At 46.7% G+C, this 70,540-nt stretch overlaps 3 protein-coding genes across 5 annotated transcripts; 1 reads left to right on the plus strand and 2 right to left on the minus strand.

The window, feature by feature from the left end:
- Positions 1-1,427: 1,427 nt before the first annotated feature.
- LTF (lactotransferrin) lies at positions 1,428-30,170 on the plus strand. 3 transcript variants are annotated; one of them, XM_068559079.1, is made up of 18 exons: positions 1,448-1,494; positions 2,919-2,923; positions 5,158-5,321; positions 6,672-6,780; positions 7,080-7,262; positions 7,602-7,749; positions 8,675-8,730; positions 12,026-12,204; positions 12,660-12,834; positions 13,794-13,948; positions 15,066-15,156; positions 17,599-17,646; positions 18,599-18,754; positions 20,475-20,616; positions 24,910-24,977; positions 26,986-27,170; positions 28,286-28,475; positions 29,997-30,170. In XM_068559079.1, the coding sequence occupies exons 1-18, from the start codon at positions 1,448-1,450 to the stop codon at positions 30,092-30,094; spliced, it is 2,199 nt and encodes a 732-aa protein (XP_068415180.1). In that variant the 3' UTR covers positions 30,095-30,170. The 3 variants fall into 3 exon arrangements, with proteins under 3 accessions (XP_068415178.1, XP_068415179.1, XP_068415180.1); XM_068559077.1 differs by lacking the exon at positions 2,919-2,923 and having other exon boundaries at positions 1,428-1,490; XM_068559078.1 differs by lacking the exon at positions 2,919-2,923 and having other exon boundaries at positions 1,428-1,490; positions 13,794-13,942.
- A 10,576-nt stretch (positions 30,171-40,746) lies between these two features.
- On the minus strand, positions 40,747-42,478 carry CCRL2 (C-C motif chemokine receptor like 2). Its single transcript, XM_068558622.1, has 2 exons — positions 42,368-42,478; positions 40,747-41,805 (listed from the first exon to the last, which is right to left on the minus strand). The coding sequence occupies exon 2, from the start codon at positions 41,791-41,793 to the stop codon at positions 40,747-40,749; it is 1,047 nt and encodes a 348-aa protein (XP_068414723.1). The 5' UTR covers positions 41,794-41,805; positions 42,368-42,478.
- A 24,067-nt stretch (positions 42,479-66,545) lies between these two features.
- LOC137773454 (C-C chemokine receptor type 5) lies at positions 66,546-69,205 on the minus strand. The gene is made up of 2 exons (XM_068558134.1): positions 69,157-69,205; positions 66,546-67,615 (listed from the first exon to the last, which is right to left on the minus strand). The coding sequence occupies exon 2, from the start codon at positions 67,602-67,604 to the stop codon at positions 66,546-66,548; it is 1,059 nt and encodes a 352-aa protein (XP_068414235.1). The 5' UTR covers positions 67,605-67,615; positions 69,157-69,205.
- Between the last annotated feature and the right edge of the window lie 1,335 nt (positions 69,206-70,540).

A 70,540-nucleotide genomic window follows, 5' to 3' on the forward strand; every position in this document is an offset into this window, starting at 1 on the left:
TCCAGACTAAACACTAGAGGGAATGTTTAGATGACCTGCGATTTCCCTCATTGTTAGTACCTGACTTCTTCACTTAGCAGCTCCTGGAGCTAAGTTCACACCAATACATGCAGGGTGGCCTGCTCTTTCTGGGGCCTCCAGTGTGTCCCACTGTAGGCACAGCTCCATGCTCTATGTCAGCGCTCCCCAACCTTTTTGGCACCAGGGACCAGTTTCGTGGAAGACAATTTTTTCATGGAACGGGGCAGGGGGGTGCTGGTGCAGGGATATTGTTCAGGCGGTAATGCGAGCAATGGGGAGCGATGGGGAGCAGCAGATGAAGCTTTGCTCGCTTGCCAGCTGCTCACCTCCTGCCATGCGGCCCAGTTCCTAACAGGCTACGGACCAGTACTTGTCCGCGGCCCGGGGGTCGGGGACCCCTGCTCTGTGTGACACCCCCCCCCCCACACACACACCGTGATGGACATTTAGTTTGCTTGCAATCAGTGAATGATAAGCAGGGCTGCACTGGAGACCCCTGTATGTGAGCCGCTGTGCATCAGGGGAGTGTATTTAAAAGATGTAGAAGCAGAATTCTAGTTTTAGAATTTAAAACCAGCTTCCTGAAATAGGGTCAGCTTGTGTACTGAGGACAAAATAGGACATTTATCCAAATGAGATTCCCATCTTCCATCTCATACTGCCACAAAACAAAACAAAACCAAAACAAGTGGTAGGATATCCTTTACATCGGTAAATGAGGGAACCGGGAGACAGCTGTTGGTCACTGAGGCCTCTGGCTCTGTTTTCTGGGAGTTGTATTGTGGTCTCAATAGGGCCAGGAGGGCCCCATGGGCAGCCTGGGTCAGACAATGGGCAGCCTCTGTTACCTCTGCTAGCTGTGCCAGCCTGCTGCGGACCTCGGGCCAGGCAGCGAGTCCTCTTTTGAACGCTGGGCTGGCTGCCGCGTGCAGATGGAGGGACATCCTTCTGCCCTAACTGGCTCCCAAGCACTTTAGATACCATCTGTACAGTCAAGATGATCCACAAAGATTCACCTTAGGACCGCTTCTCTTTGTCCCACTCTCTAGGAAGCACTGAGACCAGAGGGAGGGCAAAACGTAGGGGCTGCCACTCCCTAGGGGCTGCAGACTAGTGGGAGAGGAAAAACATCCCAAATCCAGGCAGCACCAGGGCAGACTTGAGAGGTGGGTGTGGGCTGGGTATCCTCTGGGGTGTGCCAAACCCAGCCCAGGCACTATTCCGGCTTCCTCTGTCCTCTCCCCGCTGGTGCTTCCCTTCAAGGAACTAGTAGACCTGGGGAGGGGGGAGGGGGGAGGCGGGGGGCGCTTATTGGGCCACAGGGCGTGGCTAACCTCGTGAGGTCACCAAGCGCTGGATAAACAGGTTCAGAGCGAGCGCAGGTGGCAGAGCCTTCGTTCCCCGGAGTCGCCTCAAGAGCCCAGACATGAAGCTCTTCTTCCCCGCCCTGCTGTCCCTTGGGGCCCTTGGTGAGTGCGGGTACCTGGGGGCACGCCACTCCGGGTGGGCGTACGGGTCCCCTGGCCCCTCAGTGTGCGCGTCCCGGTCCCGCGCACCGCCAGGTTGGCACCAGCGCCTGCAGCGGGGGAGGAGCCCGGGAGTGGGCCGGCTCCCGCCCCCTCGCCTGGGGAGGGGCCCGAGCAGGGCTCCGCGAAGCAGGTGGGGTCTTTTCCCTAGAGCTGGCAGAGCTCCCCGAAGGGTCTTCCAGGTCCGTGTCCCATTTTGTCCTACCCATAGTACTGTTACATGCGTATACATGGGGGGGAAGTGAGACTCAGAGAGGGTGAGTGACTTGCCCAAGACACACAGGAGACTGGAGATGGGATCCCAGCTCCTGCAAGGACTATGTAACTTGGGCAAGAGAGAATCTTTCTGAACCTTAGTTTCATTTAAAAATGGGCCAGTCCTCTTCCCACACAGCTGTGAGGAGGGGGCAGGGGCCACCTGCTCTGTGGTAGGCAAAGGTGTACACAAGCCTCCCACTGCAGAAGGTCAGGGGTGGTGGCACAGACCCTGCTGATGGGACCCTTCTGCCAGAGGGTGTGAGAGAAGTGATCGGTTTCTGGTTTTTAATGTGCCAGGACTAGAAGGGGACTAAATAGAAGGGACTAAACAATTGTTAGTTCTGTACTCAAGTATCTGAAATAATTTCTGGGGTGCTCCGAGGACACTCACCTATGACGGACATTAGTGATGTAAATGTGAGGGCAGGGCTTCCTGCAGTGGAGGGGGAGGGTCCAGGGCAGCAGCGGTAAGGGCTCGAGGGCGTCAGCACCTAGGCAGTGTGTGTGCATGGGGCTCAGAGTGAAAGCCCAGGCGTCACCCCCTCCACCCCGGCGACAGCCCAGTGCAGCCTCCTCCTGTCCTAGGGCATCTACGCTGGGCTGGGAGCTTCCTGGATGAAAAGGGGTGGCTAAAGGATAGCAATGAGCTTATGCCCCCAAACCTGTCCCTGTCTTTTCTGGTCCCCTTCTCCAAATTCCTTCCCATGGGTATTGGTTATTTCTCTCTTCTCTAAGGCAGGATTGGCCTAGCCAGGACCAACCGCTCAGGACCAACTTCCCCTCTGCTCCCTGACACGTGGTCTGCTGGGCCCACAGCACAGGGTCACGGCCACCTGGGAGAGGCCCGAGGGGTAGGAAGCCTTGCTTTCCTAGAGGTGGTCACGGGCGGTGGTCTGGATTCTGGCTCAGAGTTGCACCACTGGGTTCCATTTTCACTTGAATCTTTGATTGTCTTGGCCCCCACAGAGGTCTGCAGTTTAAATCCTGCAGTCCACGGGATGGTGGCCAGTGTCCCAAAGTGTCACGGAATCCCTTGTCCTACCCAGCGGAAGGAGTGGCAGCTGCCCTAGGGGATTCCTGCCCTGCTCCTCATGGGTGTCCTGGCTGGCAAAGGCTGGGTGGGGTGGGGAGAGTAACTCCGTCCCAGCCCCTGCCTTTGAGACCGGGGCACTGTATGTCTGCACAGAAGGAATCTGAGGATTTGTACTTTCAGGAAGATTCCATCGAGGCTCAGGTGGGCAGCATCTGAGTGGCTGAGACAGATCAGGAGCAGGGCTGGGGATACAGGAGGGGCCAGACCCAGACCTGCTTCAGGGAGCATTTTGTCTTGAGAGGGACACATAGCTTCAGAGCTGGCTGGTGGGAGCCGTGGAGGGGATGAACAGAATGCTGTGTTCTGCACCCAGCCCTGGTGTTTGGGGGGCTGCGGACTGTGGATCTCAGAAAACCTCTCAGTGATGCTTTAGTATCTTGGTTCATCCCCTCCCAGGGGAGCAAACGAGCTCTCCCCCAGGTTCCCATTCCTGCCCCTGCTCACGCCCTCCCCCCAGCTTGAGACATGGTCTTCATTTGGCTCTCTCCCTTCACCCACAGGTCCCATCTATTACTAAGCTAACTTTTGACACCAACGCCTTATTTCTGCCCTGTTCTGCATTCTCGATGCCTTTCTGCCTGGTTCCCAGGCTTCAGTCCACCTGTCCCTGCCCTCCCAGAGTCACTGCTCCACTGCTTCCCAATAAGAACTTCTTGGGCCAGCACTGGAGGCTCTCCATGATCTGACCCCAAACACTTTACCAGCCCCATCTTCATGGCAGCCCGTCTCTAACCCAGTTAGCCTAAATAGGCAGGGGGTTTGGTGTCTGACTGCCTAGGTTCAAATCCTAGATCCTAACTTATTAGTTGTGAAACCGTGGGCAAGCCACATAACTAGTTCAAGCCACAGTTTCATCACCTGGAAAATGCGGATATTGGCAAAACTCACAATAAAGAGGGGCTGGGAGGGTTGAAGGAGACAGAACACATGAAGGGCTGAGTAAAGACCTGCGTAGAATGTGCTTGCAACCATCGTTGTGCCCGTGGCCCATTGTTCCCACCTCTTGGAATGCCCCCGCACCCCCCCATTATTGGCTGAGGTCATGGGGACATCACTCCTGGCTTGGTATTTGTTCTCTTCTAGAACATTCATCATACTTAGCGTCCTCTTTTTGGGCTTTTGCCTCTCCAGATGGGAGATGAGAGCTGGTGCTGTCTGCTTGCACGTTCCTCTGCATATCACTCAGTGCTGTGTATACAGGGGGCATCCAGGAAATGCTATTGGGTCACAAATGGCTGAATCTGATAAGGCTAATTCTCACTTCAGGACAGTTCCAGGAAGGTTTCCAAGGATAGATCACACCCGCAGAGATTTCCCTGGGATGATGGCTGGGGGAGGAAGGGTGTGGCAGCCACACCCTTGGCGGGTGTCTCAATACCCTGGTGGGTCTGACTGTGCAGGGGACGGCTCATGAATAGGAGGTGGCAGAGGGCTGAATGGTCCACCCCAAAGCACATCCTAAAGGGGAGGTGGCTTTTGCAACCAAGAGTTTTTTGTTTTGTTTTTGTTTTTGGTAACAGCTTTACTGAGGTATACTTTACGTATCATAAAATTCACCTATTTAACGTGTACAATTTAACGATTTTTAGTAATTTTACCAAGTGGTGCAACCATCACGGTAAATCAGTTTTAGAACATTTCCATCCCCCCATAAGAGTCCTCTCTCTGATACAGTGGTGAATGGTGATAACTCAGGCAAACTGACCCAAACTGACAACACCTACTGCAGCTACTGACAAGGGGTGCGGTGTATTTTCCTTTGTTCCTTTGGCATCCTCTGGGAGATGCTCGTAGCCACAACAGTCTAGAGAGACCCAGATTCCAGGTGGGACGTTGCCACTGCTGAGCAGCCATCACTCAGTGTCCTCAAGAGTCAGATTCCACACCAGAAACACAGGAGTAATAATCCCTTCCCTGCCTGCCTCCCAGGTTCCAGGGGGAGAAAGCAGGTGGAAAAACTCCATAAACTGATAGAAGGCAGCATCATGGTTTTTTTCAGGGAATAGGAAGTATGTCAGTCATAGGAGGGCAAAGAATCCAGAGAGACAATCCAGATTGTCTCCTCTAAGTTGTTGAGAATTACAGCCCTCTGGCCAGCATGGTGCTGTCATTAGGCTAGCAAGACACCTCCATTTGAGGAGAGTGGCCTGACTTAGCCACAGAATGGAGAGGGAAGGGGAGGACAACTCCATGAGAGGGTGAGGCAGTCTCTTCCATGGGCAGTGGTGGAGCCCTCACTCCTCGGCCTCTTTCTCCCAGGACTGTGTCTGGCTGTCCCTAAGAAAAATGTTCGATGGTGTGCCATATCACAACCAGAGTGGTTAAAATGCTACCGATGGCAATGGAGGATGAAAAAACTGGGTACTCCCTCTGTCACCTGTGTGAGGAGGACCTCTCGCTTTGAATGTATCCAGGCCATTGCAGTAAGTCCATGCCATAGGTTGGGTGGGACCAGACTGAAAGGGACAGGATCCGAGTGCAATAGAATATGTGCTCTCCCTGCTCCCTCTGTTCTTCTTCCTGGACACTTGTAACCTGGGAGCCATCCTCTCTCATAGGACACAATGCTATTTTGAAAGCAGAAATGAACATTCTGAAGTGGAGAACCATGTGTAGGGAAACTGGGATGGCCACAGAAATTGTGAATAAGCAAAAAATTTGAAAGCACCAGAGGGAATATGCAACAGCTCTGACAAGTGACTGCTATTTACACTCTATAAAGAACTAAGTCAATTGGTAAGAAACGTAGGATCATATAAGAAAAACAATATGAGGAGATGGAGTTCATAATGAAAATGTTCCCCTTAATAATCAAGAGAAATACAAATCTAAGCAATTTGTTAGCACTTGCATTTCCTAAATAATAACCCTTAATAAAATGAAACCCTGTCCCACTGGTGATTCTATAGTGAAATTGATCTTCATAGTGAGTGGCATTCCAAATCAGAAAGGAATCAGCTGGAAAGCAGAATGGCAATGACAGCCAAGGCCTTGATGATAAAATGCCTATTGTCTGGGTGATCCCACCCTCAGATGCCTATCCGAAGGCAACAGGTCATCAGAAGGAAAAACAAGCTATGAGGACAAAGCTGTCCGTAAAAGTACAGTTTTAACAGCAAAGAGTTAGAAGGAACCCAAGTGGTGAACATTGGAGGGAATTTTTTAAAGTTAGCGTAATAAATTATGGAACAGCCACATTTATAATAAAATATCATGAAGTCAATAAAATCAATAAAGGCACTACAGAGGTAAGAAAATGTAGTCAGTTTTAGACGAATAAAACAGTCCGCAAAATATTATCTATACCAGGTTGCAAATATGAGAAATAGGTAAGCATATGAGGAGTAATATGCCAAAGAGAATGAACATGGTTTATTATTATGATAAGTTTAAGATATATTAAGAGTTAAAATTTCTATTCAATAAACAAGAACATAAAAGAAATAAATATAGAGCAAAAAACAGGGGAGAAAGCATCTAGAACAACTTTTAATATAAGTGACCGCGAAGGTTGCGATCCGCGGAGAGATCTAAGCCACGTGAAAAAGCGGCCACCCGCCAGCCTCAGGAGTTAAAGCAGTTCCGCTGGGGCTCATTACCCAAAGGAGAGGGGCCTTGGGCTTGTGCCAGCTCTCATGGCACCTGCGAGGACGTGACTGAAAGCTGACCCTTTGGAAGAGCCTTCCAGCCATGGAGCCTTCTGACCTTCTGAAGTTCACTTGCGTGGCTTAGGGGGGGTTTTCTCCTGAAGCCGGTCTGGCCTCTGCTTTCAGGCAAAAAAGGCAGATGCTGTGACCCTGGATGGTGGTTTGGTGTTTGAGGCAGGCCTGGACCCCTACAAACTGCGGCCGGTAGCGGCGGAGGTCTACGGGACGGAAAAGGGTGAGTTGTCCCTGGGGACCCAGAAGTTGGGGTGGCCTGGGCCCTGGGCTCCGTGGAGTCAGAGCGGATGAGGCACAGAGGTGGTGTCTCGGGCAGCATCACACTTACAGGGAACGGAGTCCCTGGGCTCTTTGGGCCGGTCGCTGACCCACCGGGGAAACAGAGCAGGCTCTGGGCTGCGGTGACCAGATGAAACGGCAGCACACATTCCCCTTCCCACTGGGGGCTTGGTCAGGGTGGGCTGTTTCTCTCCCTCCGGTCCAGGCTAAGAGCTCTCGATTCTTTCTGCCCTTTAGCAGAGCCCCAAACCCAGTATTATGCCGTGGCTGTAGTGAAGAAGGGCAGCAACTTTCAGCTGAACCAGCTACAAGGCCGGAAGTCCTGCCACACGGGCCTTGGCAGGTCCGCCGGGTGGAACATCCCTATGGGGATACTTCGCCCGTTCTTGAACTGGACAGGGCCACCTGAGCCCCTCCAGAAAGGTAAGATGGCTGGGGGAGGGGGGTTGGGGGTGATCTCAGGCTGGGGTCTCTACTCCAGTGGCACATACACAAGCCCCTTCGGGATGGCCCAGGTGAACATGTGGGATGACTCCAAGGCAGGGGTGAAGTTAACTGATGTGAAACCTGCAGGGGCAGGTCTACCCGCATCAGCAGCCCTGGGAGGTGGCAGGTGAATCTGTTCTCAGCCAAAGTACATCTCTCTGAGCTCCTAGCTTTGCAAAGGCTGCCAGGCAGGTGTGGAGGGAGCGCGCACTGGGGGGTGCCACTGGCTGTGGCCCGGTGGGCTCACACTCTGGTTCATTTCTCTCTGTTCCACAGCTGTGGCCAAATTCTTCTCTGCCAGCTGTGTTCCCTGCGTGGATGGAAAAGAGTACCCCAACCTCTGTCAACTGTGCAGAGGGACAGGGGGAAATAAATGTGCCTGCTCCTCCCAGGAACCATATTTTGGCTATTCTGGTGCCTTCAAGTGAGTGAGACTGTCCTCTTCTCCCCAGTGGCCCACATGTCCTCCGGCTAGGAAGCGCTTTCTCTGATCCCAAACAGAGCTCAGTCAGCTAGTGGGGACCATCGAGGAGGTCCAGTCCTACTGCTGTGCAGACAGAGAAACTGAGTCCGAAGAGGGTGCCCAGTGCACCTTCCCAGTGCACTTTCCCCTCTAGCCCCCCAGGCCCGACATGTGCCCTCTTACCTCTGCACCAACCCCATGAACAGCCACCTGGCCAGCGGCCCCTTCTGTCTCCCCGGAGAGCCCTGAATCGGGCTTTGTCCCTCTGTTGTCCTGGGCTCCTCCTGCTGACTCTGTCCCCTCCATAACCACAGAGGGACTGAAGGAGTCTTGTCATGAGAAGACCAGTCCCAGGCTCCTGGCCTGTCCCGGAGCCAGGAGGCTGTGGGCTCCGCCTGACTGCCCGGCCCCATCCCCTCTCTGCAAACCCCCCACCCAACTGACGCTGCTCCTGTTCCCCCATCTGCCTCTCGGACTCAGGCGTTTTGCGCAGGGAGGCCTCCTTGCTTCTCCGCTGGCCAGGGCACATCTGCCACTTAGTCCTGGGAGAAAAAAGCTACATGGCCAAGGACACACTACTTTTACCCCCTGGTGTAGAGGCTCGAAACTCTTTTACGTAGAAGGACACAGTTTTGCCCTCTCAGCCCTTAAAGCGGAGAGCAGGGGTCTCCGGCCAGCACCTGAGCCCTTCTTCCTCAGAATTCACCTGGAGGTGACCCCTGAAGCCTTCCCAGTGGGGATGCCCCAAAGCCTGCAGGCCCTGCCCTCCACAGATCAGGAGCCCACAGAAGACAAGCCCCAGGACCCTGTTCCACAGGGAGGCATAAGGAAGAAGTCGGGGAGGGCCGCTCTGTGCTGACCCTTCTGGGGCTTTCTCATCCCCCAGGTGTCTGCAAGACGGGGCTGGAGATGTGGCTTTCGTCAAAGACAGTACAGTGTTTGGTAAGAGGAGGAAGAGCCGCGGGTACTGCCTCCTTTCCTTTTCTTTCCTTATTTTATTTCATTTCATTTTATTGTAATTCCAAGTAGTGAGCTAATTTGACTCCTCACTTCCTGGCACACGATCATCAAGGTTCCCTACAGAGCATAGCTCTTATTTTATGTTATTTTATATTTTAAACGATCAGTTTTCTTCAAATCTCCCATGCCCGCTGTCTTTCTCTTCCGCCTCAAAGACGCCCATGCCAACGTATTTGACACGTGTCCTTCGAGATATATGTGGTCTTGCAAAATGTGTAGTGCTGGTTTGTGTTTCTGGATTCTAAGCTCACAGAAGCTTTACTGATCATTATCGATCATGATGTGATCAAGGTTTTCCACTCAGCATTTTGTTTTGGAGATTTATCCGTGTCGTTGTACTTGTCTGGTTCAGTGGTTCTAATCGATGAGAAATGCTCCATGGAAAGCACCCATCACTTTTTCTTTTTTTTTTGGCTGCACTGGGTCTTCGTTGATGCGTGCGGGCGTTCTCTAGTTGCAGCAAGCGGGAGCTACTCTTCGTTGCGGTGCCCGGGCTTCTCATCGTGTTGGCTTCTCTTGTTGTGGAGCACGGGCTCTACGCGTGTGGGCTTCAGTAGTTGCAGTGTGCGGGCTGAGTAGTTGTGGCTCGCGGGCTCTAGAGCGCAGGCTCAGTAGTTGTTGCAACTAAGCGCACGGGCTTAGTTGCTCCGCGGCATATGGGATCTTCCCGGACCAAGGATCAAACCCGTGTCCCCTGCACTGGCAAGCGGGTTCTTACCCACTGCGCCACCAGGGAAGCCCACACACATCACATTTTATTATCTACGGTTGTAAAGCAATAGATATGTCATTGTTGGTTTATTTTGCATTTCTCTGACGTCTAGTGAGTTTGATCATCTCAATATATTTGCTTACGTAGTTTGGGCTTCCCTTTCTTCTTTTATGATCTTTGACTATTTTCCTCTTGATTTTCATGTCTGTTTCTTCATAATTTTGATTCAAGGCTAGGCATTCCTTCTCTCTAGATATCCAGCCATTGTTGGTTCTAGACTTTAGGAAAATCTTTTCTCAGTCAAAAAATCTGTCAGTAGCACCTTTGTTGAACAGAAGCCCTTGATACTGATAAGGTCAAATTGGTCACTTTTGCCCTGCTGGTTTGTGTTTTGGGGACTTTTAAAGATGCCCTCTTCCCTCCAAATCATAAAGATTTTCTACAATAAGATTTATAGACTCCCCTCCCTAACACACACTTGTTTGTTCATACGTACTCTACCTAGGAAATCAGGTATGGATTTAGCTTCAGCATTTTTCCCCTTTAGAGTGAGACCATTTTCCTTACAGTAACGGCTGTAAAAATTTCCACCCTTTTCCTGCTGATATGTGGAGCCTCCTATACATCAAGCTTGTTTATAATCATGGATCAGTTTCTGAGCTATTTTGTTTCATTTGTCTATTTGTATTTTTCTGCTTTTATTACTCTGGCTTGTAGTGGTTCTTAATAGCTTGTGGGGGTCTGGGGAGAGAGTGTGCACGCAAGCGCCTTCCCCCAACACTTTGCTATTTATTTTCTAACTAAAATTTTAGAATTATTTTGTTGAATTTCTAAAAACATCATACTTTAAGTAGAATTGTATTGAATTTAAATTGATTCATGAAAAATTGACATATTTATGTCAAACTGTCCAATCCCTGATCATGATAAATCTCTCCCTTTTGATCACACCTCTTTTTATGTCCCTTAATAGAACTTATAGAACTTAACACTTTTCTCTTGGTCTCCTGCATTGTTTGTTTTTGTTTCTGTTTTATTTTGGCTGCGCAGCATGGCTTGCCGGATCTCAGTTCTCCAACCAGGGATTGAACCCAGGCCACGGCAGTGAAAGCACCGAATCCTAACCCCTAGGCCCACAGGGAACTCCTTCCTGCATTGTTTAATAAGGCTAATTACCAGCTATTTAATGGTTTTAGTTGCTATTATAGTATCATATTCTGTATTAGTTTCTGTCTTATTATTGCTAACGAGAGTAACACTTGATTTTTGTAGTGTTGCCTTGCTGGACTCTCTTGTTAATTTTATTAGTTTTTTCTTGGTTTCACTGGCTTTTCTATGTAGGTGAGTACCTCATCTTTAAAAAATTCGAGTTTGTCTTTTTCCCAGTGTTTATCTCTCTTATTTCTTTAGTAAATTGTGAAATCCAGGTCGTCTGATATTGTGTTGGCAACGTGACAGCTGACATCTTTGCCTTGTTCCTGATTTTGAAGTGACTGTTTAAATTTTCTTCTTTTCGTATGATTTTGCTGTAGATATTTTGATAAGTGGCATTTATCAAGTTTAATACCTTTGCCAAGTTCTCTATGTTACTCGTTTTCCAAAACTAAAAAAAAAAAAAAAAAAAAGCACATATAGATGTTGAACATATAAATGCTTTTTCTGCACCTATTAGGATTAAGATGGTCTCACGATTTTCCTTTAACCCATTCTTGTCATGAATTACTTTCGCTTCTTTGACATTCAGCCATTCTTTTGTGAATGGAATAAACTGATAAACCTTAATCCTGATCTATTAGTTTTAAAATACTCTGTTATATTGAGTTCGCTAATTATTTTAGATTTTTGTGTTTATGTTCATAAGTAAAATAGGTCTGTAATTATTCCCTCCTGCACTTCTTTCTGATTTTGAGATCAAGATTATACTAAGCTCATAAAACAACTTGGGTCAGTTTCCGTCACTTTATGTATTCTGAAGCAATTTACATGTGATACAGATTAACAGTTCCAAATTGGGATGAACTCACTCATAAAAATAATATTTTCTCTTCTTTTGATACACCCAAGTGTTGAGAAGTGGCTCAACTGTATTTCTTGCTTTAAAATTTTTCTTGTTTTTATTCTTGCTAGAGATGTGGGTAAGGCAGCAGCCCCTTGGCTGGCCCCCTGGGCTTGTCTCCATCATGTGACCCTTTTCTAGGTGGAGTTGCCGTGGAAACAGATGGGTCTGGTTCAGCCTCCTTGGCTTGCCAGGCAGGAGTTGCAGCAACCCCAGGGCCTGTATGATCCAATCAGAGGAACATGGGCTTACCCCTAATGCTTTTTGGGCACTGTCTTTACCTTTCTGGATATTCTGGAGCAATCCACTGCCTTTCTGATCCCCAGTTTTGTCAACTGTGTAAGATGTCTCCTCCAGCTGAAATTCTATGGGGGAAGGGGGACTACAGCTCATGGCTACTGCCTGGGGTTGCCTCATCTGGGCTCCCCTCCACCTCCCTCTTTCCCTAGAGAACCTGCCAGAGAAGGCTGACAGGGACCAGTATGAGCTGCTCTGCCCAAACAATACTCGGAAGCCAGTGGATGCATTCAAGGAGTGCCACCTAGCCCAGATCCCTTCTCATGCTGTTGTGGCCCGAAGTGTGGATGGCAAGGAGGACTTGATCTGGAAGCTTCTCTACAAGGCACAGGTATCCCCACCCAGAGTACCCCCAACCTGCTTGGATTTGGTGGTGGGGAGGTTTCCTTCCTTCCTTCCCTAACTTCCCGCCACTCTAGAAGCCCTCTGTAGCCTCACTGCACAGATGCAGTGGCTTGCCTGTCTCTAGGCCATACTCCACGCAGCAGGAACCATGAAGCCCCTTCTAGCATTACGGACTGGCGGTGTCTCATGGGCTGGAGTAGAAGCAGGGGGAGGACAATGCAATATTCTCAGGACTCTAAGGTGCTTGGAACCCAGCAGCTTTTTAAAGATGAAGCCATAACTGAGCTATGTCACAGGGATGGCTTGAGTCCCTCTATGGGAGGAAGTCAACCAAGGTTCCTCCTCTCAGAATCATCCCTAAGTTCCAGATATTCTTTTTCAACATCATGTTTTTGTTTCCTATTTACCACTGACATCATAATTCTCTTTTCCCTTAATTAGGAGAAGTTTGGAAAAAGCAGTGTACAGGGGTTCCAGCTCTTTGGCTCTCCTCGTGGGCAGAAGGACCTGCTGTTCAAAGACTCTGCCCTTGGGTTTTTGAGGATCCCCTCAAAGATAGATTCTGGACTGTACCTGGGCTTCCGCTACCTCACCGCATTGCAGGGCCTGAGGGAAAGTGAGTGAGGACCAGGCAGGCCCCAAGGGCAGGCTGGTGTGGGTGGTGAGCCATGGGTGAGGCCTTCGGGGAGCACCTCACCCCCACCCCATGGGCAGCTTGGCCCTGCTCTGTAGTGGTCACTTGGCCATCTCCCAGCCACTGGAGGTCTTCACCATGGTAGGTTTGATGTGAGTGTGACCACCTTCTGTGGACCAAGTCAGGTGAAAAGTGTCTCCAAAGGAACGTGCCGCCTCCTGATAATACTGCCACAGGCCTCTGTGTGCGTCAGGCTCCTCAGCCCTGACGGAACAGTCAGTTTGCCTCCCAGGAAGTGAGAAGTATGAACATGAACCAAGAGAGCCAGGGCCCCTCCTGGGATAAATCCAGAGGCCTGGTGGGACACGGCCCAGTGCCTGGGCCCTGAACTTGGCTGGGATACCACATTGGGCCAGCTCAGCCATGGCTCCTTCTCCACTGGAGGCTTCAGATGGAGTCTGGGTGAACTGGGAAGCTGCGCTGTTGTCAGTGGTGGCGACTGCCTGCCTTAGGGGAAGTCAGGACAGGGCTCAAGGTCCCCTAGGCCACCTCTTGGGGCTGCCACTGTTTCTGTGTCCTGGAGCTTTTATCCCGTAGGACAGAGATATTAGGCAATATCTCGGTATCTCTCTCATTACACTAAAGCTTGAAGGGTGGATTAGAAGCTGGGGAAGCCTCCAAAGGAACAGAAATGAGACACAAGGAGGGCTATGCCTGAAGAAGGGTTTGGGGAGCTGAGAGTGGAGGGGGCAGAGGAGCACGTGGATGGGAAGAGGCGCAGGTGTCTGATTCCACTCTTCTCTGGAGGAAGTAGCTCCCGCCCAGGGAGCATCGGGGCAGGAAGGGCGCTCTGAGTGGAGCACGCGCTCCAGGGAGGTCAGCGGGCCTGGGTGTCCCTCGCTGGGCTCAGGGCCCCTGCCGACCGCCATGTCCCCGGGCAGCTGCAGCGGCGGTGGAGGCGCGGCGCGCGCGGGTCGTGTGGTGCGCGGTAGGACCTGAGGAGCAGCGCAAGTGCCAGCAGTGGAGCCTCCAGAGCAGCCAGAGCGTGGCCTGCGCCACGGCCTCCACCACTGACGACTGCATCGCCCTGGTGCTGGTAGGTGGCCGGCGGCGGGCCTGCGGGCGGTGCTGGCGGGGCAGCGATCCGAGGAGTCTAGGTCACAGGCATCCGGTCTGAAGCGAGGCGGACCTTAAAGGCGCTACGGCCCCGGGGGCCGGGTCTGCTCGCGCCTGCGCAGTGTGGGAACAGGCACAGCTTTCTGTCTGCAAGCTGTTTACTGTGGGCTTTCCGCTCTCCTGATTTTAAGAACAAGTTGCGATGAACGCAGGTAATTTGGAAAATATAGAAAGATGTGATGTAAAAACAAACATAACACTGGGACGTCACACAGAGATACCACAGTTAGAGTTTTGCTAACTTCCCACTCCAGGATTTCTCGGTTCATGTCAGTCTAGGCTCGGAACAGTACTGGGTCGTTCCAGTTATGTAGTTTGAGTCCTTTTCACTTAACGGTGTATCATGGCCATTTTCCCACGTGACACATTCTTTGAAAACACTTTAAAAAGTGATTTCAGGATATCTTTTATATGGTGTGACACAGTTTAGTCATGACCCTATTCTTCTTTGTCTCTGTATTTTGTTGTTATCAATAACCCTGTGCTGTGCAGCCTTGAATAGAAATCGTTATCCACATCTCCTATTAGCTTTAATAATGTTGTAAAAAAATTATTACTTAGTCAAAGAGGGAGTTTTACAATCTTGACGAATCCATGTTCCAGTTCTGGAGCGTGGGCTTGTTCATTCTGATGGTGAGCGAATTTAATTGTTTCTGCTCACTTGCTGAATAGCTTCTGTGTAGCACTTTGAGTGTAGTGCTAATGAGCAGAGACTAGACAAGACCAGCTGTTCCCCTCTGTCTCCTCAGTGAGGGAGGCTGGTCCAGGAGGGCATCCAACAGTGCTCCAAGTGCAGAAAGGGATTTCGTTCAGAGGACCGGGCTACCTGTGCCGGGTCTTTCCAATGGAAGCGACAGCATGAAAGGCATGTAGGGCTGGTGGAGAATTAATAGTGCACAGGGCGTTTCCATGGGGTGCTCAGTTCAACCCTTGCTGCTTTACTGGGGCACCTGACAGCTATTCTCTCAGAGCTGTAAAGACAGGCGGGACAGGAAACAGCCTCACTGTGGTGCTGGAGATATGCTTTGTCTTGGCAGAAAGGAGAAGCTGATGCCCTGAGCTTAGATGGAGGATATGTCTACACTGCGGGCAAGTGTGGTTTGGTGCCTGTCCTGGCAGAGAACCAAAGTAAGTGGAGAAGAGTCCTCTCTTTTTTATTCCCTCAGGGCTTCGGGAGTGGGGTAGAGAGGAGTAACCCCACTCGGTGGGTCCAAGTGGAGACATTAAAATGGACAGATACGTTCAAACAGGAGAATCAGGGGAAAGAATAGATGAAAGGGGCTGTGTTACCCACACAGCCTATTGTAGTGAGAACTGACAAAGCCCAGGTTGGTTTCCTCTTTTTAATTTTTAAAAAGATTTTAGTAAAGTATAATATGTATGCAGAAAAGTGCACACACGTGTACAACTCAAGGACATTTCACGAAGTGGTACATCCCCAAGCGCTAGTGCCCAGAGCAAGACACAGCAGGTTCCACAAGTCCCCTTGTGTCCTCCTGTCACCAGCCCCCTTACTCCAGCAAGGGTAATGACTCCTGACTTCAAATGGCACAGATCAGTTCTGCCCTTTTTTTTTTTTTAATTTATTTATTTATTATTTATTTTTGGCTGTGTTGGGTCTTCGTTTCTTTGCGAGGCCTTTCTCTAGTTGCGGCAAGCGGGGGCCACTCTTCATCGCGATGCGCGGGCCTCTCACTATTGCGGCCTCTTTTGTTGCGGAGCACAGGCTCCAGACGTGCAGGCTCAGTAGCTGTGGCTCACGGGCCTAGTTGCTCCGCGGCATGTGGGATCTTCCCAGACCAGGGCTCGAACCTGTGTCCCCTGCATTGGCAGGCAGATTCTCAACCACTGTGCCACCAGGAAGCCAGTTCTGCCCGTTTTGGAACTCTATGTAAAAGGAGTTGCACAGCATGTGCTTTTAAAAATGTCTTTTGCTCAGCATTATACCTCGTTTTGTAGTATTCTATTGTGTGACTCCACTGCAGTTATTTATTCTACTGTGGATGAGCATTTGGGTAATTTCCAGTTGGCTGCTGTGGATAGCGTTGCTATGAACATCTGTGTCCGTGTTGTTTGGTGAGCACATATATGCATTTCTGCTGCATGGAACTGCTGGGACATTCTCTTTGGACTTGATTCTGCAAAGACAAATGCCTTCTGATTTCACTCCTATGTGGAATATTAAAAAAAATAAGTGAACAAACCAAACCAAATCAAACAAAAACAAACACACAGATTCAGGGAATAGAGTAGTGGATACCAGAGGGAAAAGGGGAGTGGGGGGAGAGGGAAAGGGGTAAAGGGCGTCAGCTGTAGGTGATGTATGGAAACGAAACTTTTGGTAGGTATATAGAAGCCAAAATATAATGCTGTACGCATGAAACTTACATAATATTATAAACCAATTAAAAATACTTTTCCAATAAAACATCACCTACAGATTCACATTATCCATCACATGAAACGGGAGTGATGTGACTTTTTCCCAAGGAGAAGCCAGTTACTGAGTCTGAAAGCATGGATCTCCCCATGCTGAAGGGACATAAGAAATGCTACTTTATCCTTAGCCTCTCCAGAGGGAACTAGAGGAGGTCAGGCAGGTGAGACAAGGTGCCCCTCACCTCCAATGGGCGAGGATTAGGTAGGAGTACTTCGGTTACAAATGACACAATCCCATTGCCATGTGGCTTAAACAAAAAAGATAGTTGATTGGTTTATGTGGTGATTGAACTGTCCAGATGTTAGTTTCAGCAGTTCCACCCCTGGGTACATCCCCAGACGTGTATGAAGATGTCAGTGACAACATTGGAAGCAGTGAACTTAGGAGCCCTAACTCAGCTCAGTGAGTTACAGACAGTAAGGCAGTTTGAACTTAAAAACACAGTATTGGGACAAATACCATATGATATCACTTATATGTGGAATCTAAAATATGGCACAAATAAACCTATCTACAAAACAGACTCACAGACATAGAGATCAAACGTGTGGTTGCCAAGGGGGAGAGGGAGACGGAGAGGGATGGACTGGGAGTTAGGGGTTGGTAGATGCAAACTATTACATTTAGAATGGATAAACAACAAGGCCCTGCTGTATAGCACAGGGAACTATATCCAGTCTCCTGGGATAAACCATAATGGAAAAGAATATAAAAAAAAAGAATGCAGGTATGTGTATAACTGAGTCACTTCGCTGTACAGCAGAGACTGGCACAACATTGTAAATCATCTATACTTCAATTAGGGAATTCCCTGGCGGTCCAGTGGGGTTAGGACTCGGTGCTTTCACTGTTGGGGCCCAGGTTCGATCCCTGGTCGGGGAACTAAGATCCTGCAAGCCATATGGCACAGCCAAAAAAAAAAAGAGCTTAAAAACACAGTATTGGGTTGAAAATAAAAAAAGGAGGAAACTTAGTGAAGTCTATAATACAATGCCATTTATTTATATTAAAAACACATATACACAAAACCATGCCAGTATATGTTCTTTGATATGTGTGTATCTTTGAAAAATATATGAACACAATAAAACATGTGTTTAATGACATTTTGCTTGTCTTTATTCTTTCAGAATCCTCCAGAAGCAACGGCCCAGATTGTGTGCACAGACCAACGGAAGGTGAGTTGGAATCGATCACTTTCAGAGTCAAGGGTAAGTTTTTGTATCTGGAGGAGGAGGTGGTGGGAGCTTAAAAAAACCTCACAGAGATGCAGCCATAGAAGCTGTAAGTTCTTTTGCAGATGCAAATCATTCAGAGATGAGTAACTATAATTATGTTTCTATGGACCTTCATACATGGCAGAGAAATATCAGAGTTCCTCATTTTGTCCTGACCACGGAGAAGGTGGGGTGTTACACCCCCATCTCATATGGATACGGAAACACTGTCCCGGATCTCACTCACAGCCATTGAGAATACTGTGGCAGATCCTGGCCTGGAACCAGGTCCCTTGTGCTAAATCCCTTGCCCTGTGCACCAGCCCACCTGCCTGCCAGAGCTGGTGCTTCCTCAGCTTCGGTAGAGCTCTGCACTTGCCGGGCAGCGGAGTCTGCCAGGTGCGTGCTCTCAGGAGGAGGACTGCACCCCATTGACCCTCTCTCAGCACAGGGAGGTCCTTGGGGACACACCCCCTGCATCCACACAGCACTTATTCCGGCGGCCATCATTGCTCTGGCCTGATGCAGTTGGTATATTGCATGTTGCAGTTGGCAATTTATGCACTCTTGGGGTCATGCTCCTTGGTCAGTGTTTGTGGCTTTAGTAGCCCACATCTAAAATAGAATGAATTGCCAGTTTATAACTCAGGGACAGTATATGGCTGGTCAAGGACAGTCCCCAGCTATCACTTAAGGATCAGCTTACTATTTCATTTCATGACCCAGATCAATCTCATCTTAACATAGAGCAGCAGCTTAAAGTTTGTTGGTCTATCAGACAGTGGCCAGTCATCTGGGGGAATCATTGCCTGGTGATGCTGCTTGACCCTTGTTGGCTTGGGCTGCACACAGCTGCAGTAGAGTCCATGGACCAGGCCCTGGGAGGCTAAGACTTGCTCTTCTCTTGTCCAAGGGTATCTTGCCGTGGCAGTTGTCAAGAAGGCAAATGATGAGCTCACGTGGAATTCTCTGAGAGGCAAGAAGTCCTGCCACACCGCCGTGGACAGGACTGCAGGCTGGAACATCCCCATGGGCCTGATCGCCAACCAGACAGGCTCCTGCAAATTTGGTAGGAGTCCTGAGGGAGTCGTGGGTCGGCCATCCTGAGGGGCAGGCTGGGGTCCTCTGTAGAACTCAGGGAGGGGAGGGGTGGGGACTTGCAGGCTGACCGTGGCTTACAGGCCTTTTCTGGTGTAAGCAAGATCCCCCTGTGGCTGCCTTCTGCAGCTTCTCCACACAGCACTTCCCACACCCCATCCGCCCCACACGAAGGCGCAAAACTGGAGGATCAGTCTGTTTCTCTGCACCCTGAGAATGGATGCAGGTCCTGAGAAGTGCAAAAGTCATTTTTTGCTTCCTGGAGCTCCGGATCTAAATTCCTCCCAGGCACTGGCTTCTCAATTTGGGAAAAGCCATCTGCCTTCCTCATGAAAGGTGACTTCTGTTACTAAACAGAACTGACTTCTTACTCCACTCTGTAGAGGAAACTGAGTAAGACCTCCAGGCTTTTGGCTCAGTCTCCCCTCCCGCCGTGCTCACACCCCACACGTGAGCCACGCCCTACCTGCCGTGGGCCTGGTGGCGTGGAGCTGTGTGCCACGTTCTTGTCGTGGCCTACCTCCCGGGCAGGCGTCTGCTCGAGTGGGGCCCTGCTGCATTTTGAATGGGTCTGCGATCCCGGCTTGGCGGGCTCTAGTGTGGCTCTGTTCCTCACTAGCAGTGCACACTGGTGTCGCTCTCTGTGACCCCATGGCAGCCTCCAGGTTGTGGGCAAGCTGCCAGGACCACAGTGGGACACTCCCAGCCCTAACCAGAGCTCGGCACGTGGCGTGGTTCTTCCAGTGGCAGGGGCTGCACGAGTCTGATAATGGGTGCTACTTGCTCGTCGGGGCAGGGCTTTCTTGTCACCTTTATTTCCTCTCTCATTAATCCGTATTAATCCATGTTAACTCCTTAATGTGGGTTTAAATCACGTGGTGGGTTGGTTCATATTAGGTTCAGCTGCAAGGACAGAAAACCTCCAGTAGAAGTGAATAGACGTTTATTTCTGTCCCACGTGAGTGAAGTCCAGAGGTGGATTGTCCAGAGCTGGCAGGACGACCACATGGTGTCGGGGGCCCAGGTTTCAAACATCTGGCTATTCTGAAACATATGTGGCTTCCGTGCTCAAGGTCGCTCATGGCCCATGTCACATCTGGGGGTCCAGTCCCCACTTCTGCATTCCATGTGCAGAATGAAGGAAGGGAAGGAGAAGGGGCAAAACACATGTGCCAACTGTCTTTTAAGGATGTCAAGACACTGGCACCCAACACTCCTGCTCATATTTCACTGGCGATACTTAGCCATGTGGCTTACTAGCCACAGAGTAAGGCTTGTCTCTGTTCTAAGGGACCAGGTGCCCAGGTAAAAAGCAGGGTTCCTATTATTGAGGAAAAGGGGAAATCAGATCCTGGAGTGGACATTTTGCAGCTTCTGCTGAGATGGCCATCAGATTCATCAAGTTGAGTCCCCGGCTCGAGGCTGTGATGATGGGACCCTTTGTACAATCACACACTCTCTTCCCCAGCCCCAATCAGGTTTCCTGTCTCAAGTACCTACAGTCTCAAGTTTTTCTGAACCTTGATGGCGCCCGGGTTGGTGGTAACATGTCACTGTGTGTTATAATGACTGTGTTCTATCTGCCTTGGTCAATATGATGAATGGAAACCAAGCCACATCACCTGTTAGGTAAAGACCGCTTATCTTGACTCAGGTAGGAAGAGCTGACTCCCCGTGCTTCTTCTCTGCAGATGAATTCTTTGATAAAAGCTGTGCCCCTGGGGCTGACCCGAGATCCAGTCTCTGTGCACTGTGTGTTGGCGATGACCAGAACGTGGACAAGTGTGTGCCCAACAGTAAAGAGAGGTACTATGGCTACACCGGGGCTTTCAGGTGAGTGCTGTGGGCAGGCTTCACCAGGACAGGGCCTTGTTCCTCATCCTCCAGCATCTTGGCACTGCATTTCTAAGGGGCCCAACGTGGCCCATCACAGCAGAGCCAAGAGGCAGCCTGGGGATCAGCTGATGGGCGGGCTGGGGAGGGCTCCTCCCACCGCGCCCACCACCCCAAGAGTGGGGACTGGCCCGGGGGCTGTCTGACCTCAGCTCTGCTGGTCTCCCCCTTGTGGCCTGGAGCCAAGGTCAACGTCAGTGGGCCTCAATGTCCTCATCCTCAGCATCAGATGGGGAGAGGTTGTGGTATCAGTCCTTTCTGCAATTCAGTTTTATGGGGAAGAATTCTCTTTCTCACAGGCACTACCCTCTATCCCAACCTAGGTCATTGTTATGTTTCACGTTTTACTTTTCTCTTTGATTTTGGCCTTAGAAATGGCAAAATAGCACAGTGTTATTCTCCACTAGTGAAAAATAAACCAAAAAATAAGTTTTCAGAATTCACCAATTATAAACACTTAGTAAATCACAGTATCTTTCCACAGTCTTCATTTTATAATCCAGATGTTACTTCTCAGTGGTACAATTAGGGGTTTGAAGGGCAGAGTTCTCCCCTATCCGTTTTTCTGTATTCTCCAAGAATATATTTCACCACCAGGTGGCGTCATGTATCTGAGAATGACTGCCCAAACTGGTCTTTGAATTTTTTAATGTAAATTCAGTAGCCTTCTCTCCAGTGATGGGATGATATAAAAGTAGCTTTTGCTATACTCTGAGTGACTTATAAAAAAAAATTTCATGAATGTACAAAAATATCTTTAAGGAGCTAAAGTTTTGCAAATGGAAGAGTTGTGATTCTACTCAGAAATATTGAATAGACAACATGTCTGATAAAAAACCATGTGGTTTTCTTTTTCAAACCTATGGTAAGGTATTATTTCACTGGAACACCTACACTTTAGTATTCCTATTTATACCAGAAGGAAATGCTTTGTCTTTTGCTCAAATCGAAAGCTGGAACCGGAACCATATTTATCTCTATGTTTCTAACTAACATCCTTATATATTGCTGGTTCTTGATTTTTAAATGTCAGCTATTTTCTGCTGACTTTCCATTATGAAAGAAGAAGATCTAGCCTCTCGTACTGCTCCTGTGCTTCTTCCACCCATAACCACAAACTTCACCTCCTTTTAGTATACAACAAGAGTATGACATATTTAGTGCTTACTTTATTATGAATATGTAAATATTAGTCTCATATTAAATATGTGACATAATAAGATTATATTTCTCTTATTGAACAGAGTTTTTCTTTACTCTGGAGTTGATCGGTGTCTTTTTAAAATTTGCTTAATTTTCTGTACTTCTTTTAAAAAATCACTCATTCATCCCCAAACCTTCTACTAGTAGCATAAATCTAGCAATCCATGCACAAACAGACTGGATGCTGTCCCAGGTTCATCATTTACCTGGGAATGTTGCACCTGAAGATCTCCACCCTCCTCCCCAGTCTGGATTGGGCCTCTCGAGGCCGCCTACATATCTGTGGTCTGGGGATTCCCCTTAAGCATCATTCTGGGATTTTTCATTGTCTTACTTCCTCTTAAATGACCTGTTTCCTGGATCCCACATCTTTAGTTTTCTTAGTTTTGTTGCAGCAGAACACATGTTCTTGAGAAAGGGTGAATAGGAGTTCTGTTTTTTGAGTATTTACATGTCTAAAAACATCTTTAGTCTACCCTTGAAGTGATTTATAGTTTGGCTGGGTAACTAAGTGCAGGCTGGAAAACAATTTCCCTAGGAATTTTGACAGGATTTGCATATCTGGGAAATGGGAGCATTAACTGTTTTGACCAACTGTCCCACTAAAAACAAGCAAAAATGTTGGGTTAAGTACACACACACACACACACACACACGTGTGCTCACACACACCCACACATGTGCACGCACACACACCCGTGTTCTTTTTTTTTTTTAATTTTTATTTATTTATTTATGGCTGTGTTGGGTCTTCGTTTCTGTGCTAGGGCTTTCTCCAGTTGCGGCAAGCGGGGGCCACTCTTCATCGCGGTGCGCGGGCCTCTCACTATCGCGGCCTCTCTTGTTGCGGAGCACAGGCTCCAGTCGCGCAGGCTCAGTAATTGTGGCTCACGGGCCTAGTTGCTCCGTGGCATGTGGGATCTTCCCAGACCAGGGCTCGAACCCGTGTCCCCTGCACTGGCAGGCAGATTCTCAACCACTGCGCCACCAGGGAAGCCCCCACACCCGTGTTCTTAAGAGCATTGAATAACTGACAAAGTGACAAGGGATTATTAGACTAAAATCTAAGGGGAATAGGAATTCGGAGACCTAGGTGGAGACACTTTGTCCTGAGGGTAGCTATTCTGACAAACTTGAACTCAGAGGTTACATACACCTTTAAGGTAGGAGTGAACCAGAAGTAACTTCCACCCCACTCCCAGGAGGCTTCAGGTTGCCTGGATGCTGAGGAAAACAGGGAGGAAAATACACGTCATCCCTGAAAAATTGAAACCATGGGCCAGCTCTTGCATGGATTTGCAGCTCCAACTTGTGTCCCCTAGGATGGTCCAGAAATTCTCAACTCATAATTTTTTAAAAAGTGGTCCCAGACTAGCGCTCCCTTTAGGAACTTGTCTGGGAGACAGCATCTTCAGTTTAAGCCTCAAAGACTGCTCAGAAGTACTCTATCAGTAACAATGAGCAGGACACAGTAAAAAGTAATTATAACAATGTGAAAAAAACGCACAGGGGAAAAGTTGAAGCAAAAAACAGCAGAATAAACAGGTTAGTATTTTTAAAAAGGAATAAATAGAACTTCTAGAAAGGAAAAAAATTACAGCAACTGAAGTTTGCTATATAATTGACCAGTTTAACAGATTAAGCATAGCTAAAAAGAGAAGTAGCGATGTGGAAATATGTGAAAAAAAATTATGCAGAATGTAACATAGAAAGACAGAAAATCAAGCAAATTCAGAAATTTAAAAGCGTTAATCCATTGTCTTCTACAGCTAGAGTTTCTGTTGAGAAATCTGGTACCATTTTTCGATCCCTGATTCTTTGTATATGACATTTTTTCTTCTTGAAAAGAATTTTTTTTTTGAGTTTTCAACAATTTATTTTTGGCTTCCTAATCCTGAGAGAGAAGCTTTAGAAGGCTCATGAGGTGTCTTAGACAAACAGGTCTACACAAAGAGTATGTTGTGAAGAGTAAATAAATCAGACACATATGTTTTATATTTCTCTCTAAATTTACAGAGATTTAACTATGAATGAAAAATACTCTTTAGGAAAAATGAGTTTTGTGTTTCGTCCAATGTAAAATGCTTTGAAAACTATTTTTGTGAAAAGTTTTTGATTTAAAGAAATAAAATAAAAAATAGTTCTAAAAATTATTTTTAAATCTCCCTCCAGTGTTCTGAAACTTCACAATGGTATTTCTTCAGTGGGTCTTCTTTTAATTCATCAGATTGGGCATATATATTTACACTGCATGTATATAGGCTCTATCTAGTCCTGCTGTTCTCAGCTACTTTCAGTGGTGCCTAGTACTTCTAATTGTTGAGTCTTTCTGGAGTTCTGCCGTGCACATCAGCTTTCTCCTGGGCGCCCCCCACTTCCAACTTATGTCACAGCTTTCTTTGCTCTTTTGGGTCAATTACTGCTCACCCATTTGATCTCTACTTCCAAACGTTGCCATTATTATCTTCTCTCTTTCCCTCTTGCCTTCCTCTGGCTCATAGATATATGGCTTTAAAAAAATCTCATTCATGTCATTTTATTGGAATTTTAGAAGGAGGGAAGGTACCCATATATCTTCAATCTACCATTTTAAACTCTAAGTTCCTGGAAATATTTGTCTTTATCTTTTCTATGTTTACTTCCATGTTTCAGTTTTTGGAATGTGTATTATGACTATTTATGAAAACTCTAATAGTTTTTCTTCTCTGGCAATTTTTTTTTTTTTTTTTTTTTGGCTGTGCTGGGTCTTCGTTGCTGCACGCGGGCTTTCTCTAGTTGCGGCAGGCGGGGGCTACTCTTCGTTGCGGTGCACGGGCTTCTCATTGCGGTGGCTTCTCGTGCTGCGGAGCACGGGCTTTAGGCGCGCAGGCTCAGTAGTTGTGGCTCACAGGCTTAGTTGCTCCGCGGCACATGGGATCTTCCCGGACCAGGGCTCAAACCCATGTCCCCTGCATTGGCAGGCAGATTCTGAACCACTGTGCCACCAGGGAAGCCCCTCTGGCAATGTTTTTATTCTCTGAAACATTTTAGGTGCCTGGCTGAGGACGCTGGGGATGTTGCATTTGTGAAAGATGTCACTGTCTTGGAGAATACTAACGGTAGGTAAAGATGTTTCCCTTTCCCCTTCAAAGAAGAATCTTTGCCATCATGACACAGATTACTATTCAGATTTGCAATTGGAAATTATGATAATCTTTTCCAGACTTGGATCAAATTAATTCTAAAATACTTTACCTCAGTATGCAACATAGTAACATCTATAGGTGTCACATTGATTTTGAAACCAAATTTCCTCTCTCCCTCTCTCTCTCTCCCTCTGTCTCTCTCTCTCACACACACACACACACGCACACACACACACACACACACACACGCGCGCGCGCGCCATATTCAGGGGCAACTATCTCCCTGGCTTTGTCTAGTCAGCCACAGAAGCACACCATCTTCCTGTCTCAGCCTATCGGAAACTGAATGTGGATGATACGTGAAAAAAAAATTTGGACATGTGCAGGTTAAATTTCCGCTTTTAAACAAGGAAGTGGGAGCGTTCATTCAGCCCATGTGAGCCCTCAGTGTGGAAACTCCTTGGGGGTTAATGAGGACAAAATCATAGGCAGATGCAGATGATAGAAGGTAAAATCCCCCAGCCAATAGAGGAATAGTCACTCTCTCTTCTGACCTCTGGTGAAAATACTAATTACCAAGTTTAAGACTCCCAGCGGTGTGCTGCCTTCCAAACCGCACCTCTCTCCTTACCCGCTGCACTTAGCCCTCCACGCCCCCACAGAGGACTTGCCACTTCCCCCCTCAAAGGGGCTGCTTCCACTTTCTGCCTCTTCCCTTCAGTGACAGCCACAGCCAGAGCCAATCCTCCAAGTCCCCGGGGAGAGCGATAGAGGCCAGACATGTAAATCTGGGGTGATCTCAGTATCGAATGGACAAAGCCAAGAGAATGCAGGAAGTCTTTCCTTGAGGGGACAGGGCACAAGGAGAGAAGCAGCCACCTGACCACGAAAGCTACGTTTGCACACACACAGGCATACCTGTGTACAATTACATTTTGAATTCAGGAACCATGAATCTAAGTGATCTCCAGGGATCAGATGGGTGGCAAATTTAGTTTTAAGCTTCTCTGGGATTTCACAACTGTATTTTATCGGAATTGACTGAAAGCATATTTGATAAACCCATAGACGTTCCTATCCTTCCTCTGGTTACACTAAGAGCATTGGAATATGAAAGGAAACAATTTCTTCTTCTTCTTCTCCTTTTTTTAAAATACTTATTTATTTAATTTATTTATTTGGCTGAGCCAGTTCTTAGTTGCGGCACATGGGATCTTCGTTGCGGCATGCAGGATCTAGCTCCCTGACCAGGGATCGAACCCCGGCCCCCTGCCTTGGGAGCTGGTAGTCTTACCCACTGGACCACCAGGGAAGTCCCAACAATTTCTTCTTGAACACAAACCAGCACTTCTTTTTCTGGAACTCACTGGAAAATATGGCATACATGGAGGGTTTTCTTTTAAAGAAATGTAACAGCTTTATGGAGATACAATTTACATACTCCAAAATCCACCCATTCAGAGTGTAGATTCAATGGGATTCAGTGATCTCCAGCACAAAGTTGTGCAGCTGCCAACAGAATCCAATTCTAGAACATTCACAAAACCCCTTAAAGAAACCCTGCACCTATTATCAGTCGCTTCCCCACTCCCCCAGAGCTGGCAACCATCAATTCACTTTCTGTCTCCATAGATTTGCGTATTCAGGACATTTCACATAAATGGAATCCTACGATATGTGATCTTTTGTGACTGGCTTCTTTTACTTAGCGTAATGTTTTCAAGGTTCATCCACGTTGCAGCGCGTGTCAGAACTTGACTCCTTTTCATTGCTGAGTAATACTCCATCGTGAGGATATAGCACTAATGCTTGATATGTTTGAAGTTTGTGTATCTTGTGGAGCTTTGTTTGCTCTCCTTCACATCACTGCAACCCCACTGTGTGCATTTCAAGAGGCCGGTGGATGGTCACAGCCACCCGGAAAGGATGCTTTGACTCAGAGGGGCAGCCGTGGCTGATGCTGCCTTCTTTATATCTCCAGGAGAGAACACTGCAGCCTGGGCTAGGAAATTGGATCGGGAGGACTTTAGGTTGCTGTGTCTCGATGGCACCAGGAAGCCTGTGACAGAGGCTCAGAGCTGCCACCTGGCTGTGGCCCCAAATCATGCCGTGGTATCTCGGAGCGATAAGGCAGCACACGTGGAACAGGTGCTGCTCCTCCAACAGGTATGGGTCACCAGGGCCTCTTGCAGGGGCTCCTGTTAGGTGCGGCGATCACAGAGCTCAGGGAATCCACCCATCCCCAGCCTTTCTGTCCCGTCCCTCTGCTTGAAGCTGGTGATGAGAGTATTTGCTCCACGCTGGGGGGCTGCCCTGAGTCTCATGGCCCTGGACGTGTGCTCACTGCCTGGCTGGGAGATGCTTTCTCTCCTTGAGCCTCCTGTTGTTCTTCAGGCAGATGAGGGAGGCGACTAAGCCTTCCTTCCATAGCCAGGTAGAGAGTGGTTTGCTCTGCTGATGTTTCCAGAGCCCGGGCCGACTGGGGATGTTCTAGACCGGGCCCCTGCATTTGCAATCTCTAAAAACAACAAACCCAGAACTTGTATAGATTTAAGGCTATCCACGTGAGGTGGTTTGAAGGAAATCCTATAATTTCCTTGAAGTCTGGGATTCTCTATTAGGACATCTAGCTCTGTATTAAAATGGCACGTTTCTAGATGTGCGTTAAAGACAGTGGCCCTAGAATGTAAAAATAGGCACAATAACTAGCATTTATGGAGCCCCCACTGTGCACACTCACGGGTGCTGGTAAGAGGTCTGCTGCCATGCAGGTGCTTGGTTCTTGCAGCTCACCTCCGTGGGAGCCCTGGGCATGGAGGAGGAACCATGTCCAAGGGAGGCTAAGTGACCTGCCCAAGGCAATGACCGGGTCCGTGGCAGAGAGGATTTCCAATGCAGTCTGCCTCTCTGGGAGAGCTGGCCTATTAGAATGCTAGAGGTGTTTACTTTGGGGATGGATCTCAAAATCCTCAGCTGTCACCTAGTCACACATAAGAGGTTCTAAGGGAAGAGGCCACAGATGAAAAAGAAAGGCAAGGTGGCGGGAGGTGAGATCAGAAGTGGTGAGGGGCCTGGGCACTGGGCTGTGGTGTGGAGCAGGGGGACGTGGGGCAGGGGAAGACTTAGCCAGGACAGTGGAGTGATTCCAGAACTTAGCTCCTTTTGCCCCACGGTTTTCCTATGGCTGATCCTGTGCAGAAGAAATGCCCTTGGCCTCCCCGAATCCATAACGTCTCCTGTTTTCCTCCGCTGCTCTCTTACTGTCTGCCCTTTTGACACAGGCTCAGTTTGGGAAAAATGGAAAAGACTGCCCGGGCAAGTTTTGCTTGTTCCAGTCTGAAACCAAAAACCTTCTGTTCAATGACAACACTGAGTGTCTGGCCAAACTCGGAGGCAAAACAACATATGAAAAATATTTGGGACCAGAGTATGTCACGGCCATTGCTAACCTGAAAAAATGCTCAACCTCCCGTAAGTGGAACATAGGTAGCGTCACTGGGAAACCACCGCAGGTGAAGGTCAAGGTTGGAGGGCCAAACATTCTAGGGATGAAGCGGGTATAAAAACATTAAGGCAATACAATGTCTCTATACTGTGGGAAATTACACTCTCATTGATGAGGTGAAAAAATTAGAGAATAAAATAAAGCAGTAGTAATATGCTAAATTTTTATAATGCTGATAGCGACTGTAAATATATATATGTATGTATATACTTACACACAAAGGTATACATATATATACATATATATTGAGAAATGACAAATTCTGGTTTCTAGGCAGTTACCGTAAGTACTAACCGTAGATAATACAAATTCTCAAAGAACATTTTAGCCAGGAAAATGTATTGACAATAATTTAACTCTTTAAAAACATATATATTGAGAAATGACAAATTCTGGTTTCTAGGCAGTTACTGTAAGTACTAACCGTAGAGAATACAAATTCTCAAAAAACATTTTAGCCTGGAAAATGTATTGACAATAATTTAATTCTTTAAAAACACTTAGAAGACATAGCAGAGTGTTGTAAGCCTCCAGGCAATGATTCTTGAGTTTCGGCAAGTTTTGCCTCCTCTGTGCACTGGTGTCATCTGGGTTCCTATTCCTGGTCCCTCACCAGGGGAGTTGGAGGCATTGGTGGGTGTTGTGTGGTGGTCCAGGGGTTGGGGAAGGGCTGAGAATCTCTATATCAGTGGTTCTCAACCGGGGATGATTTTGCCCCTGAGGCATTTGGCAATGCTGGGAGGTATTTTTAATTCTCATGATATAGGGGGTGCTCTTGGCATCTGTGCTACTAAACAGAGCACAGAACAGCCTTCGCAACAAAGAATTCCCCAGCCCCAAATGTCAAGAGTGCCAAGGTTGAGAAACCCTGCTATTTCCACGGACATCTCAGGGAATTGTGATGCAGGTGGATCTAGGGCTACACTTAGAAGTTGCGCTGCAGGGCTACTCTTGTGAGCAGCCCGCTCAGGATTGCACAGATGGTACACCCCTTGAGGGCAGGGCTTATCTGTCTGTGTTGAATCCCCAGCACTTAACACAGAGGCTCACACAAAGCCAGTGCTCAGGAGGGATTCACGGATGAATGAGTGAATGAGTAGGTGGATATTACTGCAAGCAGATTTGCATGAAGATGATCAATTGCTCACATTCCAGAACAAATTCGAGGACCATCAATACCTTGTGAACTTGAGAGTGTGACAGCTGATTCACCTGGAGACAAGTGGGTGGCAGCTGTGTCACTCAGGCCAGAGCAGGGAATCTCGCAGCTTGATAAGGACCAGAGGTTTTGTGTGCTCCCTTGGGTCCTGTAGCTCTTAGCAGGACAGACAGTGGAGAAATGTGGGGATGGCAAGCCTTGACCTACAGTGGTGGAAGAAGGGCAGAGGAAAGTTTGTTTTAGTGTCCTCTTTGATTGATGTATTGATTCAAAAAAAAAAAAAAAAAGGAATCAGTTTCTGAATCTCCTGCTTTGCTGTGTCCCACAGCGCTTCTGGAAGCCTGCGCCTTCCTGACCAGGTCAAACCTGAGAAGAAGCTGCCCCGCCTCCCCGGGGGCCTCAGCCCCTCCCTGCTTCCAGCCCTGATCCTTCTTCTCCCTTCCTCTCCCTTCCTGAGGGCGGATTTTGCCAAACTCATCAGTTTTCACAGATCCCTGCTATCATCTTAACAAGAAATAAAATTAGAAATGCTGTTGATTTTCATTCCCTATAAAGTGCCATTCATCTTTTCTAGAATTTCGTACTGAAATCATGTGTCTGACCAAACACCTGCCCAGTGGAACCTTTCCTTCCCTGTATTCCCGGTCCCACTCCCACTCTTTCCGGCAGTTTTGAGCTTAGTGCCTGATGGTCTGGAGTCTAAGGTCAGGCCAAGCAACTCTTTTCCTCAAGGGCACCTGTTGGTCCCTCATATAGTTGTGTGTGTGTGTGTGTGTGTTTGAGTGTGTATGTGCGTGTGTGTGTGTGTTTCTAAGGCGGGGGAAGGAATAGAGAGTAGGAATCAAGGGATTAGTGGAAGAAGCTGGGTATCAAGAAGATTTATGAGTATTTGCTATTTTTAAGTAAATAGCATCAGGTGTAGTAAATGTACAAATACAGACATAGGAAAATGTGGAATACAGTGGGCCCTCCATGTCCATGGGTTACACATCCTTGAATTCAACCAACTGAGGATTGAAAATATTTGAAAACAAATTACAGAAAGTTCCAGAAAGCAAAACTTGAATTTGCAATTTACATTGTATTAGGTATGATAAGTAGTCCAGAGATGATTTAAAATATATGGGAGGACATGCATAGGTTATATGCAAATACTACGCCATTTTATATAAGGGACTGGAGCTTCCTTGGATTTTGGCGTCCACAGGGTGTCCTGGAACCAATCCCTGCAAATACTGAGGTACAGGGGACAACTGTACATCTATCCCTTGGCCTTATTGGCCCTCAACCTCCGGTTAACCTCTGGTCACCAGTTTATTCCCACTTTTCTCAGCCAAGCTCTTTAAAGCGTGGTCAAAGAGGGCTGCCTTCACTTCAGCAAATCAGGTGGGTGTTTGAGTCATTCTCTCTTCACCCCACTGTAGTTTGATTCTAACCTGTTCACTCCCTTGAAGCGGTTCTGGAATAGGTCAGCCCCACCTTCCCAAATGGCCAAGCTTAGTAGGGTTCACATCTCTTTTCCCTGAGCCCCTTACTATCTCTGATCCTGTGGACATGTGCTCCTTGAACTTCTGTTTCCTCAGGTTCCATGCTGCTCCTCCTTCCTTTTTCTGCCTTTTTGAAGGTCCATGCTTTGTCCTTTAAGTGTGTTCCCCATAGTTTTCTTCGCCAGAGTTTCAATTCTGACCCACTCTCTTGATGCCAGGGAAGGGAATTAAGAGAGAACCAAATGGCTGGGTTTTAGCTGCTAATGCACAGACTCTTCCCACCAGTAAACAGGGCCCATTGGGGTCCTACCTTAGATTAGTAACTCTTCCCTGAGAAAGGATCATTTTCCTGTTTTTAGTATTTCCAATGGCTCATTGGACTCAACAGGCAAACCTGCATCAACCAGGGTGAATCTTCCCTTTCAAAGGCAGAGAGCAGACAAGAATGGCCAGCATTGACCAGCATCAATGAGATAGGCAGGCATAGCACAGGGAGATCAGCTCAGTGCTTTGTGACCATCTAGAGGATGCAAGAGGGAGGGGATATGGGGATATATGTATACGTATAGCTGATTCACTTTGTTATACAGCAGAAACTAACACAACACTGTAAAGCAGTTATATTCCAATGAAGATGTTAAAAAAAAAATGAGATAGGCAGTTCTGCTGCTGCCTGCAGAAGCCTCTGAAATCTGTCAGGAAAGAAAGATCGGGACATTAATTACGGTCCCATAATCCTAGAATGAAAACTCCCTTTTTTGCTACTTTGAATTATGGCCCAGATATGTAGTCCAGCCTCACTAGTAAACTAGAAGTTTACTGAGGGAGCAACATTTGATGGTGTAGCCATATTAGTCATAATACCAGCAAGATAAAACATAATATTTGAACTGTACAAACCTTCTTGTATAAATAAGATACTTAGGTGAAATTAAAGGCCCATGAAATCCCCTTTTCTGGCTGAAATAAAAATTTCAAAATCTAACATCACTGTATCCATTAACTCATGCTAAGTGATGTCAATGTCTTACACAACAAAGGTTTGTTTCTGTCTCACGTTCATACCTGTCATGGGTCATCAGTGGCTCTGTTGTTCATCTCTTTATTCTGAGACCCAGGCTGAACCAGCAGCCCCTGCCTGGGGCACATTGGCCTGTAGACAGAGGGGGAAATAAAAGAGAGATGGAGGCAACACACAATAACTCTTAAAGCTTCCTTCTAGGAGAGGCCATATCATTTCCATCATTGCATCGCCCAAAGCAAGTCAGGCGGCCGTAGCATCAATGAGGGGGGTCTTTGGTCCCGCATTCTTTCACCCTGACACTGAATTGAGTGTGGTGCTGTGTTTGGTGTCCCTGCTTTTACTTCCTCAGACCTCAAGTTCCTTACAGTCTTCAAGGAAAGCGTGCATTCTGTGCGGTCCCCACTCTAAGCTTTTTTTCTGCCCAACACAGATTTTAACAACCATCAATTGTAATACATTTCAGCAGATTCCACTTCAGATTGTACTGAATTAGTGTTTCCTCAATTTTCTGGAAAATATTCTTGCCTGTAGTCATCCCATGTGGACTATTCCTGGAGGCTAATTCTTTACTCACTTCAAACTCACCACTGATTCCTCAAATAGACAATAGTTAACAGCAACTGTAACATCTGTTTACTCATCAAAAGCCAAGGAAAGCCACTCCAAATCATTTGTCTTATTTCTTAGTTGACTACTGATATTGTTCCCAATGTTTTCAGCTCTTTAAGCAAGAGTTGTCAGTGAAAGGCTAAAGTCTTAAGTTAATTTTCTCTGGGCACATTTGTTTACAGCTGCAATCAAACATGATTTCATTAACTCAACATAGTTAAATGGCTTTTCTTGCTTGGCTAACAAATGAGCTATTTAGACAGTTACTTTGCTTGCAGCCTTATTTCATTTTTTGTTTTGAAGATTTTTTTTTTTTTTTTTTGCCGTGCTGCACAACTTGTGGGATCTCAGTTCCCCCACCAAAGATTGAACCCAGGCCCACGGCAGTTAAAGTGCCAAGTCCTAACCACGGGACCTCCAGGGAAGTCCCTTGAAAAAATTCTGTTGTGATGAAATATTTCACTTTAAAATTTCTAATTTTCCTGACCATTTTTCCCCTACGAGTTTGGAATAGTGCAATGAATGCTTAGTCTGGAAATGTCAACACATGTTGTATTCTTTTAGCACAACTATAGTTTCATTGCATAATAAATACAGTGCTTTGTCATCTAATTTGATAACAAAATAATCCACAATCCATAGTGTCTTATTAGTGTGACATTCAAAATTCACTTTTCTCTTCTTTGCTTGTTTTAACATGATGAATATGCACTGGTAATAAAAATTAAAAAAAATGTGGTTTGGCTCTATGTGTATAAAGATAAACTGTTCTCTCTACTTACAACACTTATATGTTTTATATTGAACTAGAGTTGATTTACAATGTTGTGTTAATTTCTGCTGTACAGCAAAGTGATTCAGTTATATATTCTTTTTCATATTCTTTTCCATTATGGTTTATCACAGGATACTGAATATAGTTCCCTGTGCTATACAGTAGGACCTTGTTGTTTATCCATTCTATAGATAATAGTTTGTATCTGCTAATCCCAAACTCCCAATTCATCCCTCTACCATTCCCCTCCCCCTTGGCAACCACAAGTCTGTTCTCTATGTCTATCTACTCACAACACTTATGACACCAAATATGTGTGGGTTTTCTATACCAAACAATTCTCTAATTCTCTGTGGACACCAACTGGGTTTCCTGCAAGTCAGTTCAATTCTGACACGAACCACTTGGAGTTAACACAGACCCCCAAGGTTAAGGGCTCAGGCCCACAAGACTGCCCTCTTTCTTCAGACGCCGATCACAAGTAGTGGGTTCCCAGGTTACCTATACTTTTGTCCAACTTGGCTGTAAACTGGGGAATCCCACAACCCCCTTCTCAGGTTTGATAATTTGCTATAATGGCTCACAGAACCCACGGAAACACTTTACTTATTGTTACCTATTTATATTAAAGGATGGTATAAAAGATAGAAAAAGAATAGCCGGATGAAGAGGTACATAGGCTAAGGTCTGGAAGGGTCTACAGCATAGGAGCTTCTGTCCCCGTGGAGTTGGGGTGTGCCACTCTTCCAGTACATGAATGTGTTCACTAACCAAGAAGCTCTCTGAATCCTGTAGTTTAGGGTTTGTATGGAAGTTTCGTAACATAGACACAATTGACTAAGTCATTGACCATTGGTGATTATCCAGCCACTCTCCCACCCCTGGAAGTCAGGAAGCAGAGCTGAAAGTTCCAATCCTCTCATCACAGGGTTGGTTCTGGGAACAAGCTCCCATCCTGAAGCTATCTAGGGAAGCACCAAGAGTCACCTCATCAGCATACACTCAGGTCTGACTGAAACTCAGGTAGAGGGTGTATTATGAATAACAAAGGACACTCCTATCACCCCATCAGTCAGGGCTGAAGACCGGAGGTATATGTCTTATTGTATCACAGCATCACAGTCTGGTACTTGAAATGCTATTGAATTATAACTGGCTGTAATTTACAATGCACCAAGCAGCAGTGGGAAGCCATGAGAGTGCCACAGACCATCTCTGTCACAACCACTGGACTCAGCCATTGTAGTGCAAAAGCAACCACTGGCAATACATATATAAATGAGTGTGGTTGTGTTCCAATAAAACTTTATTTTATTGAAAATCAAGTTTCTGAAATTCAACACTTAAGTTCGAATTTCATATAATTTTCACATGTCATGAAATATTCTTATTTTGATTTTTTCCAACTATTAAAAAAAGTAAACGCTACTCTTTGCGCATGCGCCCATCCCTTGGCTGCTGCTCTTTGTCCTGGCGTAGGAACATCCCTGGCTCCTTTCATCCATTCTTGCAAGGTGGCGTCTGCCTCTGTCGGATGTGCAGGACCAGTTCCTGGAAGTGCTCTAGAAGTACAACGGGGACGACTCTTCCTTCCAACGCAACAGGTGTTCTGAGGCCTGGAGCTGCCCCGGAGCAGCTATACGTCCGCCGCGGTAACCCGGACGCTCGGCCCCTGGTGCCGGGACTATCTGTTCCGCGGAGGAGTCCAAGCTGCTGCCTGCGCCTGCGCGGTGCTTCCGCGGAGTGTGGCGTTGCACGAGGGCTGGAAGGTATGCCCGCAGGCATCTTCTCTAGCAGTGCGCGTTTAGTTTTGAGGGAAGAGCCACTACCCTGTGGTGCCGGGAGCTTCCTATCACATCACGTCAGGAGGAACGTCGTGTGTACTTAGGTCGTTGGGAAACGGACTGAGTCTGCATACTTTTTTCTCAGTTGTTAGCCATAGCGTATGCGGAATCGTTTAGCCCGCCATTGTCTCCAGAAATAATTACAGGTTAGTCCTGAGTGGGAAAGAAGTGGCATGTGCTGCAGGACGTCTAGAGCAAAGTCGCAGCTCTGCTGCTGTGTGGCTGTATGACCTCGGATAAGTCCTTTACCTTCTCTGGGCTCAGCTTTGTAAGTAAAATGAGGGGTTGGGGCTTTTTCTCTCTATGACTCTCCTACAGATTGAGTCTGACCCAGTCATGAGGCACCAGGAGGGAGGAGACTTTTAAAATTTGTACTTGGGGTCAGTCTTCTTTGTTTTTATCCAGACAAAATCAAAGTCAGTTTTGCCCTTCAACTTGGTCTTATGAACATTTCCGTTTGTGCAGTGGGGGTCAGAGAGGGTTCAGTGGACATTCATTTACCCTCAATGTAGGGTTGACAGGTGTTAACATTTTGATGTGTTTTCCTCCTTGCTGCTTTTGTATGCACCTGGTGTGTGTATGTGTGTGATTAAATTACTTGAATGTGAGTTGTGACTACGACATTTCACTCCTAAATTCTTGAGCATGCATCCTTTAAGAATAGGGACATTCTCCCACATAATCGCAATTTTATGGTCACCCTTGAAAATGATAAGTATGTCATCTGACATTTTGTTTATAGTCATATTTTTCCGATTTTCTCTGGAATGTCTTTAAGCCTCTTTTTTAAGGAAGTGCTCCCATTACCCATTGGCAGTCAACTCCTCCTGCTTGCCTTCCCTCACAGGCATGAGTGTCACCTCTCTGGGGGAATAACAGTACCTGTGTTGGCTGGAGTCTCTCTCTTGGCCACCTCCTCATCCATCACCACGTCGCGTCTCCTCTAGTCCATTTGGAGATGAATCCCACAGGCTCTGCCTTGGAGTCCTTCAGAGACAGAAGAGTGGAGACAGTGAGTATGCATGCAGATAGTCATCCGCTGGAACCGGCGTGAGCTTGGGGACATGGGTTGTGTGCTTTGCAGAGGAGGGCGCGTCTGTTTGCACGGGGCAGCTGGGGACGGTCCTGAGCCATGGTGAGCAAGCAGGGTGCACCCCCAGGAAGTGTGTGGCAGGTATTTTGCAAAGATGGACGCCTGAAAGAGCGTGTGGGCGGGGGCTGTGGTGGGATGGCTGTCCACAGACTCATAGCAAGACTGTTGAGCTGATACATGTATATGTACAGATGTTTCACTTTGTTATAAAGCAGAAACTAACACACCATTGTAAAGCAATTATATTCCAACAAAGATGTTAAAAAAAAACAAAAAAAAAATTGTTGAGCTGACCATGTGGTTGAAGGCAGAGGAGAACACATTTTGTCATAGGTGATGTAAGCGAGATGGTCTGATCCTCCCCACCACTCCTTCTAACAAAGAAGCTGGGGCTGAGCCACATGTCCCCAGATCCTTTTGTCAACATAGTCATTTACCTGGAGCAGCTGCAGGAGGCTGACGTGGGGACGAGGAGGCCCATCACAACTGAAATTCAAGCACCATTAGGGTGCAGGCAGCATCTGTGGAGGGTGTGAGGAAACGTGGTGTGTGGGCAGCGTCCCGTGGGCCAGTCACTGTGCTGCTCACTAAGCCCTCATCCTGGCCAGCAGCCCTGTGAGGGGGGGGTGTCTTATTCCCATTTGTCTGAGGCACAGGGAGGCTAGATGGCCTGTGTTGGGTCCCACAGGAAGAGAGAGACACCCTTTCCTACCCTCTCCCAGAGCAGGCATGGCAGGGGACTCCAGGGAGGTGACTCATGGCCCTGCTCATAGCTAAAGGCCACACCACAGGGAAAAATCAAAGGATTCAGAGTCTGAAATTTAGATCAAAGATTTTCTTCTGTTAGATGTGCCAGAGATGGTTCTTTGGCCAACTTTGCTTTTCACAGGGTCTGTAAATGGGTGGCTTAGGGGAGCAGCAATCCTTGGATCTGCCTTCCCCCAATCCTTTGGACTGTTGGAAAAATCTGGTGCAATAATATACAGGAACCCACTCGATAAACCAAGTTCTGTAGACAAGCCAGGAAGTACTGGGTGGAGGAGAGGAAAGAGCGTGGGATTTGATATCAGAAAATGTCAAGCCCAGATTCTGACCCCTGAGAGCTGTGAGATTTAAGCCTCAGTTTCCACACTTGTAAAATGAGGCTGATGATAGTCAGTTTTCTTTGAAGGACTGTTATGTGGTGCAAATACGTCTGTGAAGGCAGTTGGTAAAGGATAAAGTCCTCTTGAAATTCAGGCTTGGTGTGGGAGCCTAAGACCAGGGAAGGGTGAGCAGCTCTTAGGGGGGAGGATAACTTGGGATGATGTGGCCACAGCACATTTGTAAAAAACAAAAAAGCAAGATTATTTGTTGCTTAACTGAAATTCAAAATTAACTGGGCATCCTGTATTTTTTTTTCAACTTCAGGTTTTATTGCTTTCTCATTTACTAAATCAGTCACGTTTACCATTTTAAAATTTGTTCCATTTGTACGCACAAATACATAAATTGAGATGAATCAGAGATTTCTCATGAGATTTCAGTCTTTCTCTCAAATGTCCCAAAACAGAATTATCTTGACCTGATAGGAAACTTTTTTTTGCATTAGAAAATAATTTACAGGCAAAAACAGAAACACTGTCAAATTTTCTTAAATATGCTAGCTACCTTCTCTTGGGCTTTTTACTGGTTGTTAGTTTTCTAATGCAATAGTTTGTAGAAGAGTGGAAAAGCATGTGTTATTTTTTAAATTGAAGTATCATTGATTCACAGTATTATTAGTTTCAAGTCCATAGCATAGTGATTCAGTATTTTTTTTTATAAATTTATTTATTTATTTATTTTTGGCTGCATTGGGTCTTCGTTGCTGTGCGTGGGCTTTCTCTAGTTTTGGTGAGCAGGAGCTACTCTTCGTTGCGGTGCACGGGCTTCTCATTGCGGTGGCTTCTCTTGTCGCGGAGCATGGACTCAAGGCGCGCAGCCTTCAGTAGTTGTGGCTCGCGGGCTCTAGAGCGCAGGCTCAGTAGTTGTGGCACACGGGCTTTGTTGCTCTGCAGCATGTGGGATCTTCCCAGACCAGGGATTGAACCCGTGTCCCCTGCATTGGCAGGCGGATTCTTAACCACTGCGCCACCAGGGAAACCCACACAAGTTTATTTTCTATATCCATGAGTCTTTTTCTATTTTGCATGTACATTCATTTGTGTTATTTTCTAGATTCCACATATAAGTGATATCATACAGTATGTCTTTCTCTGTCTGACTTATTTCACGTAGCATAATATTCTGTAGTCCATCCACGTTTCTGCAAATGTCAGGATTTCATTCTTCTTTATGGCTGAGTATTATTCCATTGTGTGTGTGTATCCATTCATCTGACTTGCACTTGATAGGCACTTGGGCTGCTTTTATTGTAAATAGTGCAAGTATGAATCATTTTTATCTTTAGGACAACTGTCTTCTTCTTCTGACAGGGGAAGAAGACCTTGCTGGATTATCAGTGTTCCAAATATACTACTTATGTGTGTGGGCTATTGTAGCTGGATCAGCCATCACAAACTTCTGATTTTCAATAACCATTTCACTCTCATTCACTGTAAGAGTTTATTCTCTATACGCTCCATGTTTTCATTCTGAAAATTCTGAAAGGGTTTTTTCTGTGAATTCATCACTGTGTCTATAAACATCCAAAAACGATGTCATTTTGCCTGAGGTTTCTGTCCCATATGTGGTAGAAGTGAATGGAGAGTCCAGACCTACTCATATCTGGTGAGTATGAGTGTGAAGAAGATATCTCTGTCCCTTCTCCTTCTCCTCTTTTCATATCTGCTGGGGTACTTTCAGCTGAGGTCTTGCTCTTGACTTGTGATGGTGTTTTTATTTGCTATTTAATGTCATTCAGGGTGAGCCCTGTCTTACTCAGCTCAGGCTGTCACAACAAAATACCATAGACTGGGTGGCTTAAATAGCAGAAATTTATTTCTCACAGTACTCGAGGCTGGGAAGTCCAGGATCAAGGTGCCGGCATGGTGGGGTTTCTGGTGCAGGCTCTCCTCCTGGCTTGCAGATGGCTGCCTTCTTGCTGTGTCCTCACATGGTGTAGAGAGAGGGCAAGTTCTCTGGTGTCTCTTCTTATAAGGCACTAATCCCATCCTGAGGACTCCGCCTCATCTAAACCTAATTACCCCCCAAAGGTCCCATTTCCAAATACCATTTCACTGGGGCTTGGGCTTCAACATATGAATGTTTTGCGGGACACAGTTCATCCATAGCACCTGGTGAGGACATGGAAGAGCCAGTGACTGGTATAGACTGTGCTCCCTACAGGGTTTCCCCCAGGTGCCACCTCCTCCTCCTCCCTCCTCAGTGATGGAGGTGAGAGATTGTGGTCCATGGGCATCCTGTATTTCATCTGTCACCTATCCTTGGGGTATGTAACAGAAGATGGGCACTGGATCGCCCCAGGCAAACTCTTATTGTGACATTTTGTAGTCACAGGCGGTGAGGCCTGAGGTGTACGTTACACTGAAAAGGACAAAACATGCCTTGTGTTAAACATTTCTAGACGTAATCGTACATTTGCTATTGTTAAATAGCAGAAAGTGCTAGAAACCTTGGGAGGCTCAGAGGTTGGGGGTATCTGGGGGCCTCAGGGGTATCTGGGGGCTTCGGGGGTGTGGCGAATAGCCAAGAAAACCCAGAAAACTTTCCACAGAGCAAGTCCCTTTTCCTCTTTTTATCCAGAGCCTCCAGCTAGCCATCTCTTTCAATTACCTGAAAGAAAATTTGCCTGATAAATTACTTTTGTGTGAATGGGTTGCTTCTAATTTGGAATGTGGTCCAGTTGGTTTTAAAAGTGCGTATTTGCTTTATGTGTTTTCTTGCCTGAATTTTAGAAGTTCGGCATGCTGGACAAAGCATAGGTTCTGGAGTGAATGGCACCGGGATTGTGTCCCAGCCTTGCCACTCTCTAGCTGTGTGATCTCAGACAAATTTCTGAGCCTCCATTTCCTCCCCCAGAGAAATGAGACTAATTCCACCTACACCAGGAGCAATCAGTGAGGCACGGAGGAGCTCACGTTTGTCAAGAACCTAGCACAGCGCCTGAGACAAATTCAGCGCTTGGTGAATGTTTCTTCACCTCCCCCTTTTCTTCCTGGAGCCTATTTTATGTACAAATGTGTAAAAACTATTGCACAAAACAATGCAATGAGGGAAAAATTATTGTTTATTTATCCCGCCTTTGGTAGGAGCTAGTTTACATTTAAGTGGAAAGGTGATATTCTTCCCTTAATGTGCCTTGGGCAGGTTCCTCAGTGGGTTGAGGTGCGGTGTCACTGCACAGATGGCAAAGGTGGCAGAGGTGTTTCCTAAATGCCTTGTTGAGAAACACGTAGAGGAGAGGGTTGATGCAGCAGTGGGTGGTGGCGATGATTTTCATGATCTGGATACTTCTGTTCAGGTTGTAACTACTCTCACAGCCATGCAGGGAGAAGTGTTCGTTGAAAGCAGACAGGAAAAGTGCAATATTGTAGGGTCCCCACATCAGAAGGAAAACAACCATTATGGTGAAAACAAGCTTGAAAAGGTCACAGTTCCTCACGCCACACTTTAGTGTTTTCCTCATTCGCACGTAGCAAAATACGAAAAAAAACAGGGGCAAAAGAAATCCCAAAATGTTCATCTTTAAGGTCAGAAAATGCTTCCAGAATGTCTCATCAGCTGGTAGGAAGTGAGGTCTGGTAAAGAAGCACTTGTATTTCTGGCTTTCCATCTGAGGTTTGTAAAAAGCAAGTTCAGGCAGAGTGACCAGAATGGCTGTGACCCACGCCACAGCACTTGTGAAGATGCTGCCAGCCACCATCCTGCAGGCCGAGAAAAGCCTTCTCATGCGGAAAAACTCCTGGTACCTTTGCACAGTCAGAAGGACATTGAAAAATGCCTCACTGTACAGGCCTATGGAGTAGAGTGCCACGAGAATTTTACACAGGGGGTCACGAAGAACCCCCTCACGTGAGGCCGTGTAAGCCCAGAACGGCAGGGTGAGCAAGAAACACAAGTTAGAAATTGCCAAGTTGAGGAAATAGATGTTTTCCACTTGCTTGAGTCCTTTGTATTTTACCACGATAAGCACAACCAAGATGTTGTCCAGGAGGCCAGCCGTGAACACCGTGGTGTAGAGGTAGGGCACCAGCTGGGCTGAGAGCATCTTGGGCTCGTATGGGGTGCATGGCTCCATGGCGTTGTTACTCGGATTGTCTTCTATGAGGACATCATAATCATCCTCTGGTGCGGACGTGTAATTAGCCATCTTCAGGCTGCCCTGTGGAGAAATGAAAGATGATTTTCCCTTCCTACAGCTGTGCGGTCCTGGAGGAAACGGCACACGGGACTAGAGCCCAGGCAGCCATACTTGCCCTTTTCTGGTGTCTGATTTTAGCCAGAGCAGGTCTACAACTCAGGAGACTGAAAATAAACATTTCTTTAACACGCCCCTGTATCCTGAGAGCAGCTGCTATGATTCATCCCTTCATTAAGCACTTAGGTGTTTCGTAGTATGCGAGCTACCACAGGCAGACAAAAGTAAGCATTACCCTTCTTCATATAACTTCATTCTCTTGGTAGAAACAAGGCTTGCCTACCTGAAGCCATGTAGGAAAAAACACAATTAAAGAGAACCAAGTACCGGGGTTTAGTTTCACAAAATTGGTGTCAGTCGCAATTTCTGTGCATTTAAAAAGTTTACTCACCCCCCGTAACAGCTTCCTGTGACTGGCGGAGAGGTCTGAGTTCTTCTCTTGAAGGATATAAATAAATGTTTGCAAAAGCGAAACCACCCTAAGCATTAACATGGACATAACTGGTTAAATACATCGAAGACTTACCACTGACCGAGTTCCTAGGCGGGGAGGGTATGGCCTCCTGACCTACCATCCGAGTTGCTGTGGGAACCGTCTGGGCCGGTTGAAAGGCTGGCTTCCTTCGGAACAGCTGGCCACTGACCCTGAGGGGCAAGAGAAACCACTGTTTATCCCCCTGGTGGCTGTGTTCCACCAGTCACACATCTCAGGGACTAACCAAAATAAAGCAACTTGAAAGCTCCCCCAGACCCCCGGAGAGTTTCTTAAGCTGCAAAGAGAAACTGGGAAGTTGTTTTCTCCTGCTGCTTCCACCCCCACCCCGTACCCCGCCTTTGATTTCCCCGTGGCCATCCTGCTGGCTGCCCTAGATAAGGGAACTAAGTTACTGCTGCTTCTCAGTGATACTGAGGGAGGGATAGGAAAGTGCTCTGACGTGTAACTCTGAGCAGGTAGTGGCTAGCAGCAGAGGAGAGAAGTGTCACATACGATGACTGTGCGTCCAGGCCCAGGGGTCTGACGCTCCCATGTAGCATTTCATCAGCATTAGCATATGGGGCTTCAAGAACTTGCAGTGAGAACCACTGCTTGGGTTTTCATTGTCCCTTTTGAGAGACGCTGTGTGCTTTGGCTGAGGAATGGGGCCCCAGTAGGGTCCGCTCTGGGGACAGTGGAAGCCACAGAGTGATGTCAGTTGGGAAGGGGGTGGTGCAGAGACGGAGCCTCAGTACCAGTGCCTGGGGGAAATTGATGGGAGGGAACCAAGGAGTTAGGCAGGATGTTAGGAGCTGACCCTCCTCCTAGAAGGAGCGCCCAGCACAGGAAAATTCCATGGTGAGGATGCAGAGGCTCCATCAAGTCACGTGCAGAGAATGTGAGGGGAACAAGTTCAACCCCTCTTTGAGGCTGGGGTGGGGTGAGGTTTAAGGCCAGAGAGAAAGGAAGCTGAGAGTCCAGATTTGGAGTGGTGGGAGGAGGGCGTGGGGAGGAGGAAGGGGATGGGGGCGGTTTGGAAGAAAGATAAACTGAGAAGAAGAACTTGAAATAACTGGAAAATCTGTATGAACTTCTCCTGGATCAATTCTTTGTACCTGTGATGGACCTAATTTGAGGACTAGTCTTGCATGTTGGCTTAGCGTTCATTTCGCTGGTTAAACGACAACTGTTAATGCCAAAGCTATGTTTGAGGTGGTAGTCGGTGCAGAATGTGGACCAGCCAAAATAGAAATAGAACTGAGGAAACTATTAAGGGAAAGGAAAAATAAACATTAAAAGGGCCTGGACAAATATGTGATTGAGCATTAAATTTAACTCAGAGAGAAACTCATGATGTTCCTCCGTATGGAGGGGTTGAGAGGGGTTGGTGCTGGTGGGAACCTGGCTGTGAATGTTTCCCAGCAAGGCTTGCCCACCACCCCCCAGTATGGCTTCTGTGAGTGAGTGAGGGCCACCGTGCCCTGCTCCTTCCTCCTGGGGCTCAGCCCCCTGCGGCTGGGCTATCTGTAGCCACGCCAGTACCCCCAGAACTTTGACGGAGTAAGTGATGGTGGCTCGTGGTGCTTTATTGCCTGATACTCACTAGTCAGTCCCAGGCAGGGGACTGAGGGTCAAGTCAAACTTAGAAACTTGAAAAACCCCATGAACATACACACTGCATTATATGGTAAGTGGAGGAAAATGGCAGCAGGCAGGTGCCTCATCTGTGTCACAGAATCATGTGAAATTTGAAGTTTCCTAAAGAAGGCACTGTTTGGTAAGTTCAGGATCACCCTAACTTCCTGATATTTGTATGGCCTTCACTTTCTGAATTATTTTATTTCAGCTTGATTCCCAGCATTCTGCTTATCCACACCCAGACCATGGGATTCTTTTTTTTTTTTTTAATTGAGATATAATTGACAAATAACATTGTGTAAGTTTAAGGTGTACCGTATTGATTTGATACATTTATATTGCAATATGATTGCCATGATAGTGTTAGCTAACAAAATTATCAACTTTTCTGGTGGTGGGAACAATTAAGGTCTATTCTCTTAGCAATTTTAATGTTTATAATACAGTTTTGTTGTCTATAATCACTGTACTGTGTATTAGATCTCTAAGACTGTGGGATTCTTGAAAATTCTAAATTGGTAGGAAGGAATGGTTTAAAGGTCTGAAGTTGAGGCAAGAGGAAAGTTTTATTTACCATTCTAATATCTGGAACTGTAATAGGGTCATCGTTATTGGTGAAACTTCACCACATGCTGTGGCTTTGGCATGTAGCTCACAAACCTTACCTTTGAGCGTCTGAGTTCCTCTTTATTACTATAATTAAATCCCAGTTTTTTAAAAAATTAAAGTGTAGTTGATTTACAATATTATATTAGTTTCAGGTATATAACATAGTGATTCAGTATTTTTATAGATTACACTCCATTTAAAGTTATTAGAAAATAATGGCTATATTTCCCTTTGCTGTACAATATATCCTTGTTGCTTGTTTATTTTATACATAATAGTTTGTATCTTTTAATCCTTTACCCCTATCTTGCCCTTTCTCCCCTTTCCTCTCCCCACTGGTAACCACTAGTTTGTTCTCTACATCCGTGTGTACCTTTCTACTTTGTTATATTCATTAGTTTGTTTTATTTTTTAGATTCCACATATAAGTGATATAGTATTTGTGATAGGATACAGTATTTGTCTTTCTCTGACTTATTTCACTAAGCATAATACTCTCTAGGTCTATCCATGTTGTTGGAAATTGCAAAATTTTATTCATTTTTATGGCTAATACTCCATTGTATGTGTACACACCACATCTTCTTTATCCATTCATCTGTTTATGGACACTTAGGTTGCTTCCACATCTTAGCTAATGTAAATAATGCTGCTGTGCACATTGGAGGGCATATATCTTTTCATATTAGTGGTTTCATTTTGTTCTGATATATACCCAGGAGTGTAATTGCTGGGCCATATGAAGTTTTATTTTTAGTTTTTTGAGGAACCTCCATACTCTTTTCCACAGTGGTTGTACCAATTTACATTCCCACCAACAGTGTAGGAGGGTTCCCTTTTCTCCACATCCTCACCAACGTTAGTTTTTTGTGGCCTTTTTGATGATAGCCATTCTGACAGGTGTGAGGTGATGATAATTTTATTGTGGTTTTGATTTGCATTTCTCTGATGATTAATGATGTTGAGCAGCTTTTCATGTGCCTGTTGGCCATCTGTACGTCTTCTTTGGAAAAATGTCTATTCAAGTTCAATCCCAGTTTCAGTCTAGGAAACTGTCATGTTATAACTCTCATTCCCCCATACATGTAGATCACGCATTTATTCAATTCATTTATTCAACAAATGTTTGTAAAGTGCCTGGCATGTGCCCAGCACTGTTCCAGGTGCTGGGGACACATCAGTAGGCAAACATCCTGACCTTCATGGGACTTACATTACAGACAAAAAGAAAATAAGTAAGTAAATTGTAGGGTAGTAGGAGAGAAGTTCTGTGGAGAAAAGCAAAGCAGGGAAGGAGACTAGGAAGGGCCAGGGTGGTTTGGGGGTTCACATTTTACGTAGGATAGTCAGAGAAAGCTGTACTGACAAGATGAGCTGTGACAAGATGAAGCAGCAAATGATTAGGTCCAATAATTTATACTCATTATCTCATTTTTTTTCTTGTTACTAAGTTCTTATATTAGGGAGGTTGGAAAACACACTGGGCGATGACTTTATTAATAATTTTACAGGAGATGCAGAAATATTCTTCATGTTACATTGGCCCTCAGTAAAAAAAAACAAGCAAAGGATGCGGTGCACCCGTTAGTAATTTATTGCCTTTCAGCTCCTGACCCACCCTTCCTTGCCTTGCTTTGTGATCCTTGAGCTGAACCCTATAAACATTTCTCCTTTGCCAGCTGATGTAGAAGGCTCTGAGAATCACAGGAAGAGGCAGGGGCTTCTCATTCTGGTTCCAGAATTTTGTTATTGTTTGTTTGTTTGTTTTTGCTCCTTGGGATGACCTGACAGTGCTGTGTGGAGACCGAGTGGTGCCCACCCTCCTGTGGGTCTCACTGGTACCCCTGCAGGCAGTTTCCTGCTCACCAGCCCCCAAGGGCCTCACCTCGGCAAACTTCCTGACCATCCAGTGGGTTACAGTCACCCTCTGTAAGAGGTCTGAATCTCAGCCTTGGGAGGGAGGGCCTCTTCCAGGTGTGTTCCTTCTCGGGTGCTCTGCCTCAGTCTAGAGGCCTCTTCCTACCTCTGCTTCCTACTCCCTTAGACAGTTAATCCCCTTTGACTAGTTAATAATTCTTTGTAGTAAATGCTCTTTGGTCAAATTACTGGTATGATTCCTGTCTTTGACTGGATGCTGATTGATAGATACAACATTAAATTAGTTGAGTGAAGGGATGGGGGGGTGCTAGGATGCTGAATGCTAGCGTGATGACATTTTCAGAGGTCTACCTTGTTATTGAGAAATGGGTATTCAGAACTTTAGAATTAAAATAATTTATCTATCCCTTAAAATGGCTTCATCAGTTATCAGTGTTTTCAGATTATCTGTCTGTCTAACTAATTTTTATTAGCAAATACTACATTACAGAAAATTTGGTAAGTATAGGAAAAAAATCTATGATAACGATATTCCCAAATAGCAGCTATTATAATTTTTAAATAGCACTACTTTTTTTTTTAACATCTTTATTGAAGTATAATTGCTTTGCAATGGTGTGTTAGTTTCTGCTGTGTAACAAAGTGAATCAGCTATACATATACAGACATCCCCATATCTCCTCCCTCTTGCATCTCCCTCTCACCCTCCCCATGTGGTCACAAAGCACTGAGCTGATCTCCCTGAATAACACTACTTCTTAATGGAAAGTGTGTAAAACCTACCCTTAGAAAACAATTTTCCTCTGGATTCGTTGTTTGGTACTGGGCAGTAGATTGAAGGGGCCCATACCTACATGTTATAATTTTAGGGATTCTAAGAATGTCTCATCCTGCCCCCACATTTTCTCCCACATCCTGGCTAAGCCTAAAATGTCACCTTAGTGCTTAGTCCTCTCAATACCTGGGCTACCTGGGAGGGCAGCAAGGGGGAAATGATACTTCCAAAAAACAATTGTATTGATGACCAACCCTGAAATACAGATTTTTTATGTACTTGCTGGAAGAAAAGTAGTTAACTATATCCTTACAAACCCTTCTTCAATTCATGTCCGGTTTATTCTGCTTTGTGCTGAAAGGTTTAAAAAAAAGGGGGGGGTGGACTTCACTCAAGTAGGTTTGAAAAATAGGTGGACTGAAAATATAAAGCAAGTTTCTTTACTACAGTGCTTCTCAGAACTCTTCAAGTGCTAATAAGCATTAGGATCCTAGAGAAAGTATGCAGCATTTCCCAGAATTGTTTGATCATGGAATCCCCTTTTAATTCTTCTGCAGTTACTTATGGACCAAGGACTCTGCAGGCTGTATTTCGAGAAATGTTGCCTCAGACATATAAATATTGCTGTGTTGTGTGGCGGCCATGGGAATGAGCGTAACTGACTGAGGGTCCCAACTTCCTCACTCTGAAATACATCCTTGCATCCATGCTGAGGCCATGCTGGCTACGGGCTGCTCCCAGTCAATGGCCCTATTAGGGGCACTGGGACAGGCCCATTCCTGGGAGATGGACTGGTGCTTCTCCCTAACCTCACTTCCTCCTTCTCTCCTTCCCTTGTGGTCAGACCTGCATTGTGATCTGGCAGCTTTCCCAGCTTCTCCCACCTCCCTTTGCAATCTCTCTCAGAGACGTTTCCTCTAATACATTTCTTTTATGCCACGTCCCATCTTAGCGTCTATATTTTGAAGAACTTGGGCTAACACAGCCTTGGAAGGGAGACATCAGTCTCTAGAGAGTCTTGAGTCCTTTGCTTACTGGAGAATGATACGTTCGGCAGCATCTTAATACTTCTCTCACCTTCTTAACCACCGTCTACCTGTGGTCTGCTGGGGTCAGTCTTTTTGGAACACATAAGACCACTTGATGGCATCGTGCCCCCGTCCCCACCATCTTCAGTCAGCGCCTCAGGTCGGGCACCTTCTCACATTTCTCATTGCCATTCTCCTTTGTGCCTCCTCTGCCCTCACCTCACCTCACTTCCTAATGTTCCTACCATCTGTTGTCCCTTGAGGATGTTCCTTCTCTGTCTCACCCCCCTCACCCTTGGGGATCAGAAGGTGACGTCCCTGGCCCCAGTGCCACTTGGTGACCGTTACTCCAATAAGATCTAATAGGTACGTATATAAGAGACTACTGTGGTCTCCAGCCACTACCCTCTATTCCACCTCATCGTTACCACTGTCTGCCTGATTGCCCCCTTCTTTTATTAAGACTAGTGTACGTGGATAAGGAGCTTCTCTTCACCCCAGTTTTCTCCATCATCCTGGTGACTTAATTGCCCATGTTGACCCCCATGCAGGGCCCAGGGCTTTCAGCTCATTTACTCAGCCTCATTGGCCTTCAGTTTCACTCCACTATCGTCCACACTCATGGTCAGATTTCAGGTTTGTTAAATTGATCCACCACTGGACTTTCACAATAAAATCGCTCACTCTTATGATCACAACGTCTACTCCTTTGGTCTCTCTTAGTCCATTCGCTCCTTCCGTAACAGTCGTTCTTCTTCATCAAGCCCTCCAGCCTCTGCCTCTCAGCCCCTCAGCCCCTCAGCCCCTCAGCCCCTCGTGTGGTTGCATCCCCCTAGTCTAGCTGAGATCTAATAGTCTATCACATAGTCATTCTCTGGTCAGTACCCTGAGCTCCCTTGACCACCAGCCTTAGATCAATCCATCAATCTACTACTCCCTGCCATTCTTTCTTTGAGAATGTATTTCTGAGAATAGCTGGTTAAAACCACTTAGCCATGAAGACAAGATCCATCATTCATTTATGGTCTCCCATCTCAACTGGCTTCCAGAGATTTTTCTAGTTTCCCTCGTAACTCTTCTGAATATCCCAAATTGTCACTTTCTCTCATTTTCCATTGGCTACTTTGAGCAATTTAAAACTCTTCCCGTCTCTTCAAATGCCCACTCCCATCACCTACATTTATGCTCAGGAGATGAGCTCACCTTCTACGTTTTTCAAACTCTCTCACCTCCCTGGTCCCCAGCTTCAAATTCTCCGTTCTTCCTCTTCCACGGACAGAGTTACTCCTCTTATATTGAAGGCTGGCGTCTCCTCCTGCACTCTGGATCTCATTCTGTCTAACCTCCGTTAGTTGTTTCCATGTTTTGCTTTAGCTACAGCCTCTCTTTCTCTATTGGATTCTCCAGAATTTTAAAATGCTCAGGTATCTCCCTTAAATAAAGACTGTAAATCCACCCTTAACCTCACACATTGCTCTAACTACTTACTCTCCCACTTCCCAGGCAGCCTTCATTAGTTGTCCAGCTGCTTCACGTTGTTTACTCCCTACTGAGTCCCCTCCGGCCTGGCTTCTGTCCCCACCGTTCCCCTGAGATTGGTCTCCCAGGGTCACCAACAACATCGTGTGGTGAAATGTAATCAGTTGCTTTGCTGAGTTGGGGCAAATGCCCCATAAACGAGGTGTCCGGTATCTCCCTGCCGCCCAACTGTAAACACCAACCCCACCAACAAAATTCTGAAGTCAGCATACAAACACAGCTACATCTAGGGCTGCCCAAGTTGAAGCAGTGCTTACCCCTGTAGAATCTCAAAAACATCAGTGTGGGGCTTTCTAGTAAAGATGGCAGAGTGAAGTAGGGTCAAGGACTCTTCCTCCTCCACTGCCTCGTAAAATGACTGAAAAATGGTTTGAACAAAAATTCTAAAAATTTGCCAGTAGCGACTGAACAAGAAATAGGGTACAGTCTTGTACTACAACTTTGAAATGTGGTACATTTGAGCTGTACCTAAACCTAATCCTCCTACAGATATGGTACTGAAGAAAGAAGGGAAATCGTTAAGTCCTGAGAATTATTTCAGTACTCTTCAATTAGGAGACAAGGGGACTCAGAGGGTGAGTATGTATCCCTAGGAAAAGAGAGGGGAAACACCTACTGAGTAAAAGCTCCCATATTCCAGAAGGGTTTCTAGGATTTTTCATACTCTAAGACAGTGTGCTGAGTTAGGGCAATAAGACAGATTCTGTTAGAGTGGAGCGTACCTTTGTATACACTGAGTGGGTTCTGGTAATAATAGTTTGTTCCTTTTTTAGGATTTTGATTCCTTATAAAAATACTTTTAATCAAATCATGATTTAATCAGCTCTGTCAGAGTTCTAATTCTATAGTTGTTAGGCCTGCCAGCTGTCACTCACTCATGGTGGTCCATTTCCTTGTGTGTTTTGTAGTCGCAATGTGAGTTCATCTTTATTGGGGATTATTTTCTCTGCAGCAGCTTTTTCATGACCTGAAGTGGGAACACTCCCTTCCGGAGGAGTTTTGCATTTGTTTCAGCCAGGAGCACTAAGATATCAATGGCCTGAGATGAGGTTTCCTAGCCTGTTTTGGGGTCTCCAATTTTGAGGGTATCGTAAAATTGAACCTCAGATTTTCATGAGGTGCAGGTTTTAGATTCTCAGAGATTTTCCCCCTACCACGTAGAGCCTAGGCAAAACCAGATAAGCTTACTTATTGGCATCTGCCTCTGGGCAAATTTCTTCTGGTCCACCTTTTCCCAAGCGCTAGCTTTATGTCAGGACTTCTCAGTTCCAGATCCCCATCTCACGTAGCCTAAGGCCTTATTGTCTGCCCACAGGTTGCAGTTACACTTAGTGGCCTTTTTATGTGTGCGGCCTTTGATTTGTCTACATGAAGACAGTGATCAGAATGATAAATATCCACTGAGTAGTGTTTCAATGCATATTTGTTGAAAAACATCATTCATTTATTCATTTCCCATGTATTTAGTGTCTACTGTCTCATAAATCTTCCTTTTGCTCTTCGGTATCTACTCTGTACTTTCCTCCACCTTGATTTATGTCCAGGGAGCCTTATACTTGTAATCGCAGACTCTTCTGTCCTCTGAGTTGCAGTTGCGTTTGGCCAATGGGGAGTTTTAGGCAGGAGATTGGAAAGTGAGGTCAAGGGATTTAGCTCCCTGGATCCTTGCTGGTGGGTCTCAGGGGTCACCTTCCCGGCGGGGCTGATGTGTCTCTTGACCTATGAGCAGCTTTTGTCAGACAGCAGCCCCTGCCCCCTCCCTTGCCGTGCGCTCCTTGTTCCTAGCAGCAGGAATGGCGGCCTGCTCTCACTAGCATCGGGTACTGCACTATGTCCTGTGGTTTCCCCATGCCCTGTCTAAATCTTTGTAAAGAGTCCTTTTACCAAACTTTCCTCAGTTGCCCTACTTGCGTGTGCCATTTGTTTGCTGCCAGGACCCTGCAGGACACATCTCCCAAGTGCCAGGAACTTTGCCAGGTCCCTGGAGAAAATGGCGAGCAAAGTAGACCCCTTTTCTGCCCTCGTGGCATTGACTTTCCGGAGGGAGATGGTCAGGTGCATGCCTGGTTATAATACAGGGAGTCGTGTGCTGTACTGGGAGAGAACACAGGAGCTGTGGGAGCTGTCAGCAGGGGCACCTGGCCCAGCCAGAGGGATCAGGCAGGGTTTCCCGGGGTGGGAGTCTTCTAAGCCTGAGGTCTGAATGGGAGTTAGCCAGACGAGGCGTGCATAGGCCTCTTCCCCTCTCCTCCCTTTTCCTCCTAGTGTCTTTTTTTTCAGGTCCTTGAGGGACCATCTACTTGGATGTCAAGAGATGGAGCAAGGGAAGGGAAAGTAACACAATTCAGGGTAGAGACATTTTATTACTTAGTGGCATCTGTGATTGAGTTTCTGTGGAAGAGAAAGTTGAAACCAAGAGTCAGACTACCTTAGATTGCGTTCCTGGTAATCCAGAGCTCTCAGGGGCGGAGGTCCTGTTGGGGCGGCTTCCAGGAGACACGCGTGTAAGGGAGTGAGCGAGGCAGGACCGGGCAGAGGGAGGGGCCACCACGATGTGAGTACAGCACACACCTCAGCACAGTGTGAGGTCTCAGCCCATCCTGTGTGGAACTCTGAGGTGCTCCTTGAGCGCCATCCCACAGTGAGAGAAGGGCCCCGGCCTCTGCAGTCCCACATCAGCCAGTCATCGGCCTCATCAGCCTCAACCACCCCATGGGCAGGCAGGTCCTGGTGGCTGAGGGTGGTTCCCAGTGAGGGGGGCAGCAGCCCTATCCCCAGGACTGAAGTGGGCATCTGGGCAGAGCACTGCACAGGCTGAGGGTTCTGGTTTCCTGTACATTTCATTTACCCTAAATGACAAGAAATGGAAACTGAAATTTTCAACACCACCATGTCGTAAGACCGTGAAACCCATGTGTACGGTGTACGGAGGAGGAGTCATGTGCACAGCAAGGCCGCACTGCCCACTCACTCCACTTGACCGTTCCCTTGGCTACTCACCGTTGTCATCAGGGTGTGAACAGAAGAGTGCAAGAGGAAGTGGCTCGTCCCTCCTGCCCCCCCCCCCCCCGCAACATTCCCTTCTCCTCCTCTCCTTCCCCACCTCACTGGCCACACTCCAGCTCGTAGGGTCGGTTGTGTTGGACAGTCACTGATTGGATACTAACCGTATCTTAATTAGATAAGAATTTTTTTCTTATAAACAGTGGTAAAAGATAATAAACTAAGTAGCATCTCACTTTAAAAATAGTTCCTTTAACAGAATTAAATCATGGCAGATTTTAATTGCAGGACGGGGTTTGCCTTGGTCCTCAGCCTGGCTGCTTGCTCTGGGCCCCTCCAAGGGCCAAGGCCCATGTGAGCCTCACGTTTTGGAGACTGCAGGCTGTGCTCCCTCCTGCCGAGTGCTCCCCCAGGCTGGTCCTTGAGTCTCCTCAGAGGCTCTGCAGCCATTTCCTTCCAGGCCCTGGGGCCTCCGAGGACTCTGTTTGAGGTGGCTCCTGTCTCTGCCTCAGAGTCCATGGTCCCATCCCTTCCTGTCCCATAGGATTCAGCCACACTCTCTGGAAAGATCACTGGAAAGGGCACTTCCCTCTACCAGTAAACCAGGACCTTCAGACCACAAAGGCCAGTCCTGTCCCCTCGGGAGAGCCCAAAACTTGGGGACAAAAATCATGTTTTTCTGGGGGAAGGAGGAAATATGATTCTATGGTCCTTTGCCATGAGTTGGTCCAGGAAGAGACAAGGCAGGAGCTACTAAGTTATTGTGCCTTTCTGATTGCATCACAGGGTCAGGAGGTGTTTTTTCCGTTCTTATCTTGCTTGGCAGCATTAGACATCACTGACATTTCCTGTTCCTCCCAGAGCTCTCTCCTCTGCAGTTGGCTTTGCCCTGCCCACTTTCTCCTTCTCCTCCTCTCAGGCTCCTTTGCTGTCTGTGTTCCTCTGGGTTCTGTCTAGAGCCACTTGTCCACCCCCCACCGTGTTCACTTCCTATGACCCCAAATGTGGATCTCCACCCGTTTGCTCTGCTGGGTTCAAGGCCAGCACATCCAGCATCTCTCGACACTGCCACCTGAATGTCCTCCAGGATTTCTCACTCAACCTGTCCTAAAAATTGAACCCATCATCCCACATCCTGGAGCCAGTGCTCTCCATCCCTTTGGGCTGGGGCCCAAGCCTTGACCTCCACCACTCACTTTCTCCCTAAATCCAAGTCTTAATGAGTGGTTCTCCCTCGTAGCTTTCAAATACATTAATTTCTCTCCACACAGAGCTCTTTACCTTGGTAGAGACCCCGTTGTGTCCCAGAAAGAGCACTGCCAAAACCTCCGCCTAGGGTCCCTGCCTCCCTTCTGGTCTTCTTCCAGCACATCTGCCACTCGCCAGGGCCATTCAGGGTCCAAAGTATGCATTTACTCCCTGGCTTCAAAGCCCCCTCCTCCCCCACTGGTCTACACTCCTTTAGCAGGGTGTGCGAGGCCCGTACTCATTTGTCCTCTACTCACCAGCCTCCAGTCCCAATTTTTTCCACTCCCTTCTCACTTTCCCCTGTCATGAAACCACTCACCATCTGTTCCCTGAAGCCACCTCTTCTCTGTGCCTCTGTGTTTTCTCATACACTGTTTGCATTGAAATTCTTCCATTCATCCCACATATATACACTTTTCCTTGTAATTTCTCCTCATATAATAGCCCCCTCCTCCCCAGCCCCATATGCACACAAACTGGATCACTGAGAAAGATAATCTGGAACTGCTGTGTTCTAAGGTCACCTGGCCAAGGGGGCTTGGGGAGGACAGGGAACACACACTCACTAGGTCTGCACATGCTGTAGGGAAGCTGAGAGCATCTTTGGTGGGACCACTGTGGGCTTGTCCTGCATCATCAGGTGTGGAAAGGCTGTGGAAGTGGTGGAGTGACAGGAATGGGTGCCTGTGGAATGCCTGAGTCTCCTGTGGCCATGCAGAGTGTCCAGAATGTTCCGTGAGTCTGGAGTCAGCTGCAGCAGTCTGTGCAGGGCCTGATCCAGGGTCCTCCTTGCTGAGGCTGGAGGAGGGTTCTCAGCGTGGCACTGCTGACAGCTGGGGTGGATACAGTTTTGTTGTGGGGGATTGTAGGATGCTGAGCAGCACCCCTAGTCTCTTCCCAAGCTGTAACAACCAGAATGTCTCCAGACGTGGCTGGATGGCCCCTGGAGGAAAGTCATCCCCTGGTTGAGATCCACTACACTAGAAGAATCAACCATGGGAGTCAGGGGAAAGGGGAAAAATTTTTGGCAACGGAGCACCGGCAGAAAATGAATTGTATGCATCCCGAATTTAGCTGAAAAATCATGGAGTTGGATTGAACATGCTAGGAAGGATGGAATGGAACTTTGTGTTCTGAAACAAATGCAGCTCAGAATGAGGAAAAGTATGTCTGGTTATAAAATAGTTTCATTCATGCTTCTGAGTGAGCATGGGGCCTGATTTAACCCTGAGTTGTCAGAAGGCCCTCCTTGATTCTCAGGCTTTCGCTGAGCCATCATCACTGCCAGGAGGCCAACTCTGACAGCCCAGCACTGGGCTGGGAAGCCCTCCTCGGTGCTGGAGCATGCCTCACTCTACGCTGTACAATTGTCTGTTTATTTCTCTGGCTCCTGTCTCTAGACTCTTACATCATTCTGTGAACACAGGAACTCGCGCCCCATTGTGACCCTAGCACCAGCACACTAGCTTCTCTATAAGTATTTTTGGGTATATAAATGATTAACTTAAAATGCAAATCCCCCGAATTAGTGACACTTTTCCACTGTAATCTGTTATTTACCCTGTGCTGGGTGAAAAATGGGAGAGGAGGTTTTGATAGAGGAGGAAAACTATGCGGTGGGGGACAGCACTTTAAGAGGGGCAGAAGGGTTCACTTTCCAAAAGTGATATTATTTTGTAATTAATATAGATCCCTTAAAAAAGCAGTTTCCAAAAGGACAGAGAAACACTTTGGGGTCTTCCCTGGTGGTCCAGTGGGTAAGGCTCCACGCTCCTAATGCAGGGGGCCCGGGTTCGGTCCCTGGTTGGGGAACTAGATCCCGCATGCATGCTGCAACTAAGAGTTCACATGCTGCAACCAAGAAGTCTGCGTGCTGCAACTAAGAGTCTGCGTGCCACAACTAAGAGCCTGCATGCCGCAACGGAGAGCCTGCGTGCCGCAACTAAGACCCGGCACAGCCAAAATAGATAGATAGATAGATAGATAGATAGATAGATAGATAGATAGATAGATAGATAGATAGAAACACTTAGTAGCGAAATGCCTGATGTCTTGGTCACCTTGGGTTTGCTGTAACCAATCACTGTAGATGGGGTGGCTTAAACAACAGGCATTTATTTCTCACACTGGGAAGGCTGGGAATCCAAGATCAAGGTGCCAACTGGTCTGGTGTCTGGTGAAAGCCTGGTGAAAGCCTCCATATGACCATCTTCTCCTTGTATCCTCACGGGGAAGAGCAGAGAAGGAGCAAGCTCTCCTGTCTCTCCTGTCTCTTTTATAAGGGCACTAATGCCAATCATGAGGGCTCCACCCTCATGACCTAATTACCTCCCAAAGGCCTCACCTCCAAATACATTGGAGTTAGGATTTCACATTGGGGTTACATTGGGGTTAGGATTTCAACAAATGAATGGGAGGGGGGTGGTGGTGGTTACAGACGTTCAGTTCACAACAGCTGGTGAACAAATATCTGTGCATCTGTGGATGAAATCTTCCACTCAACTGGAAAAAGAAGGGAGCCGCTGGAAAGTGTGGTGTGGAGAAGTGCTTCTGCTGCACGTGTGGGAGAAGCAGGGACTTCTACGTCTGTATTGTCTGTATTCCTGAAGGCGCCCTATGTGCAAACAGCAGAGAGCCACTCAGGCTTACCCAGCAATGAAGGGAAGTGCTGGCAGATTCTTGGGGTTGATCACAGGAGAGGAGGAATCGCCAAGCATCTGGCCTTGGGAAAGATGTGACCTGGGGCAGTTCTGTGTTGGGGCAGCCTCACCCCGCACCCCCCACCGGGCAGTTATTGGTACTCTCTCCAGGTCACTGCTTGCTGCTCTGGGGCCCAGTCATGGTCATCATCTCTGGGAGCAGGATCTGACTGGCTCACCTGGGTATCATACACCCAGACTTCAGTGTAGGCAGGTGGCTTCTCTAATTTGTGTCCACTGCAGTGCCCTTGAAAGAACACCAAAGGCTGGCAGGGGGGCTCTCTAACTGATCTGACTGCCCCGAGCCCAGTGCTCAACACTGACATCACAGTAACGGTGACAGTGCACCCCCTGTGTGGAGCGAGGGAAGGGCTCGCCCCATCCATGAGGTGTCTCCTCAGGGAATCACACCTGCAGCTCAAGAGGCCTCCAGATGTAACAACCAATTTGAAGAAAATACAGGGCACAGAGAAACGTGTTAAATGGCACCCCAGCGTGCAGTCATTTAACTGAAAGTACAGAAGTAGAGCCAGACATTGAAGGACATTTAAAATATTAGAGAGATGGCATTTTAAGTTAGTAGGAAAATTATTTAACAAATCGTCTTGGGATGATTGTGTGCCCCCTGGCAGGGGGAGATGTCTTAGATCACTCCATACTCCAAGATAAATCCCAGAGAGAGCAGTAAAAATTATTAAAAAAAAAAAAAATGAAACCAAGAAAACACGGAGTCTTTTGCAATCTCAGAGTGGGAAAGGCTTTTCTGAACATGCCACAAAACCCAGAATCCAAAGAAAAAGTTAAGTTCACTTGCATACAAATAAAATCTTTCTGAATGGCAAACAACAACAATAGCTAAAATTCTGTGAGTGGCTGTCATGGGACAGTTAATACGTGTCACATATTGCCATAAGCCAGTTAATATATTTATTTACTCCGTAGAACAATCTATGGGGTTGGTATCATCCCTATTTCACAGATGGAGAAAGTGAGGCACAGAGAGCTTAAGTAAGTTGCCCAAGATCATAAAGTGAAAAGAACCAAGGTGTAGTATATTGTACTAGCATTTGTGTAAAAGTAGGAGATAAGGATGCAGAATTTGCTTATATATGCAGGAAATATCTCCTGAATGATAAGAATCTGGTAACTTCATTGCCTCTAGGATAGGAAACTGGGGAACTGGAGATAGGAATGGGAAGGAGACTTTTAAATTATTCCCTTTGGCACCTTCAGACTAGAGCAAGAGGAGAGACAGGGAAGTTACAAAACCAGATCCAAGAATTCAGAGAGCCTGGGGCCTTGTCTGCAGGTGCAGACATGTCCCCACCCCTCCACGACCTGCACTCAGGACAGTGATGCTGGGCAGTAAGGAATAAGTACATTCTGTTCAGTGTAATCTACCTAAGGAGGCGTAGATACAAGCAGAAGGTGGTAGACAGGCTCTCCTTATAAAATGGCCATGATAAAAACACTGGCACTAAAAGCAGAGAGCTTTAGATGTCTGGAAATAACTCTGCTTCCATGGAAACCTCCTTCCCTGGGGCCCATGTGATCCTTGGCTTTTCTCACCCTACCGCCTCTGGTTTGTGACTCCTGCTCCTTCCCTGAGTCTCTCCTTTTGTCCTACAGACACAAGACTTTTTCTGAAAAGCATAGCTGATGGGGTGTAATGGTGTCAGGGGTTTCCTGTGGCCAGCAGAAAGGAATCCACACCTGAGAGCTGGACACAGACATTTCACACAGTAGGCACTCAGTAAATGTTGAATTAATGAGTAATTGGGGAATGTGGAATCATAAATAGCTAATGCACTTGGGTAGTATGTTGGGGAGACTCCTGGCTCCCCATCACCTTGTGTTTTGCTTCTGCTCAAAGGCAGGGCAGAGGGTTTGCCCAGGGGAAGCCTGGCGGGGACACTTCCTGGTCCTGCCCTCTCTGTACTGGCCACCACTCCTGACCTCCCTTGGGAGGAGTGCCCACTCCCCCCACACTCACGTAGTCTGTCTGTCTATCCATCTACCTATCTCATTGGCTGTGCCACTTGAGGCCCCTGGCCTGTGCCTTGCTCTCGGTCACCTCTGCACACTTGTTCCCTCTCCCATGACCTACCTAAGGAGCTTCTCAGCAGCCTTTGCTCAAGTACACGTTGCCTCCTGCAGGCTCGCTTCCCCGGGCCCCTGTACTTGGGCTGGGAGAGCTCACTCTCCTCCCTGTACCTCGTTCACAGCACGCTCTTCAAACACCAGGTCACTTTGTTTATTTGCCTGCCTTCCTCTCTTAACAGCGAATCTCGTGAGGACAGACTCCCTTTCGTGGAATGGTTGCTGTCTTGCATGTAGTAGGCCCTCCACAGATGTTTGTTGAATGAATGAATGAATGAATGTTGAGCTGCAGACGGTTAATGCACAGCCGATGGTACTAGAGAGACCTCCCTCACTTCCCGTTTCCCCAGGTTTCTGCTTCTGCTCCACGGAGGGCAGAGCCTCTGCCCAAGTCCCCTCTCCCTCTCAGGGGAGGGCCGACGGGGACACTTGCCATCACTCTCCCACCCCTGACTGTCCCAGCTTCCATGGGAGGAGAGTGGGCCAAGGGTCTCTTGATTGCTCCCCTTTCTCCGGGCTCACCTGGGGGTGAGGTCCCAGATCTAGATGGAGGACAGTGGTGAGAAACCCCATTGCCTTCCTGCCTAAGCCACATCTGCCCATGTTACTTTGCCAGAGCTCATTGTATATTCAGTACTTACCTAGTTCTTGATTCTCCTTGTGTGTAAGCTTCTGTCAGAATCCCAGAGGCAGGGGAGGGGAGTTGGCCTGCCACCCACACCTCCATCTCCCATTTTGCTTTGAGCTACAGGGTCTGCATCCAGCCAGAATTACATTATCAGGTTAATTACCCTTGAAAGGCTTTTCAAAGGAGATCCATAAGGTCGAATGGGTTGAACACAATGCCATAAAGTTGGGGGGCCCTTTCCATCTATTACTGTAAATCCATGGTGTTTGATTTCACACCCAAAGAGCCCTCTCAGGTCTGCAGTGCTTCTGTTCCACTACAGAAAGTGAGCTGGATCACCCACCATGCTGAAGAGCATTCTGTGGGGGGGAGGGGGCCCTAGTGTAAAGAGCAAACAGCCATTATTAGGAAAGCAGCCGACAGTTACAAGAGGGTCTTTCTGTGCGCCAGGTACTGCTCTAAGCGATGAACGTGCAATTTCTGTTTAATCCTCTGAACCAATCTGTGAGGTAGGTGTTATTATTAGCCACATATTACAGATGAGGAAAGAGGCTTAGAAACATTTAGTAATGTGCCTAGGAATTTAAACATAGGAATCCCTGATGCCAGTTCAAGTGTTACTGATATTTACGAGTATCTGTTGTATGCCAGACTTGCACTGTCCATTAATATAGCCATTGGCCATATTAAAATTAAATTAATTAAAATAAAATAAAAAACCTAGTTCCACAGTCACATTAGCCACATTTTGCACTAGTCTGGTGGCTGCTGTATTGGACAATGCAGATACAGAGCATTTCCATCATTACAGAAAATCCTACTGGACAGTGCTGGTCTAGACACTATATCCCAGTATAATTCACTGGTGGATGTTAACAGTACCCCAAATTACAGGAAAGGAATCTGAGATCCAGAGTCTTTAAGTCACTTCCACAGGCTCCCACAGTCTCAAGGCTGGAGCTCAAGTCAGTCTGATTTTTTTTTTTTTCCTTAAATATTTATTTATTTGGTTGCATTGGGTCTTAGTTGCAGCAGGCAGGGTCCTTAGTTGTGGCTTGCCGGCTTCCTAGTTGCGTCATGTGGGCTCCTTAGTTGCGGCAGGAGGGGTCCTTACTTGTGGCATGCGAACTCTTAGTTGCAGCATGCATGTGGGATCTAGTTCCTGGACCATGGATCAAACCGGGCCCCCTGCATTGGGAACGTGGAGTCTTAACCATTGCACCACCAGGGAAGTCCCAGTCTGATTTTTAAATACCTGCTCTTTTGTCTGCCAGGGTCTACTTTGTACCCTGCATGAAGGAGTGAGTTAACCAATCAACAGAGCCCTGATTTGATTATATGTTAGAAAAAGTCATAATTTTCTTAAAAGGAATTTTTGAAGAATATTAGGTAAGTGGCAGGAAACACAAGTAGAGGAATTTTAGACTAAATAGGAACAATTGCTGCTTTAAAACTGTTGATTTCTCTGCAGAATTATTGCCTCACCCAGGGTTGACAGGGACTCCCAGAGTTATCTGGTTCTTCGGGTATAATGCTTTTTACTGGTCATGGTTGGAGGTGGGGCTCACTGGAGGGAGGAGGAAATGGGGGGAGAATTCTTTTGCCAACAGAAGCAAAATCTATATTCACTTGTAAACCATCTCAGACAGACCTTTTGTACATGATGGACTTGCTCTCTGTTGAAAATGAAGCCGTCAAGCTCAGCATGGGCACCAGACATCCCACTTTTATTTACTTTTCACTTGGAATGGATGGGTCAAAACATAATCCAAAACCAGAAATGAAAGCGAAATATTTGAAGCCTCAAATACAGATATTTTATATTGCCAATTAAGTCTAGATTTACACTCTTTTAAAACCAGCTTGGGGGAAGACAGAGTCAATGCACTGTTATGAGAATTGAGGATCTGAATCCAGAGTCGACCGGGCCCACGTGCCCCCCGCTTCCAGGCCGGGCAGCATCCTCCTCAGACATCAGCCGTCTCTTGAACCTGCTTTCGGTTCGACGGGCTGTAAGCAAGTGGTTTTCAAACTTGGTGACACCTAGAATCACCCGGGGAATTTCTGAAAGTCAAAACCACAGGCCGCATCGCAGACTGATCAAATCAGAATCCCAGAGATTGGCCAGATCTGTAGGGATTGGCTCTGGGCAGCTGGGACCTTCCCTGCAGGCATCAGTGTGGCCTCCCCTGATGCTCCTCTTGTTCTTCATAAATAACAAGAATGAGTTGTGCATCATCCACCCCGAGCTGCTGTGGAAGTACCTCTTGTCCACAACAGGAGTGGTGCCAGCAGAGACAGACATTAAACGGCTGAGTGTAAAAATGCCCGCTGTCTACATTCTCTGTGGTCAAGGATGGCTGCTGGCCGCCCTGTTGGTTTACTAAGTGGCCACAGGGGGGCAGTATAGCCCAAGGTTCTTAATGGCTTTGAAGGGCTTCCCATTGAATTTAATGTGAAAAAGATGTTTAAGTGTGTGCTTTAAAAAACTAGTTAACCGCTTTAAGAAAGGAGACAAAAATAAGTTCCTGAAACATGACAGAATCACAGTGACACAGAACTTGTTCTCAAAGTAGTAACAATATGGAGCCAAATATAAGTAAGACTTGTAAATATGCTTACAACAAATTAAGGAAGATGGAAAATGTGGCACAATTATGACATATACATAATGTAAAATATTAAAGTTTGACAGTATTTTGGAAAAATACAAGCAAGACTTTTTTTTTTTTTTTGAGAGTTTAAAGGAGGGAAGAGCTTAAATTTATTTATTTATTTATTTATGGCTGTGTTGGGTCTTCGTTTCTGCGCTAGGGCTTTCTCCAGTTGTGGCAAGCGGGGGCCACTCTTCATTGCGGTGCGCGGGCCTCTCACTATCGCGGCCTCTCTTGTTGCGGAGCACAGGCTCCAGACGCGCAGGCTCAGTAATTGTGGCTCACGGGCCCAGCTGCTCCGCAGCATGGGGGATCTTCCCAGACCAGGGATCGAACCCGTGTCCCCTGCATTGGCAGGCAGATTCTCAACCACTGCGCCACCAGGGAAGCCCCAAGAAAGACTTTTATAGTGAATTTTATTTAATTGCAAAGGAGCTATGGAAATGCCTCTTTTTCCCTCTTCTGTCCACCCTCACCCCTGAGGGTTATAGGAGCTCTTCGCAAACGCTGAACTGTAGGTAAAAGACATGTTATCAGACTATGAGCCAGAGCAGTTAGGAAGTTCAGGACTTGTTCTCTGGCTCACATCTCACTTCAGTGGTGTCTGATGTCTTCATTAGAAGGATTAACATCTGAACGTTGATGTTCATCTTGGGGAATCTGTCCTTCCTTCAGATAGAAAGTAAATGACTTATTAATTTAATCAGTAGAAATGCCAGTACGTCTTAGTTTAGTCAGAGCTGCTTCTACTGAGAACCCTTGGAATATAGATGTCAACAGAATCCTAGTTTATGAATTTGCACATTATTGCTCCCTGCTAAGGACGTTTACCTTTTCTTTGACTTTCTCCATGGCACATACAAAACCCCCTCCTTGATGGGGCCTCTGAGTTGAGGCAGTGAATGGAGTCAGAACCTGCAGGCCATAACGAGTTCACACTTGTTTGTTGATCTAAGGGATGGGCAGAGAAGAGGTGGGCAGTGGAGGGGCCTGCAGAGCAAGGGGCATGGAGGATCCAGGCAAACGAGGGGTGAGCATGGGGTATGCACCCTGGAAAGGCTGCAGACACGTTGGGTAGCTTTTTCTTCATGTTAACATTGGATTCATTTTTTCCGAGGGAAAGAGGATAAGAAGTGCATGTGTATCAGCCATAAAAACTGACACTTTCCAGTCTCCCTATGGTAGCTGCCTTTGTCATATGGGGCAGGCCTCCCTTCTCCCTGGCCCTTCCCTCTGCTCTAACCCCAGCCCCCTTCCTTGGTTCATGCCTCCTTGTAGTCTATGAGACGGAAGGAAGTCTTTCAGGTCTTGTTAGGGAGAAGCTGTCATTGTCTGCTGCTCATTTCACAGACCTGCATGTAGGACGCTGGCCAACTCTAGAGTCCACTCTGGAAGGGGAGAGGACAGCAGGGGGAAAACCAGTGTGAATGTGCCCGGCCAGGTCACCTCCACATGGAGCACCTGTCCTCCTTGAGGGTGAGAGACACGTGCACAGAAGTTCACATGGGCACTGTTGCCATTGCTGAAATTACAGCCAAGTTTTGGGGAGAGATTTTAAATGAAAGAAAAGTAATCTTTATAGCCGCCAACCTCTTCCTCCTGCATTATGCATCTGTAACTCAAGACTACAGATAAATGACCAGGTTATGATATTCTATGTCTTCTTCATTTTCAAGCATAGACAGCTGGCATATGCTGAATCACACATTGATTTCCTTTTTAAAAAATATGTCAATTCTTTTGCTTGAGTAGTAGAATTAAATTTGAAATTTAAAAGTTTTCAGGGTCAGTTGTTCAGAATCACCACTCTGGGAAGTAGCATCTTTTTTTTTTTTTTTTTTTTAAAGTTTTAGTAATTGTTTTTTTTTTTTTTTCCCTTTTAATTAATTAATTAATTTATTTTTGGCTGTGTTGGGTCTTCGTTTCTGTGCGAGGGCTTTCCCTAGTTGTGGCAAGCGGGGGCCACTCTTCCATCGCAGTGCGCGGGCCTCTCACTGTCGCGGCCTCTCTCGTTGCGGAGCACAGGCTCCAGACGCGCAGGCTCAGTAGTTGTGGCTCACGGACCTAGTTGCTCCACGGCATGTGGGATCTTCCCAGACCAGGGCTCGAACCCGTGTCCCCTGCATTAGCAGGCAGATTCTCAACCACTGCGCCACCAGGGAAGCCCAAGTAGCATCTTTAAAAACAAATTATTCTGGCAATTTGACCCAGGGAGAGGGTCAACTTTTAAAAATAATTAGAAAAATAATTCTCAATATGTGTGTTTGTGTGTGTGTATGAAATTTTCCAAAACAGCTACACAAATTGCTCTCACAACTTTATGTGCTATTTTCTAAATGTAAACTTGGCTGAAAAAACAAGAATACAATCAGTTATTTTACAGGGTTTTTATTAGATACATATTTTCTTCTAAGCAGTTTGTAACTTTCTATATATGTAAGAATGTCATACACATGCATATGTATATGTGTATATATACATATATGTATGTTTATACGTGTATATACACACACAAAGATATCAGAATGTTTGAATTGACTCATAGGTGAGGGTCATGTATCATATATGCACTCTCAGCAACCTTAAGGGCAAAAGAAAAGGCCCTTCCAGTCACTTCCCATTGACAGCCACAACCCTCAAGATTCACATTTTAGAGCTGGAGAAAAATCAGTAGAACCTCTTATTTTGACACCTTAATCTCCTGAGGGATTCTCACTCCTTTACATTTTCCCACCTAATCTTTACAGCGATAGTCTTAGCTACCCCTGAATTCAAAACAATCTTAGGCATACACAAAATAACATAAGTAGCAACTGCAAAAAAATTTTAATTCTCCCTTTGAAATGAATAAGTCTCTTAGTGTTTGGATATGCTTTGTTTGGAGATGGTGTCTGGAAGATGTATCTAAAGCCTCCACACTCAGCCTGAAACGCAGAGGTTAGTAAATTGCACGTTTTGTGGCTTATGAAGCTTGAGGCAGCCTGTTTCCAAATGAGTGTGTCCTTCTTCCCTTTGTCTATTGATAGTTAAATCCGGAAAACCATAAATAGTGGTGAGCCTGGCAGGCAGAAACAGTCATTCAGGCTTCCTGCAGCTCTTGGGGACCTCTTTACTCAGTGCTTATAAAGCTCTGGGTTTTCATTAACTATGTAATCAGTCCTCACCTAGATGTCATATCTGACCTAAAAGTGTTTCTGGACTTCAGGCTTGTGCATTCGTAAATCTGGTGTTTCAAAGCCCCCTGGAGATGCCTCATGATTCAAGCCTGGATGGGACGGACTGCTCTGGGGGCAGGAGCAGTCAGTGATAGGCAGCCCAGGGTCTGTGTGCCTAGGGCTGTGTTCAGCTCACAGAACTGGACCCTTTCTCTTCCACCAACTCCTGTTTTGACCTAAACCTCCTCCTCCTCCTTGGTGTCTCTTTTAGGGCATCTCTGATTCTCGCGTGGAATCTAGGGGTTCACTCTGACTCTTCTCTGCTCCTCACCGCCAAGCCAAATCCGCCCCAACTATTGCTGACTCTCATCCTAAGTGCTGTGAGAATGCACCCCTCCTTCCCATCTCCTGCGCCTCGACCTAAGTGGAGCCTCCTCACTCGATCAGATTGTTTTGGTCTCCTTGCCCTGAATGCTCACCTTTCCAGGCCATCCTTTGGCTGTGGAATGAGCCTTGTGCAGCACTGGCAAGGGCTCCCTGCTCTGCTCTTGGACTTTGATGAGCAGCGCTGTCCAGGTTCCTCATGCTCTCACCTCATCCTTCCTCCCCTGGGGCTCCCCCAACCAGCACACGTCTCCCCACAGCCAAGCTTTGCCAGTGCGGTCGGTGCCTGCAGCCTGGAGCTCATCTTCCCTCTCCACCAACAGACCATCCACGTCCAATCCCTTCTCTGCGAAGAAGCCTTCCCAGCTCTCAGCAGGCCACAGGGCTCCCCTGGTGTGAATGTCTGTGGAACTTATTAACCACACCTTGGAGGGGAGATCCCACATGGAAGTTGTCATTTCTTAACTGATCACGGCCATGTCTTTTCTCCCCATGGCAAGAGAAAGATCTACTTTAAGCACATTTGCAACCTGGATGTTGCCCTACACCGATAAACTATACAATACTTTCCTCAGTTCATTTTGTTATTCCCGTTCAGGTAACCAAACTCAGGAATTAGCAATTCTCTGAGGATTTTTTTTTTTTTTATATTGAACTTTTGCAGTGAAGGGAGAGTTTGCCAATAAATTGATGTATTTGGAGGGGAGGTGAGAAGGTTGCTATTTCATCACATGTTTTGATTTGGCTTTCTAGAACTGATGAGCTTGAAATATCTAATATACTTAGAGCTGATGCCAAATAAATGGATGAAACTTAGACCCTCTATGACAGTAACTTCCTCTTTAAAAGAACCGCTCCCGCCCCTAGTCTGCATATAAAAGCTGAGTCAGGTCACAAGCCAACAGAGATTTCCTGCTCCCCTGTGGATCGTGTATAAACAGAGCTCGCTCGCTCTGGAGCGTCTCCCTGGAAGACTGGACAGCCTTTGCAGAAGCATCTGGCGACGTGCTTTCGGAAGAACTGTAAGAGATAGCTTCGGAACTTCTCCCCGACGAAGGCGTAGATGATGGGGTTGATGCAGCAGTGTGTCATCCCCAGGGTCTCTGTCACCTGCATGGCTTGGTCCAGCCTATTAGAGTCACTGCAGTTATTCAGGCCAAAAAATTCCTGGAAGGTGCTCAGAAGAAGGACGATGTTGTAGGGAGCCCAGAAGAGAAAGTAGACAATCATGACGGCAAAGATGAGCCTCACGGCCTTGTGCCTCTTCTTCTCATTGCGACACCGAAGCAGGGTTTTTAGGATTCCCGAGTAGCAGACGATCATGACAAGCAGTGGCAGCACCAGGCCCAAGATGACTATCTTTAAAGTTTGGAAATTCTTCCAGAAATGATACTGACTGGATGGAAAATGAGGGCTGCATGTATAACGAGAACCCTCTTTTTGGGATTTGGTAAAGATGGTTCCTGGGAGAGAGGCGAACACAGCCACCACCCAGGTGACCCCACTTGTCACCACCCCAAAGGTGACTGTCCTGGCTTTCAAAGCAAACACAGCATGGACGATAGCCAGGTACCGATCAATTGTCAAGAGGATGATGAAGAAGATTCCAGAGAAAAAGCCAATGAAATAGAACCCCGTGAAAAACTGGCACATTATATTTCCAAAGTCCCACTGGCCTGCAGCATAGTGAGCCCAGAACGGGATGGTGATGATGAAAAGCAGGTCAGAGATGGCCAAGTTGAGCAGGTAGATGTCAGTCATGCTCTTCAGCTTTTTGCAGTTGATCAGGATGAGGACGACCAGAATATTACCCACAAAACCAAAGATGAACACCAGCGAGTAGAGCAGCGGCAGGAGCTGGGCTGCAGTTTGTCTCACGTTGACTTTTTGGCAGGGCTCTGACATCCCATAGTCAGTGTCGTAGAGGGGACTTGATGTTTGATAATCCATTTTGCTCGACTCTGTGAATAAAGAAGAGATCTTTTATAAAGTCCTGGAATGTCCTTAACAGTCCGTCATGAATGCAAACTATCTTAAACACCAATAGATTTTAAAAGTTGATACCTAGATTTCTACATTTAACTGAAGTCCCTTTTTTGGTCAAACAGTGAACTTCTGTAGTAAGGGATGTTTGTTGCCTGCTTCTCTGCTTACTAGATGGAGAGCATCATCTCACCAAATAAAATCTGATGTTGCATAGCCACGTGGAGTGAATGAAGCTGTGATAACAATGTCCAGAAACCGGGTCAGGCACCGTCCGACACTGTCTTACAATCTGTTCTGAAGCTGCCATTCCCAGGAGTTAGCTTACACGCAGCATCATTACGAGCGTGCTGGTGGTAATGAACAGTTCCGCGCTCTGCCTGCCAAACACTCTTCCAAGCTTCACTTCCATTCATTCAGTTAATCCTCAAGGTGACCCAGTGAGGCAGGTCAGGTTATTGTCCCTGTTTTGCAAATAAGGACCTCAGAGCACAGAGAAGTTGAGTAACTTCGCCAAAGGCACACAGTGAGGAAGCAACTAATTTTGAACGCAGGCAGCCTGTACTCTTATCCGTCGTGGTCCCCTCTCTTTCACTCTTTGGTGAGAGAACTAAAAACAGGACTGTCAGCCTGGCGCCTCAGTGTAGTCAAAATGAAACAGGCTGATGCCCGAGTGCCCTGAGAAGGTCATAGGAACCAGCAGCCAGTTGTGAAATCCAGACTGCCATTCTCACATTTTCTCTGAAGTTCGTGTTTGTAGTTTCTGAGCTGCTATTATTAAGAGCTCCCACACATACATAAGAAACGGCCAAGTGGACAGTGTTTCATCTCCCATCATACATCCTGGGTTAGCTCAGTCCCTTCACAACCCACTGACTTGCCTGGTCTATTTAAGTTCCACTGCTTGATTGAGAGTTTTCTCTAATTAGTCCTTGTGAGTCTCAAGCTCCTGGTACCTCAGATTAGGCAGCTGAGAGAAGCACACAGAAAAATCTCACCTTTAAATTCTGAGCCAGAAAAAGAATCATACACTGAATATGCCGTGAAACTTCATTTGATATTTGTAACTTGCTATTAATTTGGACAATTTTCAGGCTTCCTTCTTTTCTTGGCCAAAAAAAAAAAAAAGAACAAGACTTAGACGCAGCTTCTGGTTAGGCATATATTCAGAGGGTGTCCTGATGAGGTTTTAGTTCTCCTTACCAGAAGATAGTCTCTGTCAAGGTTTTGGCCGATAATCATCATCTCTCTGAAAAACCTTTCTTACGAAAGGTGAGGGCTTTTTAAAATAATATTGCTCCCTTTGAAGTCTTTCATTCATAATCATGTTTTGTATCTTTGATGTTATCACAGTCTGAAACCATTCTGAATTCTAACTTTTTACTTAAAGATAATATTTTAAGATAGTTCAGTGAGCACCTGGTGTTTTTCTGATGTCTTCCATGGTTTCCTGCAAAGGCTTTTACTCATCACACAAGCTGAGCTAAGTAATAGGCAAAGTGACTGAGAGGTGACTTACCGGGAGAGATTCTCGCAGGGGGACAGATGTCTCAGTTCCTCTGACCAGCTGAGCTGTGCAAATCAAACACAGAGACAGCATAAAAGTAGGAAATGCACAGTTTCTTCTGAATTGGGGGCGGAGTTTTAATGAATAAGTATGGGGCAGTGCAGAAAATCATCAGAGAACAGTCCTTTTTTCTAAAAAAAAGAAAAATTGAGCTTGGAATAGACTGGAAAATAGATAGCTGGTCTGAAAGCTTATTCATGGGCTTCCCTGATTACACAGTTTCTTTTTGGTTCTCAGTTCATCCAACCACACAGTCTGTTAGAAAACAGAAAGAATTGAAGGGTAATAGAACTAGAAGAACATTCATGTCCATCTAGTCAAAAGCCCTTATTTTACTGAAAGAAACTGCTGTCCAAGAAGCAAATGATTAGGAGGGCTTAAGACTGCAGGGCTTGTCAATGGGGAGGCTCAAAGGGTGAGAGATTCTGACCCCCTTGCCATTTGTCTTCCATGAAAGCCAGCTGAAACCAACTTTGAAGTGAAGGGAACATCTCACCTTAACCCCGTGCTCCCCTTTATCTGCTCTCCCCTCACCCCCCTTGCCTACCACAACTCACACACATATGCTCACCACCCGATACTGTTTTCCTCTGCAGACTAAAATAACTGGTTGCTTAAGGGTTTTTACTATACCTTCACCTGTGAGCTAAACATGTTGCCCATCTTTCTCCAGATCAAGCGTCTTGGGAGCATGTCATTATGAATTTTCACTCTCCCTATTCACTGTTTTGCAGCCCTCCAAGCCAGCAGGCATTTGTGAATGCCTGTATTCTGCCAGGGATGTAGGCAGCAGAGTTCCTCACTCCAAGGATACAGTCTATCTGGAATTTCTGTGAGAATTTTTCAACACGAAACAGGCAACAAATGGCAGAAGAATAGGGTCAAGTTCAAGATTCTATTTCAATATTATATGCAGTCACCCCAGGCTTCCTTGGTGGTTGGTTACTTATCTATAAACCTTAATTGTAGACCACAAAACCAAGAACATAGTGGAGAGCCAGCCCCGAGCCACAGGAGTGCCCTCTGGGGGCTTCTGTTTCCTCCGCCACAGAATAAGAAGCACTGGCTTGTGATCTGCGGAGACCCCAAACCTGTGGAAGTGGCCTCTACAGTCAGGTTGCCTGAGCTCGAAGCCTCGCCCTACTCTCCGCTTTCTTATCTGTGGAGTGGGCTGAATAATGGTAGTTGCTTCATGGGTTTGTTGGGAGGATTACATGAGGCATCCATGTCCAGAATTTAGCACATAATATACACTCAATAAACATCAGACTCTTAGTTACTCATTCAGTGATCCTTTCTTAGAGAGATTTATTATATAAAATTCTAAAAAAATTGG

This window comes from Eschrichtius robustus, chromosome 12 (genome assembly GCF_028021215.1).
Source record: "Eschrichtius robustus isolate mEscRob2 chromosome 12, mEscRob2.pri, whole genome shotgun sequence".
Taxonomy (NCBI): domain Eukaryota; kingdom Metazoa; phylum Chordata; class Mammalia; order Artiodactyla; family Eschrichtiidae; genus Eschrichtius; species Eschrichtius robustus.

Bases quoted from the DNA above. Each gene is read 5' to 3' on its own strand.
- LTF (XM_068559079.1), top strand. From the start codon at position 1,448: ATGAAGCTCTTCTTCCCCGCCCTGCTGTCCCTTGGGGCCCTTGGTGA. The intron at 7,750-8,674 runs GTGAGTGAGACT...CTCATCCCCCAG, and splicing joins GGCTATTCTGGTGCCTTCAA to GTGTCTGCAAGACGGGGCTG. The intron at 28,476-29,996 runs GTAAGTGGAACA...TGTGTCCCACAG, and splicing joins GAAAAAATGCTCAACCTCCC to CGCTTCTGGAAGCCTGCGCC.
- LOC137773454 (XM_068558134.1), bottom strand. From the start codon at position 67,604: ATGGATTATCAAACATCAAGTCCCCTCTACGACACTGACTATGGGATG.
- CCRL2 (XM_068558622.1), bottom strand. From the start codon at position 41,793: ATGGCTAATTACACGTCCGCACCAGAGGATGATTATGATGTCCTCATA.